The sequence below is a fragment of the Phascolarctos cinereus genome, unplaced genomic scaffold (genome assembly GCF_003287225.1).
Source record: "Phascolarctos cinereus isolate Bilbo 61053 unplaced genomic scaffold, phaCin_HiC Scaffold_4;HRSCAF=312, whole genome shotgun sequence".
Classification (NCBI taxonomy): Eukaryota; Metazoa; Chordata; class Mammalia; order Diprotodontia; family Phascolarctidae; genus Phascolarctos; species Phascolarctos cinereus.
In genome coordinates this window covers 291,706,880-291,778,968 of record NW_027555847.1, presented here as the reverse complement: position 1 = coordinate 291,778,968, position 72,089 = coordinate 291,706,880, and the positions used below count along the sequence as shown (strand labels likewise).

Sequence of the window (72,089 nt, the reverse complement as noted above, 5' to 3'; positions counted from 1 at the left end):
GTATATATATATATATGTATGTATGTATGTAGAATTATTCTATACAATACTTCTATTTATAAGTTCTTTCTCTAGATGCAGTTAGCATCTTTCTTCATATGTCCTTTATAGTTAATTTGGGTATTTAAAATAGTCAGAATAACTTAAGTGCTGAAAGCTGTTCTTAAAACAATATTACTGTTATTGTATACAATGTTCTCTTGGTTCTACTCATTTCTCTCTTCATTATTTTGTGCAAGCCTTTTCCATGTTTTTCTAAAATCATTGAGCTCATCATTTCTCATAGCACGTTAGTGTTCCATCACAATCATACACCACAACTTGTTCAGCCATTCCTTAATTGATGGGCATCCTGGCAATTTTCAATTCTTTGCCACCACAAAGAGAGCTACTAAAAGAACCATAGGGTTCTACTGCCTCCCCCAGGACAGGAGTTCTGGAAATGAAAAGGTTGAGTCCTCAACAGCATGGTCTATGATCCAGCAGCAAGATGGCTGATGAGAAGATTTTGATGGACCAAGGTAACTCAGAGCCTGATATATAATAGATACTCAATAAATGCTTGTTGAATTTAATTGGAATGAGATGGTTACTAAAGACAAAGATATTTTGAAGGGCAGTTAGGTAGCCCGGTGGATAGAGCACCGGCCCTGGAGTCAGGAGGACCTGAGTTCAAATTTGGCCTCAGACACATAACACTCACTAGCTGTGTGACTCTGTGTAAGTAACTTCACCCCAATTGCCTCACCCCCCAAAAAAAGATATTTTGAAGTATGTAAAAAGGTAGTTGAGGGAACTCACGTCAGATGTCAATATTAGTGAGTATTAAATGAAATAGTATATGCGCCTAGAAAACTGTAAAATGCTAAGGAAATGTTAAGTATTATTACAAGAACTCTGACTACTATTTCTCTTTCTTCCATTTAGCTTTTATCTAGATATTCTACTTTCTGGTACTATGATATCTTGCCTCTATACTCTAGGCTGAGTGCCTAGGGCCATTTGCCATCCATATTAGCCTGCAAAAGAAATTCACTACAGTGGGTGGTATGGGGGTGGAGGGAGGGGAGGTGGAGTAGTTGCTTCCTATCTAGTTGTAGCAGGCAACAGCTTGCAAGTCTGGGACTTGGCAACAGTAGGCAGTGGCTTGGCTTCAAGTCTCAGAGGCCATAAGCAATAGGGACAGAAAATGATGGCTGTGGAAGATTGGAAAGTTCTCTCTTTTTGAAAGTGAGACATCTGGTCCCCGCCATAGGGCCAAATTTTTCAGTATAAGAGGTTTACTAAATAGGCTGTACTTAGACCAGCTCTGTAGATAATTCTGCTGCTTACCTGACCTAAGAGAGACGCCACTGGACATTTGGATTGAGAGATATGCATTGTTATAGAGCTCCAAGCAGGCTGTAGATGGTGCCAGAGAAAGTCTCTAGCTATTTATGTCCTCTCATCTTCTGGCTCAGCTGAAGAGGGAGAGAGAAAAAAATTCCCAAGAATAGCAAGCTATCTTCCAGGACCCCCTTTCCTCATTACTTTGACTACCTTCACCTTGTAAGCAGCAAAAACTGCCTCTCCTAACTCCAGTCCTAACCTGAGAAATGGCTTCCCATAGATACTTAATAACCTTGTATAAAAAGAACTTCTCAGAGCGGTTCTGATGTGAAGTTACTATACGAGTTACCAACAACAATAACAATAAAAACGTCCTTAGATTTGAAAGTTCTCCAACTTGAATGCAAAACCAGGTTGGCAACAAAGAAAAGGAAAATGACAGTGACTGCACGGGCAAAACTTAATTAACAATGTGAATAAATTAAAATATGTTAAAATGCTTTATAGTATCTTTGCCCTTTTGCACTAATGGCAGCAGCATTTGATTTAACTATTGATGTATAATGGGTGAATGTGGCCACCCAATCCACGGTTGCCCGGTGAGAATGTTTGTTTAGGAGTGCCACATATTTGAGCTTTTGTGATCCCAGATACAAAACTTCTGTGCTCCGACTGTGTTTAATAAGTCTGGCATATGGCTTATTTCCTTATTTAACTTTTATTGTTTTATTTCATAAGGGGGCTTTGAAATCTGCATGAGGAATGTTGATCAGACTGCAGTTCTGTCAAAAGTACATATCCTTATCAAAATACACAATATTACATGTTGTCCTTGTGATTCAGTGCCTAAAATGATGACATATATATCATTGTCAGTGTAGGGCTGAATATAATTGTATAGCTTGAAATAATGATGAGGCTTATTTTTCTCTTGGTTAAAGAATCAAAAGAAAAAGAAAAAAAAAACACCCAAGATCATTATGGAGAAAAAGAGAACCACTACACCTAGGAGTCAGGAGACCCAGATTTTATTCCCAACACAGCTTTAGTCTGGGTCTGCTTCTAATAGCTGAGGCATCTCAGCATGTCTCTTTACTCACAATGGGCCTCAGTTCCTTTATCTGTTATATGAAGGGGGTTGGACTAGATGAGTCCTAAGATCCCATCTAAATTGATCATTCTATGAATGTCCTTCCGAAAGAGAGAGAGAGAGAGAGAGAGAGAGAGAGAGAGAGAGAGAGAGAGAGAGAGATTCCTTTTCTTTTCTTGTTGCCTACATTCCCTCCTCCTAGCTTCTATCACTTTGCTCTTTCATTCCTATATGCTAAACAGTATTTGATACAACTTAAGAATTCTCACCTTTACTTTTCCTATTGGTTGCTTATTAATATTTTTCAAGGCTTCAAGTTGAATTGGCAAGAAATTGATGGACTCATGGGCATAGATGACTTTCTCAAGTTGAACATTCTAACCAGAAGAGAAAGAAGGATATGGAAAATGAATGACTACATGGGGAGAGTAAAGAACAAGGTTCAGCTTTCTGGAGCAGGATGTATAATATGTACAAAATGATAGCCTTCTGGAAAGGAAAGGAGGATCTTTCAGGAGGACCAAGAAAAAGATATCTGGCAGAAGATTTACAAGCTTGACCAAGAATATATTAACATGGAGTTTGTGGGAAGAAGAAGGAAAGATGATGCGAGGTGAAGGACAACAGGAATAACATAGAAATAAGCAACGTCATCACAATCATCAATCATCACCAAGCACTACTTCAAGCATAGGAAATTGACTCTACAATATTTAGTGCAAAGGAAAAAATGGTCCTCATTTGCATTTTTATATTCTAGGGCTTTTCAGACACATGATATTCTTGAATTCTGCTTGTAGAATCAAATATTAGCTTTTACGGTATATGTGAGTTCTATCAAAGTGACCATGGAACATAATCCTTGGATTGGTTAATAAATGAGAATGTGTGATCAGTTTTTCTAGATATGGGTTAGCTACAAGATAAATAACTTTGGGTCTGGATTACCCTCATGTTCATCCACATATTGGAGGTCAGGAATAAAGTAGCATGAGCTTCAAGCTAGAGAATACTTTTATAGGTGAACTTCTGAGATTATGACATTCTAATCTTTACTCAAGGAGATTGTTTTGGGAGGTGTGGGTCTGGACTAGCCATGTGGTGGAACCAGCTCATACTGGCTTGTAAGAACTAATTGTTAAATTTTCAGTATGAGGATTTACAACCCTCAAATCAGCAAACGATACAAACCAGGGCTGGATTTATTGCTTTGTTGCTTCACTAGAGTAAAGAAAATGTTGAAGAAAATGTTAATAATGCAAATTAAACTTAAAAGTGTATTGAGTATATATTTTTGATGAGAGCCAGTTGTTTAAACATGTACCCACATGCACATGGTCTAGACTAAGATGGAACATGGAAGTTGGAGTTCTTCCTAGTCCAAATGATGACTGAGATATTATAAGTCAATTCAGGGTCCTTTTCAAGAGTTCTAGTCCATTCTAGGTTAGAGCAGAAACAAGGGGAAACTCTCCCTTCATTGAAATTTGTAGGAGGGCACTTCTAAATTTGCTGTTAACACTGTATGATATATATATATATATAATATATATATATATATATATATATATATATATATATATATATATTATATATATATATAATATATATATATATATATATCTTTACCTCAAAATAGCACAAAAGAGAATGAATCACAGTTTGAAAAATTTGGAAGAAATCTGCCCATCTTAAAGATGATGCTCACGAAGAACAGAAAATAATTGCAAAAGAACAAAAGACAGTATATTTAAATGTTCCAACATGGTATTTCTCATCTAAACGTCATGACTACCCCCTTTCTCTTGGTATTTGTCATTGCCTTATTCATGTATTCAAAAACTTGAAAATTAATAAATACCTCCTTACCCCAAACACATCTATCTGTACAACAGCTCAAATTTAAGCCAGCTGTGAAGTTAAATCTTGAAGTCAGTTTATTTTAATGCTTCATTGACTTTTTCTGCTTCCAACTGGATTTTGATAGTGGTTTGACTCTAGTCTCTTTCACCTTTCACTTATAGCCTATATTGGTAAATATTAATTGGCTTCTAATGTGGCTTTACCCAAAGAAGATATAAATTTGAATTAATTCCCAGGGCTGTAGAATGCTATGTTAGAATTGGGGTGCTTCCATTGGTGAGCCTCCAAAGATCACCCTGAAAGAGTTTTTCCTTTTTCCTTTCCCACATTCACCAGCCTACCTCAATACTCTTGATCACACACGAGCAAAGATGATTTTCCCTTAATTCAAATGAGTCAAAAAGCTTTGCCAAGGAAATAAAGGGAAGAAACAAATTGAAGTATGGGCAGAGGTGGATTATTGCTCAGTTTAACTCTGACCGTGTCTCTTTCAAGGCACTGTTCTTGCTCAATGTCTATCATTAGCTAAAGTTTGATCTCAGTTTAGTGGAAAGATCCTTGGACTTAGAGTGAGAAAACCCAACGTCATGTCCTGACCTTGTCCACCCGTCCTCCTATCCAATTGCCTGGGGTACTGAGAGGGTAAATGACAGTGGCGGGGTCATGAGGTCAGTATGAACCCAGGCCTTCCTAACTCAGAGACCAGCTCTCTGTCCTTAGGCATTATTTATTTTGCACACAAGGGACTGTTAGGCTGAATGTGCTAATGATTTTTCAACCTAGAAGTAGCTCTTGGTTGAGGACACTCAGAATGAGGATCGTCTAAATACCTTTTGAGGAATTATCCACAAACCAACAACAAAAGTGGAGACTAGCTCTTTAGATACTTATTGCTCAGCTGTTATTACTGATCTATTGCCGTTGTTGTTGAGTTGTTTTTCAGTCACGTCTGACTCTTTGTGACCCTATTTGGAGTTTTCTTGGCAAAAATACAGAAGGGGTTTGCCATTTTCTTCTCCAGTTCATTTTACAAATGAGGAATTGAGACAAACAAGGTTAAGTGACTTGCCCAGGGTCACACAGCTAATAAATGTGAGGCCAGATTTGAAATCAGGAAGAGCAGTCTTCCTGACTTCAGGACTGGCACTTTAGCCATTGTATTATCTAAATGTACCATTATAGATCTGAATGTGTCCCATTTAGGAGTGACCTGGAGAGCTGCATGTGTAATTCTTTATATTCATTTCATTAATTCAGTCTCTCCAGATCATGAACTTTCATGAATACTTGACCCAAGACAACACTATCCTACTTCTCATTTATTCAGATTAACCCCCCCCACACAGAATGTTACATTTGAAATGACCTTAAATATTACTTAGTTCAATTTCTTTACTTTACATGTGTGTTGGGTTTAGTACCACCCGCAGAAACTTTGTCATGGAAACCTTGGGATGCCAGGTATTACCTACTGGTAGGGATTTGCCCAGAATTCTCCAACTTGCGGTAATGCTGCCCTTGACTTTGGATGCATTTCTAAGAAGAAGAAACTGTTGTATGCAGCTGCAGGATGAACTATGGGGAGCTCTTAGATAGTCAAGCTTGTATAGGACAGAATGATGGCTAGGAATAAAGAACTGAGGCTTTGTACAGACTACAAACTAATGACAGATCTAGACCTGCAGAGACAATGACCTGCGGTTCCTCGAGGTGATGCAGGACCTCAGGATGGTCAACAGCTCCTTCTTTATCTTCCTCTGTCATCCCAGGGAGAAACAGGTTCTGCCATTGCCCATGATCCCTCGTGCCCACCTTCCTATTTCTTTTCTTCTTGTTTTCCTTAGTAATCAGTTGATGGCAGACAGGGAAATTTTGCATCATTTCCAATGGCCACTAATATTGATCTTGTCTGAGTATTTGCCTAAAACCCTAAAAGAAGAGCTTAGCAAGGAGAAGAAGAGGAAGGAGAATTGGTGGCAGATTACCCAGGTATCAGCTTAGTTAGTGAAGCTGTCTGGGTGTTTGTTATAAGATTGGACCTTGTGGTCTTGAGACCATTATGACAGTTTCCCCTTAAAGGAGGTTGTAGCTTATAGAATCTATAGAAACCATTGTTACAAGATTAGGCCTGATGGTTTTGAGGCCATCATGGTAGGCTCCCCTTAAGGGAATCTGTAAGCTTATAGAACTCACTCATGAAAAAATACTGACAATAACATTTTTTGAAGATGTGTCCCCCCAAAATAATATTTTGTCTATTACCAGCTTGTTTTTCTCCCTGATATACAAACCCCCAAAATAATATTTTTCTACTGCCAACTTGTTTTATTTTCTTTTTGATAACAACCCTCTCCTCAAATAATATTTTGCCCTGATCCCTGATATGCAACCCAGCCAGCTCCAGGGAGGCCATCCAGAATCACAGTGTAAGAAGCTCATTCTCAGAAGAGTACTCTGGAGCATTCCCTCCCCTCAGTAGGAGTACCCCTTCCTGCGGGGAGCATAACCTCCTTCCTGAAGCATGGTGCCTTGTCTCTGTGCTCCCCAGCACAGTGCTGCCCTTACATGGGTTATGCTCTATGCTAATGTGGATGCCTGAGTTGTATGTTGTTTTTCCTTTTCTCTTCTCTCTTTCCCCCTCTTCCCCATTGCTTGCAGTAATGCTTTGTATGAACTGACTCCTATTGTTTTACATGTTATTCTCAGCATCCACACTCATTAAGGGGTTGTTTGCCCCAACATCTCTGACTGGCCCTTGGGACTTTCCTTAAACATAAACTGGATGCCTGGACAAGGACTTGAACTACTAGCAGCCTACACTGGGAGAGTGTGACACTATGAACCCAGTTATAGAAAGCCAGAGTCAATAGGAGAACCCTAGATCCTGCCAAGAGGGCTTTCTTATGCCACAGGATAGTCACAAAGCACTGAGACACATATTGGGAACTAGCGGTTTGCTGGCCTTACCCCTATTAAATATAGATGGGGAAACTGAAGCTGAGAAATTAAGAAACTTTCCTAAGGTCAAACAGCTAATTCATATGTAGGGGCTGAGTTGGGACTTGAATCTATGTTTCCTGACTCTCAAACTAGGGCACTTACCCCTACTCCATGTCTACCTTTTATTGAGTGACCTCGGATCAATTAATTGATCTCTCAGCCTATTTTGTCACCTGCAATGTGGAGATAGTAATACTTCCACTATCTACCTCACAGACTGATTGTAAATAAAGCTCTCTGAAAATTTTAATGAGCTATTGTCATTGTACTTTGACTGGATTCAGATAGAAATTGTCTGGGAACAAGTCACTGTCCTGCTCTTTAATCTTTTAAATTTAATGTTTATGGGCAATTGAGCACGTGGATAAATAGCAGCTTTTTGTAACTGAATTAAAGTATTAGGATGCAAGCTCTCCTCCGTAGGCCCACTGAAAAGCATCCTCAGTATAACTCGAATACTGCTGGTAACTCTAGCAGAAAAAATGATAGGGACAATAGTGTACCTCATCTTATTCCCATATAACTTTGATCTCTTCTGCTGGGTATCTACATTTTGAAATTTTTTCAGCCCATGGTAGTTTGGAGATTATGAGTACTTGGCGTGATGACACCTATTAAAACATTGTTTTAAAGTTTTTATAAATAAAGGTCATATCCAGGGTGATTGTGAACATTTGGTCTATTATAATGGTCTGGTTCTAGTACAACTTTTTGGTTGAGTTTTCTAGGATATTTTGGTGTCTGTGTTTTTAATGAAGATTTCTTCTCTGTCAGCCCATGAAAAATAGGGAGCTTCTGATGCACAATTTTAGCCATTAGATCATGTCTTCCTATATGTTTGGTAGATTCTAAATTTTTATAGACTGCAGTGATGTGTTGTATATTTCTACATTGATCACTATCTGTGCTCCTTAAGGTTAATCCTTTTATTTCTGCTGATGAACTGGCCCTGAATTGTCACGCTAAACCCCTCTAATTTCACAAATAAATTCACCAGACTCCATCACTTGTTTGATGCTACCTTGCTTATATATTGTAGGCTGAGTTCATGTGGATGTTTCCTATGGAAGGCTTTTTGATTCAATTCTTGGATCTTAGCTGTTCGGTAGATTCTACCCTGCAGTAAACCACTTTTGGTTATATTTGACAATTCTAATAATGTGCGTCTATTATCTGCCTTGACTATCTCTTGGCAAAATCATGTATGTTGGTTCCAAAAGACTGTAGATTTTAAACCATGTTTATCGATTTTCTTTTTACTTTCTGGGTAAATCTTCTTATAGTTATGCTAAGGTAGTGGGCCCTGTGTTTCATTATCACCATATATGTTTTCTTAGTATTTTTTCCGCATTTGTTATGTTACATTGTATAGTTTTAAAAGTACATATTGAGAATGGTATTGCACTGATATATTTTGCTTAGATGTGTTCTACCTATACAGCTTACATTTTAGGGTGCCAGTAAGTCTCTAAATATATTCAGACACAACCTTTGCTTTGATATCCTTGAAATGTCTTAAATGGAGATATTTGTAGGTTTAACATTCACGCGTTAGTCCGATGTAAACTCTGGATTCAAACTTGAAGTCTCTAGTCTCCATCTTTCCTTGTAACATATTAAGTATTTTATACCTAATGAGTTAAAGTGATATTCTGATATCATTGAAGAAATTTTTGGTAGTGTGAAAAAGCTCTTTGTTGTGTTTGGTTTTATTGATCTTTGTTGTCATCCCTGTACATCAAATAATTAAGATGTTTTCATTTGACTCCTTCACTAATTTGGAAGCCACACTTACTTTGATTTAGAAAAGATGATAATGGATTTAAAGCTAAGCAAAAACATCATAGGTTTAAACTGTCTCTCTGAGAGCTGTCACTCATATTAGTTTTACTATGGATGCCAAATACTCTAGCATTTTTATTGTATTTGTTGTTATTTTACATATTTGTGGTACTTTAATAAGCAATGAATACAGAACCCAAGTAAAAGGTTTTGTGATAATCATTAAAGACAGTATAAATGTTGAGATGCTTTCCAGTATTGTGTTCAATTGTTACTAAATTGGTAACAAGTTGGTCTTTATGTACTTTGACCTTTTTGACACACCCTTTTGCTCCTCAGTCGATATATTATTTTCTTTAAAGTGCCATGGAGGATAGTAGAGTGAGCAACACTCTATGTTTTTCTTTGTAAATACATAGGCAAATTGAGCATTTGGAATATTTCTAGCAATAAAAAAAAATTCCAGGAAAGGTTATCCAGACATTGTGGTCATCTGGATGATCACAGAGTAAAGAAAGAAAATGAACAAATAAAACAGCATGAGTGAGGGTGACCATAAGACAGGGCCACCATTCCTTTTGAAGTTCATCATCCCAGGTTCCTAAAGTGCTACAGGAAGGCTGTAATTACAAAACTACACAGATGAGTTTCCTTCAGCCTGAATCTCTGATTACTATTCATTATTTTTCCATTCTAGTCTTATTCAAACTCCCATGGTTTGAAACAACCCTGTCTCATTTCACATCCATTTGGTCATTGAAGATCAGTTCAAAATCCAAATTCCCTTTAAAAAACCTATCTTAATAAACTCGGATGGACCTGTTGTCCTAATTTCATTGTATTCATTTTGGTGTTTATTAATATTCACATATATGTTTATATATATACACACACATGTAATATAACACATATCTGTGTTTTATATAACATACACACGTGTGTGTGTGTGTGTGTGTGTGTGTGTGTGTGTGTGTGTATGATTTAGGTTCTAGTGTTTTAAGCTTGCTTTTATATTTATCCATGTTGATAGTTGTCCATTTTATTTCTCCACCAAGCTGTAAGTTGTTCAAAGGTCAAATTAAAAATTGGCCTTTTGTTACTGCTGGATATGGTGAGTACCAAATAACATCAGAGAAACACAATTGATTATACTTTAATAAATAGGAAATGACTCATTCCTGAATCTTCTGTCTTTGTACAATTACTCTATCAATTTCTTACAACAAAGATCAAAATTAGTATAGAGCTGGGAGAATAAAAATGAGAAAGACATATGGCCTGCAATTGAAATGATTCAACCCTGACCAATTCAAACAAGTTTTTGGCAGTGAAAAAAAAAAGGTGATGGATAGAAGAAAGAATAGAGACACAGACAATAATTTTGTTATCATTAAATAATCAAGAAATTTAACCAAATGCATCAATTACTATAAGAAGAAGCCTAAATGAGCCTAAAAAGCAATTTGACTTACTTTCCAAGCAGAAAGAAATAGCAGCCAAAGACAACAGTGGTTTAGATTAGAAACTCATTTGTAAAAAAATCTCACACTTAAGATGATGAACAATGTTGCCTCCTAAAACAGAGAGAAGTTAAAAGAGAGTTAAAAACCAGTTTAGAGAAAATCAATCCAAGGGCATTTAAAGATGAAAATGGAAAGGGGGCAACAAATTGAATAGAAAAGATCTGTGAAGATCTTTATAGTAAACTTTTCAGCATTGAGGGTAAGAGAGCCACACTTGAACTCAACTTCATAGTCATGGGTGTGGTTATGGAAGAAGTAGAAATGACATTAAAGAGAACAAATATGTGAAAAGTACCTAGATTAGAGCATGTATACACAGAGGAGATCCATGTTGGAGGTGACTCCTTTGTAAGGACAACAAGGGATCACTTTGCATGGTATCTGAAAGAGGGTGGAGAGCAAAGGTATAGAATAAATCTCATATTTCACTAATATGTACAACTGAGAGACCATTAACCACTGACCTTGGATGCCTATTTTAATATGAACAATAATAGCTAATATTTATGTAATGCTTTAAAATTTGCAAAACACTTTACATATATTATCTCATTGACTTCCTGTCTACATAAAATTTTCATGAGAATAATCTGCATGTATATCAAGGGCATCCTCAATGATACTATTAATAAGGAACAGGAAGGTTTTTACAAGTGATATTCCATGGTAGAAGCAATCTTGACCATCACACATTTGATGTGTATACATACATACATACATACATACATATATATTATATATATAGTATAGGTGATATAAGGTCTGACTGTGCTTACTGTATGTTGATTATTAAAAAGCAATTGATTTGATAGAGCAAAATATCATTTCAAAAACTGTATTTAACAAAGTACTTCCCATCTACACATCAAAATTATTCAAGATTCCTTTAATGCATGTACAAATAACAACACTTATTAAGCAATTACTGTATGTCAAGCACTATGCTAAGAGCTGGGGATAAAAAGGCAAAAGTAAAACAGTTCCTGCTTTCAAATAGCTTATATTCTAATAGAAAGAGACAACATATATAGGGCAGTGGGTAGCCAAGTAGAAATATTTTTCAATTTGGAAAGTCACAGATAGTGAGTGGATGCATAGGAAAAGAGAACAGTATTCCAGTGGCAATAGTGGAATTCATTTGCTAGAGATATGGCAGCTGTATGGTGGCTCATGCTAAACTGAAGCTTGGCTGGAGCCTGGCCTGGATGTATTGGATAACTGAGACAACTACCAATCAAGGCAACAGGGGCCCCTGGCAGTTGGTTCTGGAGGTGAAAGGGTTAAGTCATCTGGGGCTTAGCTTGGGGATGGGGAGAAGGTGGGCAGGACACAGTGACTGGTGAAGAGATGGCTTGAGAGTGCCCTAACAATAGAGATAATATTTTTCCATGACTCTAAGATCATAATAACATTTATGCATAATAGCCAGCATTTATATAGCATTTTAAGGTTTGTAAAGCACTCTATACAATGAGCATGCAAGGTATAAACCAGGGAGACACATGCTTGCCACTATCACAAGGGATCTGTTGTAGAGTACAAGTTGAAGAGGGATAGTGAGATTGTCCTCAGGAAATTTCTCTTAGTGACTTCAAACATCTCCCAGAAGCAAAGACACATCTTTTTAATACAGTATTCTATTCTTATTGTTTAATGACTATAAGTCATGGCACACTATTGTCTTTGAAGAATCAAAACCGACACTTGTGCAGAGGGTGCTCAACTACCATCAGCTTCTCTGCTTGGTTTCAAGTCCATGAACATCATGCCTCCCCAGGGATAAAATCATCACCTGAAATCTCATCATCAAGGAGACTGATTGAGCTTTGATACTCAGTACTTCTTCAAGCCCCTTAGTTGCCTTTCATCTCTGATTAGAAGGCTGGAGGGCAGAGCAATGAACTCCCCCTCTTGTATATCAGATTTTCTAGCTAACTTCATTAACCATCAGTCTTTCTGCATAGTTTCCACTTTCTGAACATCATGACACCTCGATGGTCACGTCCTCGTGCCAGGTACCCTCTCGTACTCTGCCCTTTTCAGCTTCCTTTTGTGTGTTTTCTTCCCCCATTAGAGTGGAAGCTTCTTGAGGACAGAGGTTGTTTTTCTTTTTCTTATAAGCACTTAGCACAATGCCTGGTACATAGCAGGTGCTTAATTAATGTTTATTGACTATAGACTAGGGCAGTGGAGAGACACAGGATGAATATGAGCAGGGTGCAGCATATAGCAAATATAGAACTTCAAAGAAACATTCTAAAGCATGTATTCAGGGACATGTATGATTGAAAAAGAAGATAGATCACATGATGAAAACAGATAATGGCAGGGCTGCTGTTTGAGTACTCCACTGGTATCCACGGGAAGTGAAGAAAGTCCACCTCCCACACATAGATTGACCTCCTCATGACAAACTTATGGAAAAAGATGAAAAAGAGTGGCACAGGATGGGCAGGTATGAATAAGTTGTGACCTTCATCTTTGAAGACAACATCCAAATTGATGAGATCACAGATCCACTTGAGCATTTAAGTATACAGCTTACATCTTTTCAATTTTATTGTCTTAAATTTGCCTTCAGTACTTACTCAAATAAGCAATTGTGCTGTTGTACAATTGTACAAGTGTAATTTTATTTCTCTGCCAAACTATTATTGTCTGAGGGTCAAATTATAATAATATCAATCTCATAATGCCTAGTAAAGTACAACATTCCCTGTGGTTACTCCATAAATGCCTACTATGAACAATCAAAGAAAAATAATTTTATCTTCAATAACTTAGATCCCTTTCTCAAGGATTATCACTTTTCTTTAAAGCCCAAAGCTGAATTTTAGCTGGAGAATGTTATAGAACTTGGACACTTTCAACTGAATGTCACCTAACTCAAGCTCATTGCTTTTTTTTTCTTTTTAGGCAATTGGTATTAAGTGACTTGCCCAGGGTCACATGGCTAATAAGTGTCAAGTGTTTGGTCTGAGGCTGGATTTGAACTCAGGTCCTCCTGACTTCAGGGCTGGTGCTCTATCCACTTCACCACCTAGCTGCCCGGAGCTCATTACTTTTTTCCCCAGACCTCATTGTCTGCTAAATTTCTTTATTTCTCTCAAGGGTACTAACATCCATCCAGTTATCCAGATTCACAACTTCTGAGTCATCGTGAATCTGCACTATTACTCATTTCCTATGTCTAGTCAACAGCCTTCTCTTGTCAATGCTACATCCATATCCTGTCTAATATCCGTCCTGTTCTCTCCTCTGACATGGCCCCTATGCTAGGTTAGAATCTCGTTATCTCTTTCCTGAACTGTTGTAATAACCCACTTATTAGTCTCCTTGTCTCAAACTATTCCTCTCTCCAATCCACCATCCTCCATTCTGTGGCCAAATTGCAATTTCTAATGCATAGGTCATTCAAAAATCTCCAATGGCTATCTAGTATTTCTGGGTCTAGAATAAAATTTAAACTCCTTTGTTTAGCATTTAAAACCATTCATTATCTGGCTCTAGCCTACCTTTTTAGGCTTCAGACACTCCAAAGTCCAGCCAAAATAGTCTATTTCCTGTTCTTCACGTGCAACATTCCCTCTCTTGCTTTAATTCTGGTGCTTGGTCTGCCCGTCCATCCCCACCCAGGATGCATTCCCTCTTAGACTCCAGCTCTTAGAATTCTAGTTGCCTTCAAAATTCAGTTCAGTGGTCATACTCATTCCTGATTCCTACAGCTGCTAGTGTTTCCTCCCCCCAACCCCCTAAACCCCCCACATCATATTATATCTATTTAGTTGTGCTCCTTTTCCCAGTAAAACATAATCTTCTTGAAGTCAGAGATTGTTTCATTTTTGTCTTTCTATCCTCAATGCCCAGCACAGTTCTGGGTAAATAATAGTTGACTGATAAAAGCTTATTAATTGATTGAATGAATCCTAGCCTCTTAAGAGTTGGACAATCTTCTAATTTCATCATGTCACCCACTCACTCTCTTTCTCTAGGGAAGCACCTTCTGAAAAAAAATTGATGAGTTTGTAACGTTGTATTAGGGTAGGCAAAGTAGGCTTAGGGATAATGTAGCCAATGGAACTGGATTCCTAGCCATTCTGAAAGGCCTCCCTACCCCCTGAAATAAGATGAAAAATTGTATGTACAATCTCATCGTGCTGAAATCACAACTTCCCATTATTTTCCCAGGCTTTATGCTCCAACTATTATGCTTGTTCTTGAATTCACACAATGCGAATGTGATAAACTATGAAGTTTTCATCTCTTTAGTCCTATGTCTCAGTGCACCAGTATTGTCTATCGGTCTCAAAGCATCAAGAAGACAGGGATCATGATGTCTGACGCTGATTCAGTGTCTAGTACTGTGCTATAGGTAGCATACTTGTTTTTTTCTACAAATCTCCACACAATTTTGAGGTATTTCTACAAATAATATTTGCATAGTACTGGAGTATAGTATTTTTGTACAGTGTTGGAGTATAGTGTATTTGCATAGTATTGCAGTATTTCAACAATTACTCACATGTTTTGATTAAACAGATATAGAGTATACCATAATTCCTCCTGTAGGCTGTTTGTAAATAATAAGGGTATGAAGCCTTTTATTCAATGTCGATTTTGTTTCTGCACATAAATTTATGAAGTCAGGCTATTTAGGGGTGAATTATTTGCATTAACAGTTATCACAGTCATTTTGGGCTTTGTATTGTTTTGGTAAGCAAAACATAATTATTTTAAAGTTGAATTTCCAGTGTTGATAAAAGAAAAATTGAGTGCTCTCCTAAATGCATACATAGGCATGGGCATGTGCACACACTTACACACACAGACACACACCAACAAAAATTGAAAATCAGTTACTCCAACAGAAACTGAATTCTTAATGTACATTCAACCAGATCATTGTTTTTGTGACCTTGAGAAAATATCTTCAATCCTTTGGACCTTAGTTTTCTCATAAAATGAGAGGATTGAACCAGAAGATTTCTAAAGTCTATTATTTCTCTTTGCTTGATGTATTTTTTTCTCTTGCTGATCCCCTTTTAACACACAGTAAGTGAGAAAGGGACAGTTCCATTAGGTCATTTTATTATTATTATTTCTACCATACCCACCATCTTTTTTTTTTTAACTCAGTGAGGGAACCATTTACTCTTTTGACTTAAAAGCATATTTGACATTTCCTATTTAATACATTCAGGGCTTCATTTGAAGTTTCTTTAAAAATGTTACGACCACACACTCTGGACTCCGCTGACATATTGTATTATGCTATAAGACAAGTTATTGTAACATCACATCACATACATGTAGGTATGATCATTGCTAGAGGAACATGCCTTTGAAAAATATTTTATTGGATGAAACTTTCTCATTCTCAAGAAAACATATGGTTCTTTAATATAATTTATTGTGCCTTTCAAAATTCTGCATGTTTGATAAAAGTTTTGATATATTATAAATACCTGTAAAGAAAATAGAATTTAAAATTCTGAGACAAAACATTTTATAATTTTCCTCTTTTACATTTTTCACAAAAACCCACACAGGCACCAAGAAAGACAAACAATAAAAATATGTCTATACAACACACTCTGGGTTGGAAACATTCAAACAAGATGTGGTTTTTGTATTAAAGCTTCACTGGCGGAACCTTTGGCCACAGCACAAGAGGTGGTTGAGATTTTAACAATGAATTAATATTATTCAACATGGTTAACAAGAAGGCATTATACATTGAGCACTGAGCTGGGAGTCAGGGAGACCTGAGTTCTAGTACTGGTACAATCACTTTGAGCAGTGTGACCACACGCAAGTGGTCCCTTTGTCTCCCTGGGCCTCAATTTTCCCATGTGTAAATTGAGGAACTTGGACTGGATGATCACCAGGGTCAATTCCAGCTTTAACATTCTATGGGTCTCTGATTTGCTGTTGCTGTCAAAACTATACACATCACTTCACATCAGATAATACATGGAAATTCCAAGGACAGGATGGTCATTCTATTTTATTTTTTTAGGACAGTTTGTAAGCATCATGATCATATCAGAGCTGTATCCTGACTGTTTCCTCATTCTGCACAAATTCAAATGGTGGATTACGGAAGGGGAAGGTCCTTTTGCCAAACTGTGTGGAATCAGGCACACCTTCACAGTGCTTTCTGATCTGCACATGTTTAAAATCCTGGGACTGCTTACTAAGCTATAGGGAGCATTACAACCAGCAACAAGAAGCAAACAGAAGCCTTCAATGCACATACACAGTGAAGGAGGGATTGGCATTTATTACAGAGATGCAAATGCCCATCCAGATAACTTATTTAGGGTCCTTTTGTTGTTGTTGGGTTTGGTTCTGGTTTTTTGTTCTGTGAATTATCTGATTTGGCTCTCCATGGATATGGCCTAAATTAACTGTGTAACACAAATTCTCACTTTTATTTTGTAATGTGTAGATTCGGTCTGAAAATAACATATGTAGATTTTCCCCCCTTTAATTAATGTTATTCATGCCTAGTATCTTTGGTAAAGAAGTGAGAATGAGGGGCCTAAAAACAAAGAGAGTAGGAAAGAGGTCTTAGAGCCCAAAGAGCAGGTTGACGTTTTACAAACCAGAACATCTTCTTTCGCGTAATGTATTGGCTTATTTGTGTTTTTTTTTTCTTGGTTGTTCTCATTCAGAATTATTTCCTGATTTTTGCTTTGTGAAATACAGAACACTACTTATTAAGCTGAAAGTGCAGCTCTGAGAAAGGGGCATATAAAGGGAAAGGAAAAAATTCAAAATAAGGAGAACCAAGAAGGAAAAACACTAAGTTTTAATCCAATGGTTAGTTCTACACCATTCAAAGTGTTGGGTATATTTTGCTAACTATGTAAGCTAGATAATCCAGGTCAAAACTCCATTTTTGTGCCTCAGTGATCCACATTAATCACATACTTAATTCATTTCCCCTTTTCTGGTACAATGGAAGGAGCACTAGATTTTTAAATTAATGAGTCAGAGGACATCTCAGGTTCCAACTTGGCTCTTCCATTTAACCACCTGGATGGCTGGCCTCATGGATCAGCTCTTCAACCGGAAAATGAGGGATGGGGCCGGATGACCTGGAAGGGCCTCTGCCACTCTCAATCTATGATCCTAAGTGACTTTTTGTAATTTGGGGAGCCCTTTAGTTGTAAGAACCACAATCTTAAAAGTCATTGCTAGACAGGAAACAGCCATGGAGGGGACAGAAAAAAAGGCTGTAGGCACATCTCCTGGTGTTTTGCAGCAGTTTGTTTTTAATGTTTTTGTAGCCCAGAGTATTTTTTAAAATTATTATTCTTTTGAGAAATGAAAATGGGAAAAAGGCAACTTAGAGTGGATTTTAAATACGATGGTCGAAACACCAATGGACTTTGATTCCAGAAACAAAAACAAAACAAAACAAAACAAAACATTCCACTTGTGAAAACATGTTTTCTATCGAGCTCTTGTCCCCAGCACAGCTAGGCTCTCAGTGGGAAGCAAACTCCCTCTCCTTATGTGCTAAATTGGGTGCAAGTGTTTGTGTGTTTGTTTGTGTGTGTGTGTGTGTGTGTGTGTGTGTGTGTCTGCAAGCACGTGTGAGCTTGAGTGAGTGTGTGCATGTGTACATGTACATGACAGCAAGGAGAAGCAAGGACATAATCATATGAAGAAAACAGAAAACCTACATCAGTCACAGGCAGGATATAAGAGAAGGGAGGAAGAAGAATGAACATTTCCGACTCAGGAGACCGCCTCGCGTCAGTTGCCTTCCTTCAGAATGTCGACCAGAGCCTGGAGCAGCCGATCATCCCTGTGCTTGTACGGTTTCATGTTGTAGAAAAGGTCCACATAGTCACTATACAGATTGTTCTCAGCGGTTTTCAACTGGGACGGTTTGTTTAACTTTTCCAGAGCTTGATAGAAATGTTCATAGGGGATCTTTAGCTTTTCATCTGCCTGACTCTTTGGTGCTTGATTGGGGGCTCCCTGTTTGCTGAAAGCACTTCGGAGGAGTTGGAGCATGGCCCTGGAGGGCGTTTTCTCCACTGGCTTGTCGCTGTCGCTGTCACTTGGGGGAGTGGAGCTTTTAGAGGGCTGGGAGCTTTCATGAAGGCTTTCTGGGGTGGCCTGGTCCTAAAACAAAACAAAACAGAACAAAACAAAACAAAACACACCACAGGGTAGCCATTGGTATTTTGGTTTTTAAAAAAAATATTTGTTAAGTATGCATGCATCAGCAACTACACAGATGAAAAATGATCTCTCTCATCTCAAATTTTGCAACAGTACCTTTTTTTTCTGAATCTTTTCTTTTCCCTATCTCATTCTACTTCATAGCAAACTTTTTTCTTTATTTGTTCAAACCCTGCTATCACACTGTAAGATCCTTAATAAAGTCAGGAATTATTATTTTTCATCTTTTTATCTTTTATGCCAACATAACATCTTGAACATTATATGTATTTAATTAACATTACCATGAGACTTTAGAGGTGGCACAGTAGATACAGCAACAGGCTTGGAATCAGAAAAACTCATCTTCCTGAGTTCAAATCTAGCCTCAGATACTTACTAGCTGTGTAACCTTGGGCAAGTCACTTAACCTTCTTTGCCTCAGTTTCCTCATCTGTAAAATGAGCTGAAGGAAGTGCCAAACCACTACAATATCCTTGCCAAGAAAACCCCACATAGGGTCACAAAGTGTTGGACTTGACTGAAACACTGAACCACAATGAAAGGACTTTGGAAATCACCTAGTGCAAAGCCCTCACAGATGAGGAAACTAAGACCCAGAGAAGCCAAATGATTTTTCCAACATTACACAGTAAGTAAATAGCAAAATTGGGATTTAAACCTAAGTCCTTCAATTCTAAATCTAGTATTCCTTCCATTACCCCATTCTGCCCCTGTGGACTACTCTATTCTACTGGTCCAATATTTAAAAGCAAGATAGTCTTTTTTAATCTGACAATAAAAGAAACTAGTACTGATAAGAAGTACTGTGGATCCCCCAATTCTTATTTTAGGTATGATAAAGCCTTAGAAGGGATTGTAAAAGTCATAAAATCTAATGATTTCAAGGAATTCTCTAATATAAGACATTTTGTCAGTGTTTACTTACATAGAAAAAAGGACTAATTCAAGTTTGGGTATGCATGTACTTTAACTAGACCATTTAAATATCATATTTTGGACTTTCTTAAACTGTATGATCTGTAACTTTAATGAATTGAAAAAGTATTATTAGTTTTAATTCAATTAAACCAACACTACTAAAGGGATAGAAAAATGAAAAAAAAATTACAATCTCAGTCCTCATAGGTATAGGAATATAATAATAATCCTAGGACTTCATAGTTATCAAAGTGATTTTACATATAAAATCTTGCCATTTATAATAAAAATATCATGGGAATTGAATTACAAACAAGAAAAAATGGGAGTCAAAATAGCAAATTTATTTATCCATCCATTCAATATTGAATTTTATTAAATTGATGTCTGGCATTTAAAATCCTTCACAACCTGGTTCCAACTTATGTTTCCAGTCTTATACAGTATCTTCTTTCATACATTCTTCATTCCAGCTCTACTGGTCTTCTTTTTATTCCTCATACATGGTAATACCACTGCAGGCTGTCCTTATGCCTGCAGAGCATTCCTTCTTCTCCTCTGTTTCTGAGAATCTCTAGTTTCCTTCAAATCTTAGTTCAAATTCTGTTTCCTATGTAAGCTCTTTTGGGAATTCTCCCTGCTGCCAGTACTGTTCCCTTCCCCTCTTCCCACCCTCCAGTTACATTCTAGGGTCAAGTCACTTCACCTCTATGGGCACTGGTTTCCTCACCTATAAAAAGAGGGGATTGGACTAAGTGGCTTCTAAAGTGTCTCCCAGTTCTAGATTTATAATTATATATTTGTATTTGAGCACTTTGTCATAGAAGGTAAACTTTTTGAGGCCAGAGACTCTTTCATTTTTAACTTTGTATCCCTGCTATCCAGCCCAGTCCCTGAAACACAGTAGGGGCTTACTAAAAGCTTTTTGATTGAAGACATGGTCGTTTTCTCAAGAAGCTTACATTCTTTTAGGGAGGTTACAAGTATGTAAAGAACTTAAATACAGATCAGAATAAGATAGATGAAATTGAAGTTGCATAAATAGTACTCTGTGGGTTCAAAAGAGAGAGAGGGTTCATTTATAGTTGGGTAGATTAAAACAAATCTTTATGATAGATGGAACTCCAGGGAACTTAGGAGTCAGGAGAAAGAGGAGATGATTGGAAGAGGAGAGAACAAGGGAGTGTGGTGTAGAGGAAAGAATACTATGCTTGGAACTACAAGACCTGGGTTCAAGGCTCTCTAACACCAATCATTAGACCTTGGGGAAATTCAATGTACCTCTCTGAGTCTCAGGTTCCACTTCTTAAAAATAAAAGCAACAATGTTTACACTAACTTCCTTTAAGGGTTTTTGTGAAAGAAACATTTTGTAAATTTCAAAGTGATATATGAATGTGAGCCAGGAATAATATAGGAACTAAATGTTATAGAAAACATGTTTTCTCTTAAAATGATTTGGGTTTTTCTAGGTACCTGAACTATCCCCTCATCATAAATGAGCTACTTTAGGGAGGTCACGCTAATCCTTTGGGGCAGCGGGATACCGTGTAGGTCATTTAAGAGTAGCTGCACAGGAATCTACAAAGAAAAGAGACATCTACAGACCTCCGCAGAATCGGCCATCTTCTCCACTCCTCTCCTGTCATTTTGCACAGCATTATAAGAAGTATAGACACGAGGCTGTTTCATGTGTTCTGGCTGGGTGGAAGTCCCATGCAAAATCAGTTTCCAGTTCACAATTCTTCCTTCATTTTCCATTCTTCCAGACTAATGAATAAGTACAGATATTATTTGTGGTGGGCTTTGAATGTGTTTGCTTTCCTCAAAATAGATCCTTAAGCATCCTTCAGGTTCATGATTAACATCTCATTATAACAGCTCATAGAAACATGCAGGGTGTGCTGGAGCCGGCTTGATCCCATGAGCTAACTGTAAAATTTTCAGTATAAGCATTTACACCTCAAAAATAGACATGCTATGGGGCAGCAAGGTGGTGCAGTGGATCCAGCACTAGCCCTAGAGTTAGGAGGACCTGAGTTCAAATCCAGCCTCAGACACTTGACATGTGACCTTAGGCAAATCACTTAACTTCAATTGCCTCAGCACCCCCCCCACTAAAAAAAAAAAGTAGACATGCTACAAATGGGGGTTTGATCTATGATTTTGTTGATAACTAGACTTAAGTGGAGAAAATATTAATAACGCAGATTAAACTGAAAAGTGGGTCCTTTGTACATCCCCCCCCCCAAGATGATTGTTAAACATTTACCAGAACAAATCTAGAAGCATGGTACTTTATGTAGTAAGAAGGAAATCATTAGGCTCCTTCCAATTACCTGCAATAGCATTGTCTTCAGATCCAGGTAACACCCCTCCCCACCCTACCAGCCAATAATGTTTAGTTGCCTAGACAATTTAACATTTAAACTCTTCAGGTGAGCCTTACTTTGTAGAATTGACATATTGTTAAAAGTTCCCTGTAGTTTCAAGATTTTCTTTCCCATCATAAAATTGGAGGTATGTTCCATGGAAGGAAACTTTGCTACCACATATAATGAAAGGCACAAAAGAAAATAGCAAACTTTTTTATTTGAGAAAATAATTTTCTCTAATAAAATGTTAAGGATAATAATACAAAGATTAAGTTACAATGTACTGAAATCTAAGTACAAAATAAATAATAGTCACACAACTGTTAAATGGCACATTCTGTAATAGTACCAATGTCTTCTACTTATTCTTCTTTGCTATATCGAACAGATCAAGATACTCATATATTTCATTTCCTTTTTAAATTTTATTTTATTTTGGGTCAAGGCAATTGGGGTTAAATGACTCGCCCAGAGTCGCACAGCTAGTAAGTGTTATGCTTCTGAGGCTGGATTTGAACTCAGGTCCTCCTGACTCCTGGGCTGGTACTCTATCCACTGTGCCACCTAGCTGCCCCCATTTTATTTTTCTTTTAACAAGCATTTATTTTTCCTTTCTCCCACTCCCTCCAATTTAAAAAAATAAAGAAAAAACTTGTAACAAATATGCGTAGTTAAAAAAAAAGTCCCACATTGTCAATGTCCAAAAATATCTGTCTCATTTTGCACCTTACGTCCATCACCTGTCTGTCGGTGGGGGTGGGGGGAGGTAGTATAGTTCATCATCATCTGATTGATGACACAACAAACCGTGATTTCAGAGGACTGTGATGCTTTGTTTCTAATTTGAAACATTAAGGTGCTTTATGGAAAGAAGAGCTATTTTTCAAGAATTAAAAAAAATAGTAACTAAAGCTGCATTGATTTCAATTCTGAATAGATGCAAGAAAATGTTTATTTCTATTATACCATTTTAATTAGATATAGAAATCTTATACCTCTGATTCTGAAGAATTCACTTTTGGAGGAAATTTCACACCCAAAATCTTATACATTCTGAGTAAATTCATTCATTTTTCAATCTATCCTGTCCTAAAGGAAAATATACCAGTAATTGCTTGAAGGATAATACAAAAGAATCTTAAGTTCCTAAAGGTTCTTTGTTCAGAATTCTGATCTATTCTGTCTTTATGATTGTATATCATGAACATCATTTTGTGTTAGGGAGAAGAGTAAAAAATAAATTCCTCTGTATCTCACTTCATGGAAGTACAGAATTTAGAAAATCCACAATATGGCTGTATTTTTTTTTCTTCCCAATACAGACCTGTAATTTCATTGGTATATATTGTAATATATTAGTATTCATTTCCTCCAATGTGGAAACTTCCTTTATCAGTGTAGACTGGCAGCTGCTCTACAATTATAATCTTAAAGAGTTGCCTGGGATGCTGCAGTGTCTTGCCTTGGCTCCCACAGCCAGTATGTCAGAGGTAGGATTTGAACCTAGTTCTTTCTAACTGCCAGAACAGCTTTCTATCAAACTACACATTACTACTTCTTACCCACATCTCTAAATTGCACTAGACTAGATATAATATCTATACTATACCATGGCAAAAACAATTTGACCAATTATGTAGATGGATCATTCAGCCATTTGAATAAGCAGTCAGGGGATAATTCACATTCTTCATCAAGAGGAGCAAAATGATCGGATCAGGCTTGCCATGGTGAGTCACTTTATGCATATGCGGTGTGGCTTCCAGTGTTACCAGCAAAATTTCAGTTCCCTGGGCTTGTTTTTCTACTATTATCCATACATCCAAATGTATAAAGTTCTATAAATGATACCGTTATCCCTTCCACATCATGGGGGTTAGGAGCACAGCACCCCCATGATCTGGAAAATCCGTGTAAAATTTTTTGGCCCTCCCTTCATACCAGAGAAGAAGTCTGAATTATCATGATATTAAAAGATAAAATATGTTGATATTATACAATACTAAGCACACATTTTATGCATTTCTGGGCTTTTAAACTTTTTCTGTGTCATCTGTGGCTTCTGCAAAACTCCCCCAAAATTCCCATTTAATTTCTTACACCAACCTGGGATACGCTGAAACCGTGATAGGCAAAGTCACAATGTGAAGGGGATAACTGTATTTTCTTCCAACTTTTCCACTAAGTAACAGTCACATTCCTTTCATGCCCTGATAAATGTTGATGCTCATTTCCAAACCTTTAACATCCCCTACTACATGCTCTGAGAACTTTGCTTATCTACCATAAATTCACTTCCATGACTTTCCCAACACACACACACACACACACACACACACCACACACACACACACATAAACACACACAAACACATATCTACATACCATATCAGTAATTCGTAAAGCCCAGGTGCCTACTGGATTCTCTCCCCACGTGTGAACAGACATGAAGTCCCAGTTCTTAAAACCATTGGGTGATGTATCTCTCTCTCTTTCAGCCAAAAGCACGGTACTGGTTCCTGCGTTGTTTGATGCAAAAACAAAAACAAAATACACACATCCGTCTCTTAGCACAGTGACTGTCACATAATAGGTACTTAATAAATGTTTTTTGACTGACTGACTAAAGTTAGTAGATGAAGCAAGGGAAATTACTTCAGATAATTGGTATTTGTTATTTGGATAAAATCTAGCTAGTAAAAAATTATGCTTGGATAGGAATGAGTTCTCAAAATCTCCTTTCAGTAGAAGGCCAGAATATCGCCATTCATAAGGAAAGGGAGATGTATAAGTTCATTTGAATACAAAGAACTGAAAGCTACATTTAAGCAACATTCAAAAGAAAGATTCAAAGGGAATACATACTTTTCAGGCACATTATCACTTTATAAAGAGAAAGATTCACAGTTTTCAGAGATCATTAAATGTAAATTACAGAGCAGCCACTTAATGCTCAAATAGAAATACATGAATTAGCTGATATTTGTACAACAAACTAGGGGCAGAGCCAGAAATGTAATGATAACTGAGTCCCAGTCCTCCCCCAGAGCCATTAACAACCATTTATATCCTGAATCAAAAGAGCTAGTGAGCTTCAGAGTAGGCCCTGGTCTATGTGGCAGGTTGTAAGAAGTATGAGAAGCTTAAGACATGACATTTATATAGCACTTTTTGATATGCAAAATCCAACATACATTCTCTTATTAGATCATTCCAAGAATCCTGTGAGATAAGCAGTGTTCCTTCTAATATCCCCATTTTAAGGGTGAGGAAACTGAGGCTCAGAAAGGTAAAGTGACTTGCCCATGGTCACACAGCTTTCTGAGGCAAGATGTGAACCCAAGTATCTCTTTATTCCAAGCCCAGAATTCTTTCCATGACACTATACTTTCTCAGATGTCAGTCTTTGGGCTGATCAAATCATGAATCTTTTCTGAAAGGGAGTGTGGCCATTCTAAGGATCCATCTTACCTCAGTGGCAATGCATCTTTACTCTGCCTGAATTTTGAGAAATACAGTTTCCTAAGACTTCACTTTCAAAGAGACATGTATCAAAGCTCTTAATACTTGTACTTTACAAAGAATCTTTACATCTTCCATCTCAAAAACCTTCTACAAAGAGTATGAAGGCCTATTCCGTTCATATTAGGGAAACTTTTTTTTTAACCCCTTTAAACTGAGCAGGATGTACCTAAACTACTTCTTGGTCTATTGCACATATTGGAAGTGGAATTAGCCCCCTGGGGCTTAACAAGTATAATTTAATAAGATATTGTCAAACAAATTGTGGCAAATCAATGTGATGGAATAATGCTGTGCCACCAAGAGATGAGTACAGGAGAGCATAGGATAGGACAATCATATGAATTGGTGCAAAGTGAAGTAAGCAGAACTAGGAAAACAATATACACAATGACTTCAATGTAAACGGAAACAACAACCCAACAATGGAAGCTGAATGCTGAGAAATTATATCAGCCAAACTATTCCCAAAGAAGAGCATTGAGAACTCAAGTCCCTGCTTTCTTTATTTAAATAATATTTTATTGTTCCCAATTACTGGTTAAAACGATTTTTTAACATTTTTTAAAAGTTTTGAGTTCCAAATTCTATCCCTCCTTGTAATCTGATATAGGTTATACATGTGCAATCCTGTAAAACATTTCCAAATTAGTCATTTTGCATGAGAAGACTTGAAAAGAAAGATAGAAAAGAAAGAAAGAGAAAGAAGGAAGAAGAAAGAAAGGAAGGAAGAGAGAAAGGCAGGAAGGGAGGGAGGGAAGGAGAGAAAAAAGAAGGAAGAAAGAAAGAAAAAGAAAGAAGGAAAGAAGGAAAAGAAAGTAAAAAATAGTATGCTTCAGTCTGTAACTCCCTGCTTTCTTAGCAGAGGTGAGAGACTATGGACATAGACCACTGCAGATAATGTCAGTTATGGTTGATGGTTCATTTTGCTCCACTGTTTCACCCCCCTCTTTTTTATTCTTTGTTATAGGGATGGTTTTCAGGGAGGGAGTGAAACAAGAGACATGTTGGGCATTATAAGTGACATGAAAATAGAAGATAATAAATGGTCATTTAAAAGCATTGCCTATGGAAAATAAAAAAGGATTCCTGGAATAGGAACTATATGAAGAACATCAAGATCAATATTAGGATTTGAAAAATCCTCCTCAAAGTACTAGAATTCTTTGTGAGTCATAAGCTTATAAAATGGGGAAATTTGAGTCAACAGTCAACACTTTCTATAGATCTTATTCACCACTTATCCAAATGAGCAATGGGAACTCAGCCTCTAAAAAAAAAAAAAGTAAAATAGCACATTACTTACGGACTTAAAGTTACCCTTTAGGCACTCCATACAAACTATTCCTTGAACATAATAAATTCTACAGGCATTTAAATAAGGACTTTAATGACTTTGTAAGAAGGGGGGAAAACAAAAGAAAACATCTCTCCTCTGTACCAGCGGCAGAGGTGAGTGTGACATGAAGGTCTCCTCTCCGTGAGTATTCAATCGTTGCTTCAAATTGCACGTGTTCCAGAGACTTGATGGAATTTTCTTGTCCTTCACAGGCTTTTGTGGGGATTTCAATAGTAATTACTCCATCAGCTTTCAATGATCTAAAAAAAGTTAAGGGTTATAAATAAATAAGCTCTTTATCAAATTCAGTAAATTTTATATGTGTGGGTATACAGGCATCCTACATTGCATCAGCATGGGACTTTTTTTTTGTATTATGAAGATGGATTCTGAAACAAGGTTGGTAGTTGACATATACCAGTAAATATGAATAAGATAACCTGAAAATGTGTTATAATACTATTTGCTCTAGAATGTAATGCTTTGGACTATAACCAAGAAGGTTTAGGTATTTATCTCAAAAATAGAAAGGAAATTAGAGGTCAATTAGTTCAGCCGATGATCAAGGAGGAAACTAGGTGGCGAGACAGATAGATTACAGAATGAGTATTTGAGCACAGCTGCCATGTCCACTTTTTGATAATGTGATCTCAGCTATGAAACGGTCCCACTGCTTGGAGTAAGGAGGCACAAACTCAAGATCTGACTCTACTGCTTACTTAGTTGTGTGACTCTGGGCAAGTCCCTTCATTTGTTTCAGTGTTAGTTTCTTTTTTTAAAAATTATGATAAGAGTTTTGCATTCCATAACTCATGGGGATGTCGTGAAGATCAAATGAGATAATATGTGTAAAGCATTTTGTAATCATTTTGCACTATGCAAACAACAATATTAATTTGACACGATTTTAGTGTCTCTAGTATAATATTAATTACAATGATTGTAAGAATTGAAACCAATCCTAAACTAGTCTGCTTCTGTGCTATAACTTGATACATCTATGGGCAATTTCTAGGTAAAATGTACATAAATAATGAAAAATATTCAGTGTAAAAATACCACATAACAAATTACATGATTTGAAGTAAAACTACAAGAACAGAGACTAAAGATGAGCAGTCTGTAAAAATAGATATTGGTGTGGTTTAGAAGCAATTGTACTGGAGCTAAGGAGACCTGGATCCAAGGCCCACTCTCTGTTCTATAGTCATATAGACTATAATGGACAAGTCATTTAACCTCTTGGGGTCTCAATTCCTGTTCAATATAAAGGGGAGTGGGAATGGTTCTAAGTCTATGGTATACTATATATGTCCTTTAAATCATCAAGTCACCCATAAGGATTTTCTAGCATCCCACAGAGGACACTGTTGATCTCCTTCTCCCTCAATGGCACAAAGGCAGAAGTGGGATGTGGGAGGGAGAAGGGAGGAGATCTTAGCTGCTGCTGAGTAGTCAGAGCCCTGAGAAAGTTCTTTTGGACATCAAATGCTGCAGTCAAATAGTATGACAAATGGAAGTCATCATGAAAGGACAAGGAATTTCTTACTTGGGCTCAAAGTTGTTGTCTTTTACAATGCACTCTTTCTTCTCAGGGACACCTCTCCAAGTTTTGGGATCAGCTAAATCCACCAGGGCCTTAGCATTAAGTAACCCAAATCCAAATCGACTATTCACCATCAATCCTGCTCCATTCTTCTTCCAACCAGGATTGATGGCCAGGGGGTCATATTCAGAGGTCCACACGACCAAATGTTGCATATCTCTCCAGGTAAGATGAGGGCTGTATGGGAGGGATAGTATAATATTTCAGAAACAAAACTTCTTTGCAAATACAACTGAATAGAGTGCTAGACTTGGAGTCTAGAAAACCTGAGTTAAAATTCTGCCTCAGACACTTACAAGTTATGTGACCCTTGATAAGACCCTTAAACGTTCTCAGCCTCAGTTTTCTCATCTGTAAAATGGGGACAATAAAAGCACCTACTTCCAAGGGTTGTTGTGAAGACCAAATGAGATAATTTATATTAAGCATTTTGCAAGTCTTAAAGCATTAAAAATGCTAGCTTTTATTATTATTATCAATAATTACATAGCAAGTATGAGTTATTGATAAACTAAGGTTATGCTAATGCTTATTATTAATGAGTCTATTATGGTATAGTTTATGTCATTGACATGATGAACATAATATCATGAATGATGAAATCTTAAAATTCAAAGTGATCTTTACTAATACGTTATTCATGCAAATTATAAACTCAAATCTATAAACCTATAAAGAGCCAAGTGTACATCATGATGCTTAAATTCCTCCTTGGTTTTGGATAGAGATAGGGATATCCCTGTAATATCCTGTATATAGTGATATATAATATCCCTATAATAACTGGACCTGTGATTTCATTGGTACAGGCAGATGTATGCTGGTAAATGTTTAACAATTAGCTTACCAGAGTGGAAATGTACCCACAGCAGAATTTTAAGTTTAATTTGCATTATTAACATTATATTCATCACTTTTGTAAGTTTAGACAAGCAATAAATCAAGCCCTGATTTGTAGTGTTTACCTATTAGAGAGGTCTAATTGCTCACATTGGAAATTTAACAATTGGCTTTCCTATGAGTTGGCTCCAACATACAGATATACTTAGGAACTCCCAGTGAGAAAACTCCCTCCACTAATGCAGGTCAGCACCTTCTCTGCATCTCATAGTCTTAAGAGATTTGCCCAGCATGGTACAGCCAGGGTGTATCAAAAGCAGCCCTGCAACTCACATTATCTTGGCTTCTAGGCTAGAGTTTCATGCCAAGATGTCTTAATTCATTAAGGTCAGTAAAGTCAATAAAGTGTTGTTTGGTAAGTACAACTATTTTGTTCAAAACAAATGGTTACTGGTGCTTTTAAAAATGGCTTCCCTAAGTAGAAGTGATTGCTGGCTTAGGCACTTGAAGAAAGGGGATACATTGTTCCCAGGGCAGGGCGGCAGTCTAATACACAGACTACCAGGTGGACAGAATTAGTGTGGATAGCCAAGCATAAGGCTAACAAGGACTGTATGAGGAAGAATTGGCCTCATATGGTACTATTTTTAAACCAAGAAGTTAATAGCAAGAGTGTAAACATATATACAGTCAATTAGGCCATAAATCATATAGGATATGTCAACAGGAAATCATGACTTCGTGAAACATAACATGAAAAATTGGATTTAGCTGTTGTATGGAAAGCAGTGAGTGTTACTGGACAGAGAACAATGCAAAAGATCTGGGTTCCAATCTAGGCTTTGTCGCTAAGTAGCCATGTGACCTTAGAGGGGACATTTCACTTTTCTGACGGTCACTTAGCCCAGGGAGGAAATCCTACCATTTTCTCATACTAGTGTACCTTTACTAGGTGTTTCATTAAGCACCAATATCATGCAAAAATGATCTCTAAGGTCCTTTCCGTCTCTGAAGTATACCTGTTCAATGTTGTAAGCACCTATACGGAAAACATGACAGAAGATGGAATTTGAGCTGGGTCTTGAAAAAGGCCTGGGAAGCCAGGAGGTTAGGAGAGGAGGAAAAGCATTTCAGACATGGAGGACAGTCAGTGAAAAGGCATCTAAGTCAGAAGACAGAGATGGAGTGTCATGCATCAGGAACAGTATGAAGGCCAAAGTAGCTTTATCACAGACTATGTAAAAGGGACAAGGATGCAGAACCTGCGGCCTCGAGGCCACATGTGGCCTTCTAGGTCCTCAAGTGCGGCCCTTTACCTGAATCCAAACTTCACAGAATAAATCCCCTTAATAAAAGGATTTGTTCTGTAAAAGTCGGACTCAGTCAAAAGGCTGTGCCCAAGGACCTAGAAGGCCACATGTGGCCTTGAGGCCGCAGGTTCTCCACTCCTGAATTGCATGGGATGACTGGAAAGGTAGGAAGGGGCCAGGTTTTGAAAGATTTAAAAGGCAAATATATGATTTAATATTCAAATATTAATATTCAAATTGAAAAAACCAACTATACCACATAGTAAGTTCTTCCTCCATATTTCAGGGATCTGTGATTTCATCAGTGTGAATTCATTAAGGTCAGTAAAGTTGATGGCAATAAATTGAAACCAATCTTAGGACACAAGCTGGAGTTGCCATGCTTTAAAAATTCACCACCTTGGACTCCAAATCCAGAATGATTCATGCATGTTTGGATCCTGCCAATGTGGGAAATTGTTTTGCTAGACTATACACATTTATTATGAGAATTTAAAAAACTGTTTTGGGTTAGAGAGGCGGTAGTGGGAAGGAGAGATAATAAGTAATGGTCAAAATATTTTTTTAAAAGAAACCACAAAAAATAAAAATAAAAATTCATTACTCTGCATCCAACCTGCTGCTGAGGAATCTCTCTGATCTTAGCTATGCTGTACTTAGCCAAATGACACATTCCATCTCTGCAATCTGAGAAAACTGGGTAAACTTACCAGGGCCCATATTTCTCTGAACCAACCTTTGAAATCCCAAGCTTACCTTCACGTCATGATGAGGCATTGAAATAAGAGACTATACATTCACCACAAATGGATTTTAAAACTGCAAATTTCACGTAATAATTTTTAGTGAATTTCTCTCTCTCTCTCTCTCTCTCTCTCTCTCTCTCTCTCTCTCTCTCTCTCTCTCTCTCTCTCTCTCTATATATATATATATATATATATATATATATATATATAAATTTTTTTTTCTTGCAGAGGGATCTCATATTAGAGCTGCAGTCTGTTTGGCCTGATATAGTTTCTCCATTCATGTCACATTTCTCTTTTAATGACATTGCTTAATATGCAGGTTCCATGGTATCCTCATTTGTTTATTTTTATCTAATCTTTGGAAAATATTCAAGGGGATGACATTCTAACATAATTAAGAAAAAGAAGTCCTTTCTGCCATTTCCCATCTGAATGATTATATTTCACAGATGAAAAAAATATCTTGCTCTTACCATTCTTACCGTTCTTTGCTCTCCAAACAGCCAAACTAACTTAATGGGGAAAAGGCCCATTTTAACAATGTGGTGGATTGCCAACCAAAGATATGTTCGCAGAAAATAACAATTATGGAATTAAGCAATTTAGTGCGACTAATTGGAAAGGGAGTAAATGTAATTTGGGGGGAAATGCTGGAGGTTGCTATGTCCAGTCTTCCACTTCTGTGACCTTGAAAAGATCATCTCCGTTTCTTTTGAACATCTTAAGAGATGGATGTTCTGTAACCGTGGCAACATGTTTCAGTATCTCACAACACATGAAGTCAAGGTTTTCTTCACAATACCTAACTCAATTTCTTCTTCATGCATTTGAAACATATTTCTTCCTTTGCACTCAGTGAAAATAGTAGGGTTTATTTTTGCCAGTGTTTTGTGATATCTTTTCACTGACCTCATAATACTAAAATAATTTCCCATTCCAGCCTCTCTCCTTCCAAATTAAAATGACACTTAATAAATGTTTATGTAATTTAAAAAATTGATAAGCATTTATTAAGTACCTACTATATGCCAGGCACTCTGAAAATATTATCTTATATTTTGTTCTCAAAACAACTCTGGGGATTAGGAGCTATTATTATCCTCACTTTACAGACAGGGAAATTGAGGCAGACTGCCCAGGATCACCCAGGTTTCTGAGGCTGAATCTGAACTCAGGTCATCTTAACTCCAAGTCCAGGGCTCTATACACTGTATCACCTTTTCACCCCATTTTCTCTTCATCTTTCTGACAAGGCTTAAGTCGTTGTCTCTTAACCATGAAATTAACTCTTTTTTTCTCATCTTCTACAGGAATTCCTACTACCCCATGAATGGAGGTTGGTGGGGAGGGGAGCATGATATTTCTCAGATGGGTTCTAGTCATTTAGCACATTCATTATTAAACATCTTTATATAGACCCAGAAAGACCTATTTAGCTAATGTGGGCAACTTCCCAGGGCCCATCTGTGATAAGGGTCTCTATAAGTTCATGGGAAGCATTTCCCTCCCTTAGCTCTCCATGTCGGCCTCACCTCCCAGTCCTAAAGCATCCAATATGGTATTTTGCTTATGCTAGTGATCTCTTACGGCAGATGTAAAATGGCAAAAGTCCCGTCCTGGGAGTGGGGACACCTGGGTCCCAGTGTTGACTCTGCTGCTTACTAGATGTTGAAATTTTTTTTCTGAGCCTCCATAGGGAAGCAATATTTGTACTACCCACTTCACAGAGTTATCATAAGGGAAGTATTTTGGAAATTATAAGATTCCACAGAAATATAAGCTATTGTTATAGGTTGTGGCAGAGGGCCGGCTTTCTGGAAAGTCTTCTTCAGTATTAAAACAGACTGGTTGTGGGTACTATGGCTGATGCCGCCAGAACCTCATGCAGCCAGATGGATGTTTTCTTAACCACAGGGCAGCCTCCTCCTTGTCCTTGCTGATTGCTGTAAAGGCAATAAGGTGTCTTCATTTGAACAGTGAGTGGGAGGAACAGGCTGCATCCTTGATCTGGAGTTGCTCCAGAAGCTAAGTTCCTAGGCTAGATGCTAATATAGAAAGGCCTCCACAGGAAAAAAAAAAGTAATCTTATCAGGTTAGATTTGACCTCCTTTGTTGAAGTAATTGCTCCAGCCATGGAATGGGATTTTTCTCCAGCTCTCCCTCAGATGTCTGGCTATACCCATCTGGAAGTAGAAGACCAAGGAGAGGGTAGCTAATCTATGTCCTCACATCAAATTGAGCTGTGAACACTTACTGGCTATATGACCTTGGGCAAGTCACTTTCAGCCTCAGTTTCCTTATCTATAAAATGGGGATAATAATAGCATCTAATTTACAGGCTATTTTGATGAAAAATAAAAATATTTAACACGCACTTTGCAAATGTTAAAGCACTATAAACCACTAGTTATTACTACTATTATTATTGTTATGTTGTTGTTGTAGTTCCCTGTTCCACTAATGTATAACGTATTTGTATGAGACTGCTTCTTTTCTATCCTTACAATGCTTGTTTTGGTTCTCTAGACACTGACATTGATCTGACTACTTGGATTTCATTTCCTGTCGGATACCATTTTTTTAAAAAATCCATTCCACTTGAACTAAGCACATGACTTTGCCTGCTTAGACCTGGGATACTTCTATGTTCTCTCCTTGCTTCCTGAGTTCTTGTTCCTGAGCATGTGCTGAATATATAAACTATGTCAAGACATTAAGACAAATTATATCATTAGTCACAGATTTTTCTGCCCTGCTCTACTCAATACCCTATCTAACACATCCTGAAACTAACTTGGATTAAACTAAACCTCTCAGGCAAACCAAGGGTTTCCAAAACTGACCTGGGCTCTAGGAGTTCAATGAAGAAGATGGGTAAGTGCCCATGGTTTTAATAATTTAATCACTCCTGGCATAGGTCAGGCTGTTCCTGTACTTTAGCACCCTAGTTCAACTACCGGGCATCATCAGATGGCAAATCCACTGAACATGCCATAACATAAGAATTAGGGGTGGGGTAGTGGAGGAAGAGAGATGCATGTGAAGGGGAGATGTTTCATCTTTTTTGTAGTGGTTCCATTTGGTTTCAGTAGGCCAATCTTCCTTTCTAGGAAGGACAAAAATAATCTTCAAATTAGCCAGCTTTTTTAACCATGCAGCTATAATATTTGTCTTAACATTTAAAGAATTGCTGACATTACCCAACATTGGAATGCAGGAATGCAGACAAATTAATCCAAGCGGCCAAAGAAAGCCAGCCCTCTAATAGAGTGCCAACTAGGAAGGCTCCCTCATTTCTACCTCCCTTTCTGACATACACCCTTTAAAAAAGAGCAAAATTTCAGGAAAGGGGATTCAAAGTCTTTGACATCTTACTTTGCTTCCAGTGCAAGAGCAAAGATCCCAGCAGCCAGAGGGGCAGAGGCTGAAGTGCCAGTGTGGGTCTCGGTGCAGTCATCATGCAGATCGGCACTTGTCTGGGCAGTGACACAAGAGAATGGACACAGGGAGAAAACACAATGATATCATAAATTTCATTGCTTGGGATTAACTGTAATCAAAAGTTAATAATGACTATAATGAGGTAACTCAGTTGATTCAATTCCCTGTCTCTCCCAAACAAGTGTAGGGATATTATCTGCTGATATTTCAGGTCACTCTCTTCTCTCTCCAACTTGTTTGTGATTTTGGTATCAGTGTAGCTTCTCTGGGAATGAACTGCCTCCTCCTATGAATATTTTATCTCTTTTTCCCCCCTGAGATTCCTAGAGTTACACTGTATATAAAAAAGGAATGTTTCAAAACCATCGTGAATCATGGTATCTCATTAATCATTGTACCCACTGTGTTTGATCTAGTATATTTAGAAGTCTTCTTGTTGCAATAAATCGTTCTCTTCCTTTCACATTGACACATGACTATGTCTTTAACAGAAATATTCTGATTTGTGTTTGAAACTGACCTGATCTTGATTATGTTAATCAGTACTTGAACTCATACGCTCAGTAGGGGCTCAGTCATCTGTTCAGTACACAGAATAGGTGCTCAACAAATACACATGGATTTGATTTGATTCCCATGTGTAAGCATTCACAATTGCATTTAATCACAACTTGGTGTTTTGGGGGTTTTTTTGCATCTCCTAATCAGAATGATGTTTCCACGATGTGTTGTGTGTGTGTGTGTGTGTGTGTGTAGAGGAGTGAGCACTGATAAGGAGGGGTATGTGGAAGCAGATAGCCTTCATGATTAATTTGCCTCCAAGGTTCCCATAACTGATGACAAGGGTGGGTGGCTGGTATAGCCAGTAATGGGACTGATAATGAGAGCCCACCTAGGTTTTAGTGGTGCAGTTCCCTATCTCACTAGAGGTTTCTTTGTGTGGGCAGGAGGTGTGAAAAAATGATTTGTTCAATTATCACCTCCCACTTGGATTTGCTGAATTTCCAAAATGGAGGCAAATGTTCTCTCCTGAGAGTTGCAGAAACAGAGCTGCTATTGATAAGAGAGACTGGGAGGGGGCTACAACTGACAAGGCTAAGGAACAGGTTTGAGTAAGTTAGACAAGGCTGATTTTCTTGGAACTGCTTTCACTGATTTCCATCATACACATTGGTCTTCTGTATCTTTGATTTAAATAGAGATCTCTTGGGACCCCAAACTCCCCCTTGCTGCTTCGTTGCAGAACAATGAAGAGGATGAAATAGGGCTAACTGTATATCTGAAATTCTTGATAAACCCATCCGCTTGAAGGGACTATTAAATATCCATGGAGACACTAGCCTGCTGTGCGCACTTAAAAAAGGGAGGGGTAAGTGATAACTCAGATTCAAGGATCATGCAGAATATTGTCTTTGCTTAATGCCTATATCCAAAAAGATGTTCTCCCACTGTTTGTGAAATGAATCAGTGCAAAAAATTAAGGTGAGAATTAAAAATGTTTTTCAGCTGAGACCACAGTTTCACTGATTAAATTATCACATTATTTAAAAAAATACAGTTCTCTGCTCATGATTTGTCTGGAGAAGATATAATCACTGAGCTGTTTGTAGTAAATGAACACACATGCTGTAAATTGGAGAACATAACCAATAGTTACATTATGAGATTAGGATCCTATATGCCTTAGCTAGTCAGTTATTTTTTCTGTGTCAAGAATTAATTGTGGGGTTCACAACATTTTTAATTAATGGATCTCTGGCCACAAAGCTCCCATATCATGCTTTAACATTTTGCCCTTGAAGGAGTCTAATAAATCACTAAAATAGGAATTCTTAACCTTTTTTTTGTATCATGGACTCCTCAGAACAATGTTTTTAAATGCACAAAATAAAACACATAGGATTATGAAAGAAATCCAATTATATTGAACTATAATTATAAAAATATTAAAAAAAAAAACCTTTAAGTTTATGGACTCTCTGAAGTCTATCTATAGACTGTTTAGGGGGTATGTGGACCTAAGGTTAAAAAGCCCTGACCTAAATAGAATGAATCCTGATTATCTGCAGGGTATCTGAATGTGGGCTGAAAGATCTTTCTGAAACGTAAATTTCCAGGGCTACTGATCTGGACGCTGAGGTCAGCTCTGGAAAATGTTGAACTCAGTCATTTTCCTTTTTAGCTTGCCACTCTCTTAGGATGAGGCAGGCCTTTAATTGGTATTTTTATAACTTTGCTGAATGTTATGAGAGTGAAGAATGAAAGGTGAACCACCAAGGGGCCTCTCACATCCCCTGAGGTGACCTTTACGGAGGACTTGAAAGAGAATCATATAGGAGGATGGACTGGCATAGATGGGCTTAGATCTGCATGGTTGGAGAGAATTCTCAAATCAACAAGATCACAGAGCCCTTGCTTATTGTGATTATGGTTTTCCTCACAGGATAGCACCAGATAGCTAGCACAGATGTGTGAAGTCCCTTCAGAGAGGCATCCCTTCAAAGTCTCAGAGCATTTTTAAGTACCAATAGTGCAATTTTAAGCTCTATTAACTTGAAACTACACTAAGACTTTTGAGACACCCTATTACAACAACATTTGGTAGCTCCTTACTATCAAGCCAAAAGAATAAGGGGTAGATAGACAAAAGCATCCACTCATATAAGTGTGATTATGCTTGAAGGAAAAAAAATCATATTTTAATATGTGAAAACTTAAAAGTGACTAAGCATGAACTTCCAAGTGTAAGTAAATCAACCCTTTCAAAAGCAATTGTTTTCTTAGCTGTATACACAAATTACATTCCTCTGTTGTAGTAGAGTAAGTCTGATTAAAAAAAAAAAACAACAAGAAAAAACAACCTACGATTCTCTGGTCAGTGTAGTCCCCACTGCTGTAGGCAGTGGCCAGTGTGGATGAGCACTTTTCAGCATACCAGGGAGACAGGCCTTGCTGTGAGGCGCTACTGATGGAAATGGTGTAGATACTGTCTGTGTAACCATCACAGTCACAGTCATCCCCTTGACGCCCACCATTCCCGGATGCCCAGACGAAAATGGAACCTTTTCCCTGTCTTCCCTGTAGGCAATGGCAGGAAATGTGGGTTTAGGCCATCTCCAATCTCTTAGAAACTATTCAAAACTTCACTTTCTAAACAGAAAGTTCAAAATGTACACAATTGATATCTGTTCTTCAGGTCAAAACCTTCTGAAATGATAAGAAAACCTCTTGTCACTTACTCTTTTCCCATATATAATACACATAATACTGTAACCTTTCTGTAAAGCCAGATATTTCTGTGTTCTCTGTCCCTCCTTTTGGTGTTGTGCAGCAATCTTGGCTTTCTTTCTTTATGTAGGTAGATGGAAGACCTCACCTTCCATGCTGTCTCCTATTTTTTTCCCCATACTTTGTAATGCTTGTTGTGATATATTTGGATCACTGAACTTCCTCTGCCTTTCTTCAGCTCAAATCTCTTATTCTATCAGTCAGTCAGCAAAGACTAAATCAACTATTATTCAGTGATGCATTCCAGCTGGATTAAAAGTGGCTTCTTGCTAGGGCTATATTTGACAATGCCATTCTTTTGTCCAAATATCTCCCTTTTAATTTTACAACATGGAGTCTGTGGGTCTGGTATATGCTTGAGAGATAATAAATACAAATGATCAGATGCAAAGTGAGCATAAGGGCTTTTAAAAAGTGACTACATAGTTAAAAACAGCATGCCTCCCCCAACCCACCCTCACCTTGGTCAGTGGCTAGTACCTTACACGTGGCAGATGCCCAATAAATTGAATGAATGCATAGAGGAATTCTGGTTACCATTTGGTGAATGTAGTAACCCAAAAATATCTGATAAAATAAAGTGAGAAATGTCTAGAGAAGCAGGATCCTTTTTTTAATTGTTATTAAGAAAAGGAAATGTTTGATCAGAATTAGAGATCAGATTCAATATATTGCATTCAATGTATGTTTTCAAAAGCTTATTTTTTCCATATGTAACAGCATCTTGATAGCTCACTGGGGGATTAAGGAGGGGAGGGCTGGGGATTCCTGCCCACTAGGAGGCATTCATCTCCAGCATCCTGTTATACCTATGTATTATAGGAATATGCAACAGAGCAGAATGGATAGAGCATGTTACTCAGAGTCAGAAAGACCCAGGTTTAACTCCTGCCTATGACACTTACTGCTAGCTGAGGAACTGTGAGTAAGCCTATCTAAGCCTCAGGCAACTCTAACACTATAGGTGAGCAATGGGTTTCACATCTTGATTTGGAGTCAGTGAAACAAATCCCAGATCCTTGATGTATTACACGAGTAAATACAAGCATATATACACACACGCGTATGTGTATGAATTAAGCCAGTGTTTTTGAGTTGAGATCATAATTTCACTGTCTAGATTGTATCAGGTAAAAAAAAAAAAGGTTGTGTAGAAGATATGAGCATGGAAGTTTTTGTTGGGATACCGTGGAACATATGCAAAGTACGAAAGTCAGTGCCGGGCTAGTAAAGCTCACTTAACCCTGTTACTTCCATCCCTCTGAAGAATAATTTGGCTTTGAAAATACATTTGAAATGGAAAAGGACTTTTGGAAAGCCAGAAAAGGCCTCCTTCCTCTATCTGTAGAAACAGAAGGTTTTCACATGTTCTTTGCATATCATCATATTTTATCTCAGTTGAATTACTTTTAAGTATCTCACCTGTTTGATGCCATATTCAAAAGCCTTCTGGGCTAACCTGCCAGGGCCTTCCACTGTTTTTCCATCATCATTTGGGCCCCAGCTTGCACTGTAAATATCCACATGGTTGGGATTGAATCCAATTGAACTGGCCTCAATAGCATCAGTCACAATGCCATCCAACATTCTAATGCCTGAACAACAAAAAATACTGTGTCACATATGTATATGATAACTTCATTTGAATAACGTTGTTTTCCTCCGTAAGCCTATGTATTTTATTTCATGCTTTAAAAACCATTATCTTCAGCTGTCAAAGGGAACTTCCTAAAGCACAGGTCTACCCATGCTGTACAACCCCTACATGCCCAATCAATAAACTCCAGTGGCTCCCTATCACTTTCAGGATCAAATACATAATCCTCTGTTGGGTGTTCACAGTCCTTTATAACCTGCTCCCCTCTCAAACTTTCCAGTCTTCTCGTACCTCACACCACTCCCCGACACACTATGCAATCCAGTGACATTGGCCTCATTGTCGTTGATCAGTCTACTGCCCAACTCCAAGCATTTTCACTGGTTGTCCCCCATGCCTAGAATGCTGTCCCTCCTTATCTCTGCGTTATCATTTCCTTGGATTCTTTCAAGTCCCTACTAAAATATGCTTTTTACAGGAAGCCTTTCCCAATTACCCTTAATTTGGTGCCTTCCTCCTGTTGATTGCCTCTTATTTATCCTCTATGCAGATTTCTGTACAGAGTTGCTTATAAATCATCTCTCCCATTAGGCTGTGAGCTTCAGTAGTTGTCTTTTGCCTTTCTTCGTATCCTCAGATCTTAGCACAGTACCTAGCATATAGTGGATTCTTAATAAATGCTTATTTATGTTTATTGAGTTGCTGAGAAGAGATTCATAGGCTTCACCTGACTGTCAAAGGGGTCCAAAACTTAACCAAAAAGGTAACAAAGCTCTAAGAAGTGAAACAACTACAGTCTTTGGTTTGAAGTCACAGGTCCGCCACTTCCTTCATTTGAATAGCTCTAGTCATTAATGACTGACATTTGTAGACATGATTTCACTTGATTCTCATAGTAACCTTTCGACTTTGAGTAAGTCAATTGCATTCTCTGAGTTTGTTTCTTCTGTAAAATGGTGGTCCAATAACAGCAATGCAATTGAAGTCTGCTATGCGCAAGGCTCAGAGCTCGGTGCTTTGTATCCAAAATGGAAAATGGCACCATTCGTGCCCTCAGACTTCTTACAATCTTATAAAATCTTCCTTGCTCACATCACAGTTGAAAAGATCAAATAAATGAGTGAAAAAAAATAAAAGTGCTCACTGTGTGCCAAATACGGTGCTAATCTTGGGGTTACAAATACAAGAGTTAGTACTTGTCTTCAGGGCAGCTAGGTGGCTTCGTGGATAAAGCACTGGAGTCAGGAGGACCTGAATTCAAATCCAGCTTCAAATAGATGGGCAAGTCACTTGGCTTTGTTTGCCTCAGTTTTTTCACTTGTAAAAATGGGTTGGAGAAGGAAATGACCAACCACTCTAGTGTCTGTGCCAAGAACATTCCAAATGGGGTCACAAAGAGTTGGACACGACTGAAATGACTGAACAAACTTGTCCTCAAGAAATGTACATCCTAATAGCCTCATTTGGGGAAATAGTGGCCAGGGAAGGAATTTTGGTTTCCAAAGTCACAAAGAAGGTCAGTGGAGTCATAGAGGAGTAGACTAAAACCTAACAGCACTGGCAGTATTGATATGACTATAATTCCAAGAGCTCTAATAGGAGAGAGAGGGTGACAGAATGATCACAAAAGCATCCAATTTCAGAGTTGAAAGAATTTGAGCAACTGAATATGTGACAAAGAATCATCTCTACGACATATGAGATAAGAGTTCATGAAGCCTCTCTTGAAAGTTCCCCAAGGAGGAAGAACCCACAGCCTCTCAAAGGCAGCCCATATAACTTTTGGATCACTCCAGTCATTCATAAATGACATGTATGTAGTATTTCATACGCATGATCTTACTTGATTCTCATAGTAACCTTGTGAGATGAGTCCTACAGGTATTATTATTATCGCCATTTTACAGATAGGAGAACTGAGGCTCATAGAGGTTCATTGGCTTGCCCAGGATCACATATCTAGAAGATATCAGAGAGGGCTCTGTAGTCATCAAATCAAGTGCTCCTGCTGCTACACTGCCCTGCCACTTGTTAAACTGTTAAGTACTCTAAAAACATGAAGAGAAAGACACATTATGCTTGTTTGTCCTATATTATTAAGGGCTCAAAACAAACAAACAAAATAATAGCTAGCATTTATACAGTGCTTTAAAGTTAGGAGAGCACTTTATTTATGTTATCTCATTTGATTCTCTTAACTTCCCTGTGAAGTAGCTGCTATTATTATCCACATTTTACAGATGAAGAAACCAAGTCTGAGAGAGATTAAGTGACTTGTTTAGAGTCACACAGCTAGTAAATTTCTGAGGCAGGATTTGAACCTAGGTCTTCTTAACTCCAAGTCCAGTGTTCTATCATCTATCCCACCCAGCTGCCTATGGATCAGAAACCAAGCAAGCTACATCTGTATAAGTTGCTGACAGCAACTTTATATCCCTTGCTACCTTTTCAAGCAGGCAACCAGGGAAGATGAAGTTCAGTGTTTCCACAATTACCCCCTTGAATACTTAGTTCTTTTCTCTTTCCCCTCCCTGTCCTCCAATATATGACTTAGATGTGTGTGCTGTCAGGAGTGGTAAGATGGAGTGGGAACTCCACTGCCAGAGTGGTGCATGTGGGGCAGCAGAGGTGATGCAGAAGTGATAAGACTGTTATAATAGCATCTCGTTCCCAGCTCCCACCTCTCAACAACCTTAGAAGGTGAAAAAATCCAGAAGGATGTATTTATGTTTTCCCAGTTGGAAATGATTTTCTTCTCGTCTGATCTCACAGCTCTTTGTACTCTTCCTATGCACTTCCCACAATTTAATTGGCATTGTGTTTAACCTGTGTATGCCTTCCCACTAAATTGCAAGCTACTTGAAAGTAAATTCTTTATCTTATTTATCTTTTACCTCCCCCAATGGCTAGCACAGTGCCCTTTCCTCAATTGTCTTTGTTGAATGTTGTTGTTGATATTTGTCCTTCATTCTCAAAGAGGACCATGACATCAGGGAGGTGATGACATGACATGCAAGTGAATTGGATTTAAGGGAGGGAGGGCTGTGCAAAGTCACCAGCCTCGCTTTCTCCTCCAGAGCCATCTGGGTCCAGTGGCCAGATAATGGATCAAGACAACTGGAGATGGCTCTGGATGCAGTAGGGGACCTTGGCCTTTTCAAGCTAAGATCTTTAACAGGTCTCAGGTTAGCTGAGGATGAATGGATTAATGAAGACTACCACACAGACCTTGCAAGAATGTGCCAATGGTGGTAAACACCCTGGCCCCATTTAGAAATCGTGTTTAGCAGGAGTGAAAAAAAAATCTTTCCACTTAAGACAGTTAAAGCATGGGAAGATAACCCTGTTTCTAAGAACTGACTTAAAATAACCCAAAAGGCATTTTTAATGTATCTGTTAAGAGACATTTTCAGGGAAGAAACATCCCTTTCTTTTCAAATAATCTCAAGATTTAAATCATTGCCATAGATTTTATTTGTGTTCCTCGAGGGTAAAAATTATCTTCAGTTGTGGGGAAGACAGAAACAATAGTTCTTTGTGTTTACCAACTGGCTGTCACCTATTATCAGCCTCATGAATTTATCAACCAAGAAGGCGAAAGTAATGTGGACATATACAAGTATCTCCCTGATTGTTCCTGTCTTCATGTTGATAATGCTATGGTATATTCAGGTCCAGAGTCTAATAGAAAATAAATCCTAGGGTTCCCATGGTATTACTTAGTATGGTACAAAATGAAAAAAATCTGAATGTATTATTAATGCTGTATGATACATTCTAAACTGTAATAAAAATTCCTTTGGAACTGAGACAAAGTAATATAGGGGAAAGAACACCCAACCGGGAGTCAAAGGCAGGTCCTGGTCCTGGTTCTGCCTCTAATTTTCTGTTGTTAGCTTGGGAAACTTTCTGGGTCTCGGTTTCTTCTTCAGCAAAATGTGAGATAATTGTGCTACACTAAGTGGCACAATGAATAAAATGCTGAACTTGAAGTCAGGAAGACCTGAGTTCAAATCCTACCTCGGATACTAGATGTGTGACCCTGGACAAATCAATGAACTCCATCACCTTCAGTTTCCTTATCTATAAAGTGGGGACAACCATAGTGCCTACCTCATAAGGTTGTTGTAAGCATTTTGCAAACCTTTAAGAATTATAAAATACCAGCTATTGTTATTATAGTATGTCACTACAGTCAGTAATTTCTGTGTTAGAAAAGAACACCAAGTGTTTACAACATAAGAAATTAAAAGCTGGGAATGGGATGGAGAGGAGAAGCATTTGTGGCAGCTCCGTGTGTCCCACAGAGAGAAAAGATTAAGAGAAAAAATTAAAATAAAAAGGGAGTGCTGAATCCCAGCTTAGTTTTCATTATTTATAAAAGAAATTGTAAAAAATGCAAAATAAATAAAGGATCTGGGTGCTTTCCCCCGCAGCATGTCTCTGAGAACCATAAACACTTTTAACCAATGCCTTAATTGTAGACATTTCAGATAGCTGCAGCAGGCCAGATGTTAATATTTTTTTCTCAAAGACAGCTTCTGGTTTCTTAATTATTAAACATCTACTAGTATATGTATATGTATATGTATATGTATATGTATATGTATATGTATATGTATATGTATATGTATATGTATATGTATATGTATATGTATATGTATATGTATATGTATGCATATGCACATATACACATGTATATATGTATACACACACACATATATGCACATACACACATAGATATATAGCTATCTGTCACTCAAATAAAGAATATATAGTGGAGCAAGAAGAAGAAGCCAGGAAATTTTGGCTGCTTCAGCTGCCACATTACAAGCTCTAGACAATAAACCTTCCTCAAACAGAGCAGATGGAAAGCTACATCTGGCTCAAAATGTGCTCAACATTTCCATTCATTTTTTTAGGATGTATGTGTTAGAGCCACGCACTCTTTTATTTAAGAGTATATCCCTTTATTTGGCTATGAGCCATACTTAGATTCCGAAGGTCAGCTTCACATGTGTCCTTTTGGGAGTACTTTTCCGGCAGAGGCAGGGACAAACTTTACACGAGTCCATTACCTTGATCTAAAACAACTTTAGTTTGTTTACCTCCAACTCTGGAATTGTAGGCAACCCCAACACCACATTTCTGATTATTGGCTTGCATGGCAATTTCTCCAGCACACCTGGTTCCATGCCTGGGAACAATAAAAATATAAAAACATAAATAAGAAAAAATGTATTGTTCTTTCTCACATGTCAAGAGAGACTAAACCAGGAATCCTTTTCTAGTCCCTTTTCAAGCTTTCTTTTTTTTTACTTTATTTTTAGGCAATTGGTGTTAAGTGATTTGCCCAGGGTCACACAGCTAGTAAGTGTTACGTGTTTTGGTCTGAGGTGATTTGAACTCAGGTCTGGTGCTCTATCCATTGCACCACCTAGCTGCCCCTTAAAATTTATTTTTATTTTTCCCATTCTTTTTTTTGGTGAGGCAATTAAGATTAAGTGACTTGCCCAGGGTCACACAGCTAGTGTCAAGTGTCTTAGGTTAGATTTGAACTCAGGTCCTCCTGACTTCAGGGCTGGTACTCTCTTTTCAAGCTTTCTGCACCAAGGTGGGTGAGACACTCTCATGCCTTCCATAAGGTATTGGTTTGAAATGAATGTTTCTACTCTTTGTTATAATAATAATAACAACAATAACTCATATTTATATAATACTTTATAAAGCACTTTCCTCACTACAGCCCTGTGAGGCAGGTAGTTCAAAAATAATAACAATAGCTAGCATTCATATAGTGCTTTATGGTTTACAAAATGCTTTACATATGCTATCTCATCTGATCCTCACAAAATGACGTTGTGAAGTGAGTGCTATTATGATCTTCATTTTACAGATGAGGAAACTGAGGCTGGGAGAGATTAGGGGACTTATCTAAGGTCATGCAATTAAGTAAGTTTAAGAGACAGATTTTGAACTTAAGTCTCCCTGACTCCAAGTCCAATACTATTCACTTTATCTCAGAGCTGCCATTTTATCATTTATCATCTCTACTTTATGGATGAAGAAACTCAGAAAGTCTAAATGATTTGCTTCCAATCAGTAAGTATCAGAGCAGAGACTTGGAACCTGGTCTTCTGGCACTGAAAGGAGCCAAGTGTAGTATGCTGTCTGGCTCCCAGCATTGACTTTTAATAGTGCTGTTACTTTGGCTGCCTGGAACAGTGAACTCTGAACCCACCTAAACAAGACACTCACAGCTTCCCTAATGTCCCTCTTTCTTCCCCTAAGCATCCCCATCGTTTGTCAGATTAGGATTTCCGGTGTTCTTGTAGTGTTGGTGGAAGATAGCAAGGCACCTTTGGAGTTTGGAATGCTAACTGAAATACCAATAGGAGATTACTGAAGAATTACTTGTGGTTCTTTTTTCCCAGAATTATTTCATATGGAACCAGAAACCCAACAAGAGGTTGGCCTTCCAAGCAGTCAGGGTAGGCACTCATTTACATGGCATAATTTGGGGAGTTTAAGAAAGTTTCTCTTTCTGAAAAAGAACTCCCACCTCATATAGTCTTAGTGCCTGAGATTTTACTATTAGAAATCTATTCCTTTGGGTGAAACATTGCCCTCCTCTGGCATAATTTTGAAAGGAATAGGTTTTTCTGAAAGAGATAAATAACATATTCAGTCATTAATACTTTAGTGAGAATAAGTGGATAAGATGTGATAAGTGGAGCCCAGGGGTGGCATGAGGGCATTAGAGACCCGAGGTGAGCCAGGGAAGGGAAACACTGAGAGAGGACAAAAGGGCTCAGGAAAGGAAGAAGGACATTGAAAATAATTTTCCCTTCCTTCACCATTTTGCCTCAGGTTGATCTTGCCTAGCAAATTCTTTAGTGGTGAAATGTGTTTAGAGACATTAGATTTAGTGGCTCCTTCCAGGAGTTAGAACACTGGCAGTCTGGTTAAGTGTGCCCTTCAGTATAGGGTCCTTTCTAAGCCAGGGCAGATAATTCTGCCATTAATTTTCTCCAGTGTTGTAGGGAATATGCAGGGGATGAGCACAAGAGGCTTTTTCCTCCTTGCCTGTAGAGCTTCTCCTCTTTTCTCAAGAAAACTCATTGTCATTTAAAGAGCATGAGAAATCCTATTCTAGGATTGGCGATCAGGCCAACAACATGCCCTTCTCTCCCAGACATCTTCCCTATTCTCTTTCCCATTATCCCTGCCTCAGGAATTTTCCCCTCTGTGGGTTACATACCTGGCTCATAAGTAGCACAGGGCCATACCCACTGCTTAGTACTCTTTGTTCCTTCATATTTTCCCACTGTGAACAACAATGGGGATGGGATGGGCTACCAATCTAACTTCAGTACAGCTTCTCCCTCCTCCATCCGTTGGCCCTAACCCAAGGGGAAGAACATGAGCATCTTTCTTTTCTTTTTCTCAAGGCATATACTCAAAAATTATTTTTTTTAAATGATGACAGGGACTGGCACTTAAACAGGCTTAACTTCAAAAAGGATTATTATGCAAGATAGCATTTCATTTTAAAGAAGATTATTATGTTGGTTAAAATACCTTGGTCATACCTCTCATTTGAGTACTCTCCATAATTGGTGCTGAAAGGCTCAATTTAATGGTAAGAGTTTTCTGCACTTCAAAGATTTTGTTATTTGTTGTAGTTTGGCTTGCAGAGTCAGATTCAAACGCTGCTCACATTAATCTCATTTACATATTAATAGAGAACCACAATGGTATAGATAGATTCAAGAGATAATGCCATTGGAATTAGAGGATGATTCCCCATTGCTATAAATGTCAAGACAAAATGAAGACATTTATTCTCAAAGCCAGAGTCATTTATCCTCTGACAACATGCTATTCGGACAGCTTGATTCTATAATGCCAAGTGATTAATGATAGGGATGCTATCATTTTGGTTGACAAAGAAAAACTGGAATGATTGCTGCTCATGGTGTCATTTTTGAACAGCTGTGCCCTAATTGGATCGGTGGATTTTCTCTACAACCTTTGGAGCCTGTCATTTCTCCTCTAAATATGTGATTGCTCTCAACTATAGAAACTCATACGCCTTGGTTCATAGCACATGTAGTTTTCTCATTGGATAACGGTTTCCTTAGAAGTTGACCTGCTCATATGGTGACATTCCAAAAGCAGAGTTAAGTCCTGGGCCCCTGTAAAGGCCCAGTGAAGAGAGTGTAATTGAATATATACAAGTGTGGACACATTTATGCACAAACAAGCAGTAGCTCTAAGCTCCCCTCTGCTAACAGGCAAGGCAACTCTGTAGAGCACAAAGCTACCCAGCTATTTCCCAATCTTAAGGACCTCAGAGTCTCACCTGGATCAAAGACAGAGGTTCAGTATGGGCAGCATTTCCATACATAGGGGTTGGTTATATATTCCTTAAGCTGGCTACCCTGTAGGTTGGGAGCAATTCTCCATTGCTCCCTCCCACCCCCATTCAGATATAGTTAGATGGTCAGTGGATAGAGCAGAGGAGCTAGAAACAGGAAGACCTGAATTGGAAATCTAACTTAAACACTCGCTAGCTATATGACCCTGGATAAGTTAATTAAATTTTTTAAGACTCGGTTTCCTCATCAGTAAAAGCACCTACTTCTCGGGGTTATTGTGAGAATTGAATTATAAAACAAATGCAAAACTCTTTGCAAATCTTAAATCATCACATAAATGCTGGCTATTATTATTTGTACCAAGAAAAAAAGGGAGGAAGGGGAGGGAGGTTTTCCTCCTCTCTGTTCTTCCAAGAAGACCATCATCCTGTGTAACAGTAGAAGAATCCAACCCAGAAAATGGAAGGATTAAAAGCCTACCTACACAACACTATTTGTAGGAAAGTGTGGCCAGAGATATTGTTTCTATTTTCTAGAAAGAGAAATTGAGGCATGAGGAAATTAAGAAATTTACCTAACATCATACAGATAAATTATGGCAAAGTCAAGATATCAAGGCCATTTAAAACTAGCTAGCATTTATATAGCACTTCAAAGTTTGCGAAATGCTTTGTGAATATATTCTCATTTTATCCTCATGACAGCCCTAGGGGTAAGTGATATTATTATCTCCATTTTACAGAAAAAGAAATTGAGTTTGAGGAAGGTTAAGTTACTTGCCCAGGGTCATACAATTATTAAGTATCTGACACTGCAGTTTTGAACTCAGGACCTCCTGACTCCAAGTCCTGCACTTTATCTACAACACCACCTCATTGCTAATTCCTAATCTGGTGCTTTAAGACAAAGATATGTTTCTTATGAAGCAAGAATTCTCTATGGAATTATTTGTTTTATTGTTCTTCCTACAATATTGACAGACCCCAGAAGCTATGAAATCTGCCCAGTAAATTGTAATAATTCCCTTCATCTCTTGAATCCTTTAACTTTGCTCCCTTCCCCCCCTCAAGAAAAAGATACTTCCCTGAGTTTTAAGTGATGTTGCTAATAGTGGGGGAAGAAGGATGGGATGGGGGAAAGGAAAATGAAGGTGGTTTGGCTGAGAGACTCTCCTTTAACTCAATGCTACAGCTCAGCTGACCATACTCAGTAACTTCATAAAATAACTGAAATGTTCAATTTGACTTGGGAACTCCATCAATTCCCATATGCAACAACAGATGCAAAAATAGTGGGTGTTTTGGTTTCTTTTAAAAAACAACACAAAATGCCAATTGTGACATCGATGGTGGGAACAAAGAGTTCTACAGTTAAATGATGAAGCACTATGCATTCTGAGTAACCAGAGTGCAGAAAAGCATGTGTCATTTATAATACATTTTGCCCAAACAAGCTGAAAACATTTAAATGCATTTCTCTAAGTACGAACATTTACTCACTTGTTTTCATTTGTGGGATCATATCTGGGAAACGGATCACGGTCATTGTCATTAAAGTCATAACTGGCCTCTGGGTCCTACAGAAACAGCAAATCAGCATTACGGTGTGACTGGTCAAAGGCAACCCACCCTCCCCTGGGAGATGGTTCAGAGGAATGTAAGTCAGTAGTATCTAGCCTGAGCTGCGTGCTTACATCTTGCATCCTCTAGCCATATAAATGAACCAGGTAATAGATACAGCTAAACTAATAAGAGAGTGATCTGCTTAAATATCCCTTCTCTTGGGTCTGAATGCTAGGGAGCCTGAAGTCATGGAAAAGGTGATAGCATTAATAGCAGCAAGAATAATAATGGAAATGAGAATGAGGTAATAATCACATTTCTGTAGTGTTTTATAGGTGTGCAAAAAGCTTTATGTATATTATCTCATTTTATGTATATTGTCTCATTTTAGGGTACTGTACTCAGAAAACTTGTGCCTGAGGCTTAGTACCATCACCATGTGACTTCAGGCAAGTCACAAAATCTCTACTGAGTCTTATTTTCTTCAGTCTATAAATGGAGATTACAGTATTGGCACCACCTAGTTTATAGGATTGTTGCAAGGCTCAAATAAAACGAAGTATGTGGAAGTGTTTCATAGCCGTAAGGTACAATGTAAACGTGGACAGTGAATTACCTATATAATTTTGAATTCACAATCAATGTATTCTCATGATGACAATCCACTGTAGATTTTAAGAATCTTTTTAGGCAATTCAGAAAGAAGACTTTTAAGCCAGTAACTAGTATTTTAACTATTTAGGGAAGGGTGGTCCAATACAGTCACTACAGCCCCAGAAAGTGAAGTAGTAATAGTCTTAGGGCCTTGTGGCCAAGCAGAGAATCAGTCAGTGCTGCTTACGTCTCTATGTGCTATGTGTGTGTTTCACATATGGCCATTAGGTTCCACTTATTGAACATCACCAGGCAACCAGATTTTTCCTAGACCTTATTATTCTCTCTCCTCTTCACACATACACACACCTGTTAACAGCTCTTTCTCCCCAGGCTGACTCCGGGTTTGCCCCTTCACTCTTCTGGCACAGATGGCAAATTGCTTATCACAAGATTGGTGAACAGTGAAACTATTACGTATTCATAGTGTGTGAAAGCAGGAAGGGACTTCTTAAATTACTCTCTAGATCAATCCCTTCAGCTTAGTTGATGAAACTGAGGCCCAGAAAGGCTAAATTACATGCTCAAAGTCACAAAGCTAGTCAGTGGCAGATTCTGGAACTAGAACTAAGATCCACTGGAGCCCAGTTTTCTGCCTTTCTGTTTACACAGTTCTGTGTCCCCCCACTGCTTTAGGGTTTCTTAGGGGTGATGTGCCTGCCAGAAGAATTATGCTAGTATGAGCACCTAGAGTTGAGAGCTTGGGGGGAAAAGGTATGTTAGACCATGCCTAGAATCTCATCAGACTGCGTTGCCCTGGACCCTTTCTTCCTGTCTATGCCAATTTTATTCCCCACTGAGCCCCCAGCTGTGGTTTGAACATGGGATAAAACATGCAATTCAGGCCTCTTGGTCTAGGATAAAAAACTATTTTGTATACTATAGGTGGGCAGAGCATTCTCACAAACTAGAACTGAATTGAAGGGTGGTACCCACCTCCGTTTCTTGGGAATTCTCTGTTGTCCCTGACTTCTTTTTTAAAATTTTCCTTTTTTTCAATTTAATTTAATTTTTCAATGAATAAAAATCTATTTTCGTTCTCTCCCATCTCCCACTTTTTTTAGAAAAAGCACTTTTAAAAAATAAATATGCATAGTCAAGGCAAACAAATTCCCCTATTAGCCATCTTCCCCCCTTCAAAAAAAAAAAAGAAATGTGTATGTTCCTTTCCAGCTCTTATCCATAATTCCTGTTCCTTAGCTTTCACCAGCACTATTTACAGTTATAATTATGTTAAATATGGTAATTGGTTCCAACCCAATGGGAATATTTAGTGAGAATTAAAATAATGTTACCACTTCGGGGATTCATTACTTGCACTAATTGAGACCTAAAAGAGCCTCTGGATTACCTTGTTTTTATACTGTAAACATTTTACATACATTCATAGGGTCTCTTAGATTGAATGTAAGTCTCTTGAGGGCAGAGACTGATTTTTTTTTCTTTGTATCCCCAGTGCCTAGAAAAGGGTCCGCACATCGTAAACACTTAATAAATGCTTTTTTTCTGCCTCACTGCTTCACTTCACTTCACTTTACTCTGCCTTCACTATGGCCCTCCTGCTTTGGATCTGAGCACTGGGGAGGATGTACAGTTTAAGTATATGACACGGCACCATGATTGAAGACACTGATCTTTGGAGAAGTGCAAGAGTGAATTCTAAAAAGTAGATTTAGTTATCTAAATTTTGTTTGGCTGCCTTTTTTTGTTGTTTTTTTTTCTGCCCAGAGAAGGTCTGGAAGATTTTTAATAATTCACCTTGTCTGTGTGACAAGAGAATATGCCTGAGGTCTGATGCCCACACACATCCATTGTGAGATTACTCCTGGGAGATTAATTCTATTCAACTCCCAGTAACACAAAGCAGGTTTATGATAAGCTGGCAGAAGGGTGAGGGAAAGGGACAAGAGGCTCTGGATCATGTGACCCAGGCCAGGCAGAACAGGCTTCTGCCTGAGGAAATAAATGCTCAGTTCCTTTATGTGTGTGAGGCTGAGCAGGGAGCTGTCCACCACTGTCTTGTTCATAGGCAGAGGGTGAGAGCCCAAACTCACATAGTTTGCGTAGATGTCGGTGTGATTCCACTCCAGGCCATCATCCAGAACGGTGATAACCACTCCTTTTCCTGTTATTCCTTTTTGCCAAACTGGTATCACATGAAGGTCCAACTTGGGCAAGACTGGAGTCATCCTGGTATCTTGCTAGTAAAGAAAAACAAGAATCATTGGTGGATTTGGGCTTCATTTCCTTCATTTGGGAGCTTAACTTGAGCCTCTGCTTGGAAAATTGTGTTTGCTTTCCCTGGTGTCATTCTTGGGTGTTTGGGCAATTTAATAGAAGGTAATTAGGTTAAAAAACCCAAAGTTGAGGGTAGGTCTTGAAGAGTGAATCATCAGGGTGGTACACTTTTTCTTGCTGTTCCAGTGGAAAATCACTTGAAAGGATGAATCACCCTGGGGCCCCTTCTCTTTGAAGGATGAGGCTTTGAAGAAGCCACTTGCTCATCATTTTCTTTCTTTTCTAATGAAATGTTCAAGCTTTCCGTGTACCAAAGCTTTGTTTGATATCCTATATTCCTTTTCTCTGGAAAAATAAAGTGAGGCACAGATTACCATTCCTCTATGCTTTTGATTGCTTAGTGCATACATAGTCATATCTCTAGAGTGTTTTCATCTTTGTTTCCTGAAGAAAAAGGGCAACCTGCAATGGACAGTCAGTGATGCCATTTAATTGCATATTTCCAAATTCATGTGACTTGGAGAATAAGCTTATGTTGGAGGGCTCTCTCTCTCTCTCTCTCTCTCTCTCTCTCTCTCTCTCTCTCTCTCTCTCTTATCCTCTCTCTCCCTCCTCCCTCCCTTTTTCCTTCTCTCTCTCTTTCCATCTCTCTGTGTTCTAAAGTTATAGAGTATGGAACTGCATGGCTGGGCTGTCAGGGAATGGAGGTCTATGGAAGTGAAACACCAATAGAGGTTGTCAGATATGTAACAAAGGAGTCAGTAACTTGTATGCAACAAAAATAAAAATTTTTATCAGAAGCTGAATAAACCCTTCTCCCATTTACTGGCTTGGAATATATAGAAACCATAGCCTACCAAGCAGGAGCCAATAAAGTGTGCTGCGAAGGAAACTAGGGTGTTCAAATTGCATAGCACATGTCTGATCAAATTCCTAAGAGAATGGACTTTCAGCCTCAGGAACAATGAGGGAGGCTATATTCATCACTGTGAAAAGTAACTAACTGAGATAGAGTTAGGAATCATGGAGAAGTGTATTCTTCTACTGAATAATACAGAGGGGATTATTTTAAATTAAAAATTTCTTTATAAATAAAACCAATGTAGCCAAGAATAGAAGGAAAATAGAAAATTGGAGGGCGGGACTTCCATAGACTATCTCTCAGATAGGATAGGATAGTGTTGGAATACTCCTGTGCTGTAGGAAATGATGAGTTGGTTGATTTAGAAAAAACATGGAGTTTGACTTATGAAGGAAGATGCTATCCACCTCCAGAGAAAGATGTGACAAGTCGAAATATGTATAATATGGTTTTACATATATGTATATGAGTGTGTGTGTATAAATATGTGCAGGTCTATAGATATCTATGCATATGTATGTATATTCATAGCCTTCTTGGGGGGGAGGGAATAAAAATAAAGTTAAAAGTGCACAGCAGAGAACAAAAGGAAACCTAGAAGAAAGCACAGAAAAGCTGGGTGTCTTTGAAAACAATGTGTAATATTTATTATATAGGTTTTCTTGAAATGAAAATTTATGTTTTATGTTGAATTCTCTCTTATGTTCTGCTGTGTACATGGAAATGTTCTTTTTTTCCTTTTCTTGTTTTGTATTTAAGTTTCAAATGAAAAAAAAAATTGCCAAAAAAACCCCTCGATACATAGGGAGAAGAATTCAACTTTTGATTCCATTGGTACTCTCAGAAGAAGAAGCTTCTTTTACCAATGTAAGCTGGCACTGTCACTAAAACACAGAAGGTTGCCCAGATCAGTGGTGTCAGACTCCAATAGAAATGGAGGCCACTAATCCATACATAAGGATCCTTGTGGAACCAGAATTGACGTAGGTTTAAAATGCAATGTTATTTGTGTTTTGTTATATTTTATTTATTTTGTTAAATATTTTCCAATGACATTTTAATCTGGTCCTGGCTGTACTTGGGACCTCATGCACATATGACACCTCTGATTTAGAGCACTGAGGTGTTGTTACTTGTCAGAGAGCTAGTATGTTCAGAGGCATTATTTAAACTCAGGTCACCATTCTAAAGTCATTAATTGAACACGAAGAGACCTGAGTGGGTCACCTAGTCTAACTACCTCGTTTTTACAGATGATTGATTACATGAATCCCAAAGTGGTTAAGTAACTTGCCTAGGGTCAAAAAGGAAATAAATCCCAATTTCTCAAAGGCTGAGTAGACAAAAGAACTGACCTCCACCTGATAATCCAAAGGCCCTGGGATATTATTCTGTCCAGGGATTTAGTAGAAAGTAGCACCAGAACTTAGAGGCAACCAGATGGCTCAGTAGATAGAGCAGAAGGCCTGGCATCAGGAAGGTGTAGTTCAGTTGTGTCTGACTCTTCATGACCCCATTTGGGATTTTCTTGACAAAGATGCTGGAGCAGTTTGTCATTTCCTTTTCCAGCTCATTTTACAGGTGAGGAAACTGAGGCAAACAGGATTAAGTGACTTGTCCAGGGTCATGCAGCTAGTAAGTGTCTAAGGCCAGAGTTGAACTCAGGAAAATGAATTTTCCTGCTGGACCTGGCACTCTATCTACTGTGCCACCCAGCTGCCCTGGAGTCAGAAGACCTGAATCCAAATCTGGCCTCAGACAATTACTGGTTATGTGACTCTGGGCAAATCACTTAATGTCTGTTTGCCTTAATCTACTGCAGAAGGAAATGACAAACCACTCAGCATCTTTGCCAACAAAACCCCATGGACAATATGGTCCATGGGGTCACAAAAAGTCAGACACAACTGAATGATTGAACAACAACAAAACACCAGAATTTTCTTACCTCCCTCTCTTCCCTTCCACCACCCAAGGGACTAAGTTTGAGATCTTGTGAGAATCCTTTGGCTCTAACCCAAGCTCACACAGGGTTGTTGCATCCCCCAATATGTCAATAGGAAAATATAAAATAGCTGACCTATGCACATCCATGGTTGAGTAAAGACTTACCAAATACCACTGCTGATTCCACATTGGGTCATTGAAGAGGTCCTCTGCTGAATCTCTTAGGATAGAACGTTTGTTTCTCTCTTTTCCATACTGTTGCTCAGCCCATGTTACCTGCAGAGATTTTTTGGATAGGTAAAACTACAACATTTCCCAAGAATACCACTCTCCTCACCCCCATCAGATCCTAGCCCCACCAGAGATCTGACAGATGGACTATCTGACCTCAGTTTAAACCAATGCAAAGAGGATGCCAACTACAGAGATAAGCATCTCCTTTGTAATAGCAAAGCACACCTCAAGGAGGAAAAGAACCATCCCCAAAGAGATGATTCCTTCGAATTATTTACCCTGTGGTTACAAACGAGGCAAAGGCATAACCTTTGCTTATCAGCACACACTTTCCAATGTCCATTTTTATGTGAAGTTATGGTATTCTTTAATTGTAAATGTGTCTACTGTGACAGAGAGACTCAACAAATGAAGGAGAGTCTAGTGATGACTACGATTTGATTTCTCGTCATATACTTGCACTGACAAAGCAGAAACTGTGAGGAAAGGATTCTAAGTCTCTCATCCTCAAGGACAACAGCTTATAACATGAGAGTAAAGTTGTGATGAAAGATGTCTGTATTGACCATCAGGCCCACATATGGATCACTAATACTGAATCACATATTATGTAAATAGATTAAATTATATGAAAATCACCTTCCCTATAGACAACGTCTGTAACAGGATGTTATCTGAGGCACAAAGCCATTGAACGATTATCTTTAGGTCACACAAATGGTTGGGGATTAACTGAGAAAAGGATTAAAGTTCCAACTTCACACCCTACCTAGTGCATCATAGGCTTATCACAGGATAATCACACATTTATGCTTCTGTGGATTTGAGCTTATGATATGCACCTGGTAGAAAGTATACCATAAGTGCCTTATACAAAATACTACATATATAATATTAAATAATAATACCCTAAAAGAAAAAAATTAAACACTGACCATAGCTTTTAGAAAGGATAATCCTTTTTTATGGTTTATTATCTTAGCTTTTTCTATATAAGCACTTCAATGAAAGAAAAAAATCTACTCAATATTTTAGATGTTTCTACACTATCTAAAGAAGTGTTTGACTAATGAAGTGAGGTGTATTTTTCCATTTCTCTGAGATGAAGGTCAGTGTATATTATAAAATTTGCTTTTATTTTTATTTAAAAATAAAATAAAAATTTTTCATTTCATTTCATTTTTCATTTAAAAGGTTGGGGCTATATAATCTCCCAACTTCCTTGCAGCTTAAACATTCTAAGATTCTCTAATTGTTTTTTTTTCCAACTGCATACACACCATCAGATAATAAACAGCTTATATATGTATGATACTTTTAAGGTAACAAAGCACTTTCCTCGAAACACTCCTATGAAGTAAGTAGACCAGGTGATTTTTCTAGTAACTTAAAAGGTCTTAACTCCCAAACTGTGTCTGTCTCTATTTATTTGCCTAGCCACTCAATCTCTTTTGGGTAGGATTACCTACCCATATGTGTTTGGTTTATGCATCATTTAGTAAAAGCTGAGATTTGTAGAGCAATTTACAGTTTATAAATGTTTGATATACACTATCTCATTCATGTATGTACTATCGTCACAACACTTGTATGACGTAGGTAGTATTATTGCCACTTTACACATAAGGAAGGTGAGGTTCACAGGCATGAAGTAAAGGTCATATGATTAGTAAATGGTGAAAACTGTGGCTTCAAGTTAAGTCTTCTGACTTTCATTCCAATATCCTTTCTACTTCTTCACAGAATCACAAGATCTCAGGGCTGTAAGGGACCTTAGAGGTCATCTAATCCAAACTGCATCTAATCAAGAATTCCCTCTACAACATATCTGAGAAGTAGTCATCCTGACTTAACTTGAATACAGCTATTGAGGCGGAACCCACTAATTCCCCAGGCAGGTCATTCCTCTTTGAGATAGCTCGAATTGTTAGGAAGTATTTCCTTACATCAAACCTAAATTTGTCTTTTTGTAACTTGCACTCATTTCCCTTGGTTCTCTTCTCTGGGGATGAGTAGGACAAGACATTTTCCTCTTCCATGGGACAGCCCTTCAGATAGTTACAGGATGTGATGTTGTGTCTTTTCAGTATTCTCTTCTTCAGGCACAACATTCCCAGTTCTTTCAGTCATTAACTGGAGACCCTTCATCATACTGATTGTCTTCCTCTAGACATTCTCCTTCCTAAAACCTTGTGTCTAGAAAGTGACATAATATTCCTAATTTAATTTGACTAAGGCAGAGGATGGGGTTATTGCATGAACCTCCACAGTCTTCAACATAAAGTCTTTCTTAAACCTAAGATTGCATTCACTTTCTTAGCTGCCCTATCATACTGTTGCCTCACACTGAGCTCACTGTTGTCCACTAAAATTTGAACAAATAGCAATGCATGGTAAATAGCCTTAATTGTCTTTCTTGTACCAGGCAAGACTTTCAACAAGCAAGGCTTACTATTTATACTAGTAAGACCCATTTGCTGGGCGATAGGAACCTTTCCTCCCTACCTAAAATGTTACCTCTGTTGTACCCAAAGTAGAAGTCCAGTGTGTGTTGGGATTTAATAAATGTAAGTGAGAACTCATGAGTTAAATGTAAAAGTAAAATTGGGGAAAATAATATGAAATAAACTCTAAAAATCAATCACTGAGTTCATCTTGATGCTTCAATTAGAAAATGTGCTGTGAAACTACCATAAACATTGGGAGGAATTCAGGAACTAGAAATTACTCACTAATGAATTATTTTTAAACTGCATATATCTGAAAGCAATATTGTGTCAGCTTGAAATATATCCAATGCCTAGAATAGATTGCCCATCATTGAAATTAGTCTTCTGGAAGTAGGCTGCTAGGGAACAAATGCTTGTCTTTATAGAAGAGGGTCACTTCCAATTGGAGAGTATTCTAGTACAATCTTAGGAAGTGAATACATAATTGCATTTCATTTTAAGTGATAATTTGAATGAAAATCAGAAAAAATGTAAACAAAATGCACTAAAATGAAACTTAGAGTTAGTTTTGCAAACGTCAGTCGGAGCAATCAAAAGGGGCAATCATTGAGATTTGATTTACAATTCTGAGAAGCATGGTTACAGATAATGTCATTCATCTAGCAGTCCCGCACTAATTTCTGGGAGAATGAAATTTACATGATATAGCAAATTGGAAACATTCTTATTATGGATAGAATTTGGATAAGGTAACTGAGGACCCCCCAAGTCAGGAAGTATCTTAAAGGAAAAGGGCTAGCAATAAAAGTGGAGATAAAATAGGAATATTACTTATCCTATCATAAAATTTATCTAGGATAGGATTTTATTAAAGGATAAGTAGCTATCCTCTGAGGATCAAGGCTTAACTCTTCTTCACACTCTCTTTTGTTTTCCTGCAAAGACCATAATGGCTCCAAGACGGCAATAACACATTAAGAATAAAATTAAGTTATTTGATCTTTTCTATGGATACTCTGAATTCAAAAAGCCTTAGTTTCTCATTATTCTGCTAATCACCCATTCCTCTGTGAGTTGAAAGAAGGGGTCAGAGGGAGAGGGTTGAACTGTGTTGATGACAGCTGTGGAGGTCAGTCTGGCTTCAGTATGTGCTGTCATTCAACCAGAGGAACAAACATGTGTGGCCACAGTGCCTGGAGACAAGACCCCAGGTGAATGCTGATACACAGCCTGCAAAAAGAGATCTGGCCTGAGGAGAGGAAAGGAAGTTGGCACTGGAAAAGGTCCCTGAAAGATATTTGCTGGGGTTTGTCAAATACAAAGACACAGAATGCTGGAGCTAGAAGGGACCCCTAGAGATCATTTAGTCCAACTCATTCATCCAGGTTAAAAAAATCAAAACAAATAAAACTAAGGCCCAGAGAGGAGCTGTGGCTTGTTTCAAGCTATAGAGTTAGTTAAGGACAGAGCTGCAGCTCAAACCTGGACCTCCTAAATCCCAACCCATTACTTTTTCCATTCTAGTGTTATCTACTTCACAAAGAATCATTGTATCAAAGAATGTTGAAGCTGGAAGGAACCTCAGAGATCATCTTGTCCAACCCTTTCAATTTACAATTTACAAAGGACTAAAGTGCTAAGACTAAAGTAGAGGGTGAGTTGGTGCATGACTTTTTGTCCACAGATGATCATGCACTCAATGCAGCCTCTGAGGATCAATTGTTTTCTGCTTGTGCCAATTTTGGCCTAATAATTAACAGCAAGAAAATACAGGTTCTCCATCAGCCAGTACTGTACCATCTATACATGGAACCACTGATTACAGCAACTGGAGAAATTTTTAATGCTGTGGATAAGTTCACTTACCTCAGCAGTAAACTTCTCAGGGATGTACACACAGATGATGATGTTGATGCATGTATTGCTAGAGCTAGTTTAGCTTTTGGGAAGCTCCAAAAGAAAGTATTGGAGAAAAGAGATATTAAACTGCCTACCAAACTGAAGGTCTACAGAGCCATTGTGCTGACCTCATTGTTGTATTCCTGTGAAACCTGGACAGTCTACCAGTGACATGCCAGGAAACTGAATTGCTTTCATTTGAATTGTCTTAGGAAGATTCTGAAGATCACCTGGCAAGATAAGACACTGAGGTCCTTTCTCAAGCTAAACTGCCAAGCATTTAAACTCTACTGAAGAAAGTGAAGCTCTGATGAGCTGGCCATGTTGTTTGAATGCCAAGAATATGTTTGCCTAAAAGACTATTTTGCATATAATACACACAAGGCAAGTGCTCATATGAAGGTCAGAAGAAGCAATATGAGGACATTGTGAAGAACTTTCTTTATTTTTTTGGTGGGGGCAGGGATTAGGTAATGGGGTTAAGTGGCTTGCCCAGGGTCACACAGCTAGTAAGTGTCAAGTATTTGGTCTGAGGCCGGATTTGAACTCAGGTTCTCCTGACTCCAAGGCCAGTGCTCTATTCACTACGCTACCTAGCCGCCCCTCTTTGAAGAACTTTTGAATCAATTGTGTGACGTGAGAGACACTGGCAAAAGACTGCCTAGTATAGCTTGCCTACATCAAAGAAGGCACTGAGCTTTACCACTGAAGCAGAATTTCAGTAGCTACAAAGAAATGTGAGATGTGCAAATTCAGAGACTTCTCCACTCCAAATGTTCATGTAGACTGTTTGTGCCTGAACTGTGGTAGAGCCTTTCAAGCTCGTATTGGTCTTATCAGCCACAGTTGGACACACTACCCTGACTTGTGATAGAGATGTCATTTTGGTCCTCTTCAAGAACAAAGGACGACAACCAACCAACCAACCAAGGAAGAAATGGAAGCACAGAAGTGAAATAGTTAATGGCAGGACTTGGACTAGAGGTTAGGTCTCGTCTCTCAATCTGGTGTTCTTTCCGCTAGATTGTATTGCCCTATACAGAGATACTGAGTATAAATGGCATTTCTGGAATCCACATGATTCTAGAAGGTACATGCTATACACATCTAGAAAATTCCTTGGCCTTCTCCAACCTGGGCTGCCATATTAGGATCCCTGAGTTTGACAGTGAACTGGATAGCCAGCCAATATGTCAGAGTTGGGACAAGTATGGAGGATGGAGGTGGAGGATTCAGGTGGAGAGTGGAATTTGACTTGTGCATTCACTGAATTATGGAATCATAGAATCTCAAAGGGATCTCAAAGGTCATCTAGTCCTTATTTAAAAATAAATACTGTCTATACTACTTCCTGCTGATAGATTACTTTCTTGACTAGGTGGTATAGTGGATAGAGTTCCATGCCTGAAGACAAGAAGGCCTGAATTCAAATCTGGCCTCTAACATTTACTAAGTGTGACCCTGGACAAGTCACTTAGCCTTTGTCTCAGTTTCCTCATTTGTTAAATGAGCACAATAATAGCACCTACCTCCCAGGACTAGTGAGGATCACATGAGATAATGATTGTAAAGCACTTAGCATAGCTGGCACTGTGTAAGCTCTATGTCAATGTTAGCCATTATCATTGCTGATGCTGCTGTTGTTGTTAAAGATGTTTTCAATCTTAGCTTCCACCTCAGGAATTCTATGGATTACTTGGGATCCTTAAATTGGCATAGAAAGCTTTGGGGATGATACAGATGCCAAACACAGCCCCTTCCTTGGAGGAGTGTGAGAGGCAGCATTGAAAAGACTACTTACTGGATATGGAGGTAGGAGAACTAGATTTCAAGTCTTACTTCTTGTATGATCTCTAGCAAATTACTTCAAGAGACAGGAAGAACTGAATTCAGTTCTCATCTCTAATACATATTGGCTGTTTAGCCCTTAGCAAGTCAATCAACTTCTCCCCAGATGACTAAAGACCATTTGTTGATCTCCATTGGTGTAGGGAACATTCTCATCTGGATTTCCCTATACCGATCATATTATAAGATACAGGGAAGGACAACAGAGGATTGGACTACCTGCCCTCTAAAGTTCCTTTGAGCTCCTGAAGCACTGGACTTGGAGTCAGGAAAATCTGAGTTCAAATCTAGTCTCTGACACTTAATAGTTGTGTGACCCTGGACAAGTCACTGATCCTGTATCTACCTTAGTTTACTCATTTGTAAAATGAAGATGTTATCATACCAACTTCTCAGGGTTGCTGTGAAGATAAAATGAGCTATAGCAATTCTATCATCATCACCATCATAATCATCGTCAAATCTATTAAATTCTAAATTAGTAAGTATAATCTGATGTAGCTACATAGTGCTGAACAATAAAGGTTAGAGGAGGGTAAAACTAAAATAAATCGATTCCTCATCTATAAACTGAGAAGTTTGGGCTTGATGGTTTCTAACATCTTGTCTAACTCTAAATCTATGATCATTTATTGCATGTAAATTCCTACATGTGCAAGTTCTCATAGGTAGTAATTTTTTTGGGGGGGTGATTTGAACATAGGTTGTCAGACTCCAAAATCAATGCTCTTTTTGTTTTTTGAGTCTGGGTCTCCCTGTCTTTCCCGTGCTGGAAGTACAGTGGCCACCCATGGTGGGGATATTTCTGAAGGGATCATGTGGCACATGATACATCACTCTGGGTAATATGTGTATAATTTTGTTTATTTAATATTATATGATAATATTAATTAATTCAAATATTATGTATTTCATATTAAAATATTTTATCCATTTTAAATAAAAATATATATATATATTAGGATGAACAGAGTGAATACTCTAACCATGTTGAAAAGTACTAACAACAAATAGCTCCAAAGGCAAGGTATCAATCAGAGGCAAGATATCTCATATATAGCCCAAAAGAAAATAGACAAAACAGCAGCATACTCTAGAGCAAAAGCAGCTTTAACTGCTAATTGGACAATAGGCACAATGTGCCCAGCATGGAAAATACTACAGTTCAGATGGACAGCAAAATATTATATATAGTTAATGATATTGCCAATCAGTCCTCAAATACAAAAAAACCTCTATCTGATTATGAATATAGGTATGTTTCTGTATGTGTACATAGTGTCCCCAAAGTCTTTAATAGTTTAAAGTAGTTATTTCAATAAATAATAATAATATAGCTATTTGAATAGCCATTTAAAATAAGATTTAATAGCTTAAAATGCACTAAGACTTTTGGGACACTCTCTGTGTGTGTGTGTGTGTGTGTGTGTGTGTGTGTGTGTGTGTGTGTGTACACATGTACTCTAGCCTTGTGAAATGTCTTTGAGAGTTACTAGGTAGATTAAATTTGTACTAGAACCTAGCTGTGGTACAATGGAAGGACCACTGGACTTAGAGTCAGAAATCCAGGGCTGGTATGTTGACTCTGCCCCTTGTTGACTGTGCAATGTTAGATAAATCTCCTAAGCTATCTTGGAATCGATTTCCTCATCTGCAAAATGGGTCTCTACTAACCTCAGAGGGTTGCTGTGGGGAATGCTTTTTATAAATTGCTATGTAAATAAAATCTGTTATCATGATTCCTGGTCTAATGTGAAGACCGGTTAGGTATTTTAAAATATGTTTATATAACAAATATCTGTATTTGAGGTAAGATATATAAGACTTTAGTGGAGGAATATGTATTATAAATGATATAATGAGGAATAATAAAATTTTATATGTAATTATACATAATTATATCATGTATGATATATAGTCCTCCACTAAATATATGCGTGTATATATATGTATATATATATATATATACATATATAGATAGATAAGATGCATACACATATACAGTTTTAAACTAATGCAATTGGAACATCTTGCATATGTATATATCTGTATATGTGTAAGTATATATGTGTGCACACATATATGTCTGTATAGAAATACAAACTTCCTAAAGTACAAGTCCAATTATGTCACACACACCCCTTCTCAATAAACTATAGGGGCTTTCTATTGCCTCCAAGATCACATTTGAAATGCTCTGTTTGGTATTCAAAGACTTTATAACCTAGCCTCTCCTGCCTTTCCAATCTTCTTACATCTTGTTCCCAGACATGTACTTTTCAATCCAGTGTGACTAGCCTTTTGGTTGTTCCAGGAACAAGACACTCCCTCTTTCAGTTCTGAGCATTTTCTCTGTCCCTCATGTCTGGAATGCTCTCCTTCCTCCATTCCACCTACTCACCTCTCTGGCTTGCTTTAAATTACAACTAGAATCCCACCTTCTACAGAAAGGCTTCCCCAACCCCTCTTAATTCCAATGTTTTCCTTCTGTTAATTGTCCCTCTCCTTCTTTTTGTATTCCCAGCACTTAGCATAGTGCCTGGCACATAGTAAGTGCTTAATAAATGTTTATTGATTGATAGACATATTGAATCCTTATTCCTCTGTCTTAAGTTGAACAGTGGAGGTAAGCCTGGCTTCTTGGAGGCTATTCCAAAAGCAAAACAAACGAAAATCATCTCTGGCAGGTGTTAGCAAACTGCTGGTCCTGAGACTCGTTACCAGGAGGGCTATAGGGAGATAAATTTGGTGCCATAACAAACCTCAAAGACTTTGTATCAAGTCCCTAAAGGGACTGAGCTCTGGGTTGGAAGGAGCCACAGGGGCAAAATCACAGATATTTGCAGTATCAAAAGAAGTATACAATAGGCACATTATATTCATTCATGTTTATCATCTCACACAAATTAACCCAGAAATAATATTTTTTTAGTGAAAGCATATACTTTCATTAAGGAAAATTACAGACTAAGTCTAATCATCAGAATAAAAGTTCATTGGCTTTCATTAGAATTGAGTAGGCAGACAAGCCACCACATTGGCTCATAGAGAAATCAAAGAACTTACTCGATCATCATCAGATAATCTCTTCGTGATGTGAATGGCGCTTCTTCGAGACCGTCTTGGGTGACTTTTATGCCTGAATAAGTAGTGATTTTCAAGTGATCCAATCTACAAGGTGGAGAGATTTCAAAATAAAAAATTCACTTCTCAAAGAAGCACATATCTGACAAACATAACTATTTTCAATTGACCTCTAAAGGACGGCTTTTATTTAGACTGTTCCTTGGATTTTAAATTAGGATTTGCCTCTTCATAAAATCATAGAGGTAGAGCTGAAGATCAGTCAGCCAACAAATTTTTATTAAATCATGTATCAGACACTCTAATAAACACTGAGGATACAAAGAAAGGTAAAATATCATCCCTGCCCTCAAGGAGCTCATAGTCTAAAGGGGAAGATAATATGGAAACAACCATGTATAAACACAATTATACAGGATAAACTGGAGATAATCTACAGAGGGAAAACACTAGAATTAAGAAAGGGATTTTAGAGGCCACTGATTTCAACCTTGTCATTTTACGTTTGAAGTAACTGAAAAAAAGAAAGGTTAAGGTGGCTAAGTATCTGAGGTGGGATTTGAATCTGAGTTTTCCTGACTGAAAGTGCCCTTTCCTCTATATCACACTGCTGATGTTCACCCTTCTTTTTTTGGTAGCACATACATGAATATAATGGGCCTCAGTTGTGGAACATTTTGGTTCATTCTATATTAATGGAAAAGAGTCTGCTTCCATTTAGAGGCAGAACATTTTCATAGGATATTGCTTCCCACAATGCTAGATGCACAGAAGAGATTCAATAAATATTTGATGAATTCAATATAACTGAGAGGAAATAAATGTTTTTTCTTCTTGGGTACTACTTAAATAATGTTGTAAAGGCTATGCTGATGATTTGTGTTATTGTCATAGTCACAGTTATAGGTAGATACATTTGAGTCAGAATGATTATGTTGATCATACTTTCATTGAAAGAGTTAGTTTTAGTCACTACAAATGCCTTGGGAAAAATAATCTTCCCAATAAATGCTTTGCCATTTAGTGTGTCTAATCCAGTTGATTCCCCCATTATAAATATTTGACTCAACAAGCATTTATTAAATGCCAACTATATTCAAGGAATTGTGCTAGGCACGAGAGACAAATGTTGGGCATTTGATACCGTGTCCTACAAATGGTTGGTCCTTAATAATTCAAGTCACTCACTGGTGACCCTCCCAGTTCTACCTCTGCCTTCACATACACTCTTAACCATGTTGAGTAATAAACTAGGGCAAATGGCTATCTAAGTCAATGAGAGTGGATTGTGTAAGAAATCATGAAGAGAGGGGAAGCTAGGTGGCACAGTGGATTGAGAACTGGCCCTAGAGTCAGGAGGACCTGAGTTCAAATTCAGTCTCAGACCAGACACTTGACACTTACTAGCTGTGTAATCCCGGGTAAGTCACTTAACCCCAATTGCCTTGCAAAAAGAAATAATCATGAAGGGAAAACTGTGGTGTTAAGCAGAATAATAATAAATATTCCATGGAGAAATTCCATAGGGGGAAAGAAGCCATGAATGCAAGTCATATGCAAATAACTATGAGCTATTTTAACCATCTCTAGGTGACAGCTCTTCATTTGTTCTAATTTTTAAAAAATTGGGGGGTAAAGGAAGAGGACAATGGAATTAAGTGACTTGCACAGGGTCACACTATTAAGTGTCTGGATTTGAACTCAGGTCCTTCTGACTCCAGGGCTGATGCTCTATCCACTGCCCTACCTAGCTACCCCATTATTAAAAAAAATTAAAGCTTAATATTAGATTGTAAAAACCTTGAGGACAGCAACTGTGTGAATTGGGCTTGTAGCTAGAAGGAATTTGCTTCAAACCCTGCCTCAGACACTCAGGTCATACCACAGTGCCTTGCACAAAGTGTAGGCAATTAATAAATGTTTGTTTGGAACTGAATTGGATTATCATATGGTTTTGTTTTCATATTAGAGGCAGTGTCAGAGACAGAAGAAAACAACAACAACAACCTGGATTCAAGTCTTGAGATAACTATATTTAGTCCTTTCTCATTCTCACACTCCAGTAGGGCTGCGGTTCATTTGTATGACTCTAGGCCAGTCACTAAATGCCTTCCTGCCTCTAGGCAATTATCTAAGTCTACAAGTTGTAGAACAGATGATGATCAGCATTCTTCGTTAGGAGTCGCCTACACCAATGAAATCACTACTTCCAAAAAAAATATTGTTCCTAGGCTCCATTATGCCACGATGCCCTTGTAACTGTGGGCATGCCTTATCATTCCATATTAGACTGTAAGCTTTTTGAGGGTAGGGACTGTCATTTTTCATCTTAGTATCCATGGCTACAGCACAATGCCTGGCATTTAGGAGAACTTCATAAATATTTGTTGAGGACTTGTAGTTCTACTAAAGAAAAGATTTTTTTTTACCAGCACGTGGGAAAAGGGAAAGGAATATTAGACTCTGATTATATTTGGTCCTCATTTTCTTCCTCCAGTTCCTCCCTGTACCAGGGACTGGGAATTCTAAAGGATTTTACTTGATAGTGGGATTGCTGATTATTTCAGACCCAAGTTGAAAAATGTAGCCACTGGAAGTGCAATGTACTTCCATTCCCTATTGGTCTCAGTGAATAGAATTAGCAATCACACTGAAACGTAAATCCAGTTACTCATCTGTGGCTACAGCAGCGTCACGACCACAACCTCCGGAAAAACGCGCCAAAAAAAGAAAGAAAGAAAGAAAAGAAAAGAAAAAGAAAAAGAAAAAGAAAAAGAAAAAGAAAAAGAAAAAAGAAAAGAAAGAGAAAATGAAAAAAGAAAAGGAAGAAAAAAGGGAGGAAGAATAGGGGGAGAAAGTACAATTCCCTCATCGTCCGCTCAACCTACCCAGCCACTCATCCCTGCTCACAGTAACTTACCAGGCAGCGAGCGGGGATTTTAATTTAGGAAAGAGAATAATTTGTCACTGAGCCTGGCATATGAACACTTCCCCCCGGCTCTCTTATTCGCCACTTTTTTCTGTGAATCTGAGCCCCACTTTTTCTCAGGCTCTTCCTTCCCAGGAAGGGAGACCCCTGGCCATAGCGATTACGCACTTGGGAGAAGGACTCGATGGTTAGTGAGTCCCTTCCCCAAAGTTAGGTAGTTTGGAGCCTCGGGTGTGTGGGTATGTGGGGGGATAGTGGGGGAGTAAACCGGGAAAAGTTGAGAGCCCAGACTTCTCAAGTTTCCCGGTGAAGCATCTGTACAACCAGAAAAGGTGGGCAGGGAGGGGCCTGGGATCCGGGGGGCGGTCCCCGAATTCAGAACAACGCTCCCCGACAGTTCCCGGCAATCTCCGCACCCCCGGAGCTTCTTTGGAATCCGACCCTTCTCAGGCCGAGTTCTACCTCAGTAGCTCTGGCATGCCCCCTTGCAGCTCCTGGGACGGCTAGCCAATATCACCGAGGCCTGCCTTGCTTATGACGCTGCCATATTGAAAAGAAGGAAGCAGCCAGCTGCTCCTGACGCAGACTGGGTCGAGGCTCTAGGAACTGCGTGCGTCGGGACTCCTGCCCGGCGGGTCCCGGGAGTCTGGGTACACTGGGAATTCCCTAGGCAAGGGGAAGAGATTTCACTTAAAAACCGCTCTGGAAAGGTTTTCGATCTGAGAACAGGCAGTGAGTGGGAAAGAGAATAGCATCCAGTTGCACAAACATGTTTCTGCCGGGTCGCACCCATAGAAACGGCAAGTAATGCATGCATCTAACAGCCCGCACAGAGAAAGGACCAAGTCAAGCAGAGCAAACCTCATTTAGTGTTAACACGACTAGAAGATAGGCAGGACCGGCAGACCCCAACATATAGACACTACACCTTCCCCGAGCGCCAGAAAGTAACTTGTGAAGTGCAAGCTTACCTGTCCAAGAAGGTCGTAACCCAGCTCCTCTGCTATCTCTCTGGCTGAATTTAGACCCCCAGGAATCTCCGCTGCCCATTCATTAACGAACTGTTTTTCTGCTCTACCACTGTACATTGCACACCAGGAGAAATAGAGAGCAAAAGCAATATACTGCAGAGACCAATATCTCACACCCATTGCACACACACACGATGGGAATAGGAGGGAAGAGAAGCAAATATAGGAGAAAGACAAACAAGAAATCAATCTTTCAAGATTCAGACGCTGTTGGATCACTTCTTGCTCCTCGTTGCTATGCTAACGGATAGGAGGTGCAGAAGTAGGAGCTTTCCAGCGAGCGCGCAGCACAGCGCCTCTGTCTCTGGGCTGAATGGAGCCCCAACCCTCCGGAGCCAGAATGGAAATGAGTGTTTACACGTCAAATCGACGAAAGCCATCTCTTGACGTCAGATCTACCTGGACTAAGATCTTGATGGTATTCCCGGCGGGGTAGGGAAGCGGCCAAAATAAAGCAGCGGGGGTTAAGAAAAATCGTGAAACCGTTTGCTTGGCTCTGTGAAGGCGGCTGCCTTTTTCTGTCTCTGTAGCTATCTTGCCACGAAAAGAATATACATCTATCAAAGTGAAATGCCCCATTTGAGTACCCCAAGTACCGAGCAGTTTGGGGCACTCATGATTGCAGTACAGGTCTGACTAGTTTGTTTTTAGTGTACTCCTTGGAGACTTGATTTCTGCAAGTATCTAGCAGAAATCACAAAAGCCTGTTGTTGAGTTGAGAATCTTTTAACAATACAAGCCTAGGGAAATGGTAAATAGCCTCTCCTAAGAAGTCAAACACTTAATCAACGCTGCCCATTTCAGAGAAAGGGGTGATAGCAATGTATTGTCTTTTTAAAACCATCAGGATTTCAAATATGTCCGTTTTGGTTTACTGGTTCATTTCCTTCCATTTCCCCCCATAGATCACCACTACAAAACAAAACACGAAACTTTATTATAAGAACCATGCATGACCTTGAATATGTTGTCAAATGTAATATCTGAGCTTTAAAAATAAATGCAAATTAAGATCTGGTGTGATAGACTACCTGAAAAGAGCTTGCTTTTTTCTCAGGGCTGAGACGGAAAGTGGGCAAAAGGTCCCAGACATTCTTGTCTTTGTCCTCTGGGGAGAGATCATAAATCCAGTAATTTCCCTTATGAGGACAAAAACTTGGTCCTTTACTTTCCACACTTTTCTAGGTTCCTTTACTTGGATACTCTTCTAAAGCAATGCCCCTAGTTTTTCTTACTTTGCACAATGGAAGAAGTTCATCCTAAATTGAAAGAATAAGTGAACCTCTAAATCAAATCCACAGACGCAGGAACCCGATTCTGTTTCCCACCCTCCATTTGCTGATTTCGCTCAGGATTAAATAAACGTGGCTCTGGAAATCACAGATTCAAAATTTCAGCACCAGAATCTGGACAGCGTTCCAGCCTCTGAGGGAGAGCAGCCTGACTTTCCCCTCCCCCACTCCACCCTTTTATTTACTTATTTTTTGACCAGAGACCTCTGCAGTTATCAGTTTGGTCCAAACGTGACTTTCATTTCTCCCCGCAACCCGTCCCCCCTCTCCCGCCTAAACTGGACGTTGGATATTGAGGTGTTGCTAAATTTATAACTCGGGGAGTGGGGGGAGGATTTAAATTCCTCTGTGGAGTAAAACTGCAAAGGAAAGAAGAGTGAAATTTTTAGCCTGCTGCTCTAAAGAGGAGGGATTGTAGCTTCTAACAGCCTATAGATGGAGCTCTAATTGAGTAGGGAAGAGAAAAAAGTGAAAGAGGAATGAAGGGAAGGAAAAAGGAGTCAAAGAGGAAGAAAAGGAGAGGATAGAAAGATTCATGTGCAAGTAAGCAGGAAGGTATATAAAATTTACCTCCATCCTCAGTGAAGCTCATTAATGACTGTCTATAATCCATTTTTTTTCTTGCTGTGGTTAAACACCATTTGTTTTATGGAGTTTAATGGAGTAGCTAGAGTCAATTTCTAAAATGCTTACCTGATTATACAAATTGTAAATCTGGCTATTTAAAACAAATCACACCAATACATATAAGCATGTAACATAACATGTTTTCATAATATGTACATTGAAAATTGGAAAATTAATTGGAGCAATCATGAGATATTTAATGCCAATACTTGCCCTAGAAATAGGGCAAGTGATCCCTGGATGAACCTGCAAAACTTTCTTCCTAGCTTGACTCACCAACAATGGTCATCTCCTTTATGGAACATATAACTATACCTGTTATGGACACCTTCATTTTATACATTTCAATCACATTAGAAAGACTCATTTATTTAGAGGGAGGCATTAGTAACCCCAGGGGTGAGATTTTATCTATGTTAGACAAGTGTCCAATAATAATGCTATATAGCACAGGACAAGAACATGTTTATTTGTTCCTATTACTATTTAAAAATGGTACTGGGGGAACAGCTAGGTGGTGCACTAGATAAAGCTCTGGCCTTGGAGTCAGGAGGACCTGAGTTCAAATCTGGCCTTACACACATGACATTCACTAGCTGTGTGACCCTGGGCAAGTCACTTAACCCCATTGCCTCACCAAAGAGCAAAAAAAAAATGGTACTAGGGAAGTTCTCATTCATCAGGCTTTTGTCTCACAAGGAAGAACAAAGGTTTGGATTATTTCGTGGACTAGAACCAATTTCCACAATGTTGCTAAATACCAATACAAATATAAAAAGTACCAGTTAATTCCTTCTCTTTTAATGGACTCTTTTCTTTTTCTCATTTTATTTCTAGAGAAGTGAGAGCTCTCCTTCTAACCAAAGTTAGCCTCTCCACTTTTGCCCGTGGTCCTCTTTCGCATTTCCCAGATCCTCTCTGCAACAAATATAACTTATCTTCTGTGCAGCTTCAATATTTCCTACTCGACTATATGCTTTACCTATACACATGTCCAGGTCTTCCTTGTAAGTCCATCCCTTGACATTGCCTTAAGCTATTACCTCATTTCCATTTCACTGTGAAATTTCTAGAAAAATAAAGTTAAATATCCTGTCTTTACCTCTTCACTGACCACTTGCTCCCCAACTCCTTGCAACCTGGATTTTTATATCCCATGAAATTGCTCTCCTAAAGGGGACTGATCATCTCCACATACGAAATCCAAAGCTTGTCTCTCAATCCTTCTCCTCCTTGACCTTTAAGTAGTATTTGAAACAGTTTGCCTCTCCTTCCT

The 72,089-nt window shown here is 38.3% G+C and overlaps 1 protein-coding gene across 1 annotated transcript; it reads right to left on the bottom strand.

Moving 5' to 3' along the window:
* Positions 1 to 14,394: 14,394 nt before the first annotated feature.
* PCSK1 (proprotein convertase subtilisin/kexin type 1) lies at positions 14,395 to 69,222 on the bottom strand. The gene is made up of 14 exons (XM_021009036.2): positions 68,835 to 69,222; positions 64,917 to 65,021; positions 55,585 to 55,695; positions 52,427 to 52,573; positions 49,656 to 49,732; positions 44,884 to 44,972; positions 39,601 to 39,773; positions 37,756 to 37,968; positions 34,825 to 34,925; positions 28,494 to 28,727; positions 27,047 to 27,204; positions 24,469 to 24,602; positions 21,318 to 21,479; positions 14,395 to 18,729 (listed from the first exon to the last, which is right to left on the bottom strand). Exons 1-14 carry the CDS (start codon positions 69,012 to 69,014, stop codon positions 18,355 to 18,357), a joined length of 2,259 nt encoding a protein of 752 aa, XP_020864695.1. The 5' UTR covers positions 69,015 to 69,222; the 3' UTR covers positions 14,395 to 18,354.
* Positions 69,223 to 72,089: the final 2,867 nt, after the last annotated feature.

What these genes read in the sequence shown, in the direction of transcription:
- PCSK1 (XM_021009036.2), bottom strand. Translation starts at nt 69,014, where the DNA reads ATGGGTGTGAGATATTGGTCTCTGCAGTATATTGCTTTTGCTCTCTAT. An exon ending in GTTACGACCTTCTTGGACAG is followed by an intron (nt 65,022 to 68,834) that starts GTAAGCTTGCAC and finishes TCCACCTTGTAG; the next exon opens with ATTGGATCACTTGAAAATCA. An exon ending in ACTACACTGACCAGAGAATC is followed by an intron (nt 34,926 to 37,755) that starts GTAGGTTGTTTT and finishes GTCACTGCCCAG; the next exon opens with ACAAGTGCCGATCTGCATGA.